Source organism: Salmo trutta, chromosome 11 (genome assembly GCF_901001165.1).
Source record: "Salmo trutta chromosome 11, fSalTru1.1, whole genome shotgun sequence".
NCBI classification, from domain to species: domain Eukaryota; kingdom Metazoa; phylum Chordata; class Actinopteri; order Salmoniformes; family Salmonidae; genus Salmo; species Salmo trutta.
This window is the reverse complement of record NC_042967.1, coordinates 26,674-97,466: the sequence shown is the minus strand read 5'-3', so window position 1 is coordinate 97,466 and position 70,793 is coordinate 26,674. Positions and strand designations below refer to the sequence as shown.

The window sequence follows — 70,793 nt, the reverse complement described above, 5'->3', positions numbered from 1 at the left end:
TGTCGAACATGACTGGTGTTTAGCCTAGACAATAATTTTGTAATTAAAAGTTTCATTAAAGTGTAGCTACATTTCTGGCGCCTCCCTCATGTCAGCATTGCAGTCTCATCACAGTGGAGCTACATTTATACTCGTTCAAGTCACAAGTGTGTCCCGAAGTTGAAGGATTTATTAATGCTCTTGCCGCCCACTTTCAGGATGTCACTCAGTTTCGTCAGCAACACGTGAAAACGGAGCGCCCTCCAAGCAAGTTGGTAGGGCCAAGGGGTTCGTTTGAGATTCAACAAGAGTCCACTGGCAGACTTGAAATGACAGCCTGTTTGAGAGAGGGAGACTAACAAGAACTTATTGTAGATGGGTATATGAGTAGCTACATCTCTGCTGTAGCTTGATCAGTAGGCCTTCCTTTAATCACGTTCTTGTTCTGCTCTCTCTTCCACTAGTCCACTGGGCCTTATTCGCTTCCCTTTTGCTCTGTCTTGGCTCAGCCTGAGCCAATTTTGAATGGGTTTCTCTACATCAGCCTCTGTCATTTCTAACAGAGCTGCATTTCTAAGAACTGACACTAGAAGGGAAAATATGAATCAAAAAAGTATCAGTACATTTCTATTTAACAAGAGTGGCGATGGACTGCATCCCAATTCTCCACACTTTTCCAAAAGTATGCACTTGTACACTCCTTCTCATGGCCTGTCCCCAGCTGGAGCTGTCCCCGGAAATGTCCCCGTTTTTAACAGTGCATTAAAAACAGACACCAAAGTGAAATAATATTTGACGTGGCAAGAAAGACCGGGCAGAAGAGCCTACCGGTTGACTTCTAAATCGCGTTGTGCTTGTTTTGTCCAGCAGAGGGGGCTGCTCGCTATAGCAGCTTCATTCACTCTTCTTCTACTAACTACTTGCTCGCGCTAGTTTTAGAGAAAACTGCTGTGGAAAACTCGGCCAGAAGCTAGCAAGTGTCAAGTGAATCCACAACATCACCAAAAACGTATTTTAAGTTACAATCGTTTGAGATACTAGCTAGTGATGTTATAATGTCACAATTTATTATATAGATAGATGATCTGCTCTATAAGGTGTTAAATAGGTTATGCTAGCTAACGTTAGTCTACAAAGCTAAGTTAGCTAGCTAGGATAGCTAGCTACTGTCATGGCAGCTAGGTTAAAAAACGTTCACATGTAAACATGCAGTGGACGGGCTATTTTGAAAATATGATTATATTAAATGAATGCAAGCGTCCCATCCTATCAACAACAGGTGAAATATCAAGAGCGCCAAATTTGAAAACAATTAAGTCATAATTCAAATTTCTCAAACATACAACTATCTTACACCCTTTGAAAGATAAACATCTCCTTAATCTAACCACCTTGTCCGATTTCAAAAAGGCTTTACGGCGAAAGCATAAAGTTAGATTATGTTAGGACAGTACATTGAAAATAGCTGTGTGTAATGTTTTGTCAATGCAAAGACACGCGTCACCAAAAGCAGAAAACCAGCTAAAATTATGCACTAACCTTTGACAATCTCCATCAGATGACACTCCTAGGACATTATGTTAGACAATACATGCATTTTTTGTTCTATCAAGTTCATATTTATATCCAAAAACAGCGTTTTACTATGGCGTTGATGTTGAGGAAATCTTTTCCCTCCAATACCGCCCGTCAAATCAGCACAACAAATTAAATAATTACTATTCGAAAACATTGGTAAAATATTATATTGTCATTCAAAGAATTATAGATTTACATCTCTTGAACGCAACCGGATTGCCAGATTTAAAAATAACCTTACTGGGAAATCACACTTTGCAATAATCTGAGCACTGCGCCCAGAAAAATACGCTTTGCGATACAGACTAACCGCCATGTTGGAGAGATCTAAAATCGAAAATACTATGTAAATAATCCATTACCTTTGATTCTCTTCATCAGATGTCACTTCCAGGAATCCCAGGTCCATCACAAATGTAGTTTTGTTCGAAAAAGCTAATCATTTATGTCCAAAAAGCTCCGTGTTGTTAGCACATGATCTATGCCCGCCGGACTTGTCTTCATGAAAGAGGGGAGAAAAAATATTTACGTTCGTTCAAACATGTCAAACGTTGTATAGCATAAATCATTAGGGCATTTTTCAACCAGAACATGAATAATATTCAAGGCGGATGATTGCATTCTCTTTTAAAACGTATTGGAACGAGAGTACCCAACATGAACTCGCGCGCCAGAGTCTTGTCGGCCACCACCGTTCCAAGGCTCTTGTTCGTTCAGTTCTCACAGTAGAAGACTCAAACAACTTTGTAAAGACTGGTGACATCTAGTGGAAGCCATAGGAAGTGCTCAACGATTAATAAGCCCCTGTGTGTTTCAATGGCATAGGCTTAAAGGTAATTCAACACATCAGGTATCCACTTCCTGTCAGAATTTGTCTCAGGGTTTTGACTGCCATATGAGTTCTGTTATACTTACAGACACCATTCAAACAGTTTTAGAAAATTCAGAGTGTTTTCTATCCAAACCTGAACAATAATATGCATATTCTAGCTTCTGAGTTGGTGTAGGAGGCAGTTAAAAATGGGCCCATATTTTTTTCAAAATTCTCAATACTGCCCCCTATCCCCAATTAAAGAGTTGAGAGGAAGGAGAGGAGGAAGACTAAATAGGAAGAAGAGTGAAGGTGATAGAGGAGGAAAGTTAAAGATATGATTACAGAGCCTGCCAATTTATTATTCCAAACAATGTTTTTCAGATAAAATACAAAAATTATGCAAGCAATGGGAATCTGTTAACCAAAGTATTTTATCTAATAGTGTACTATTTATTATTAAAGATTGGAGAGGAAGGAGAAGGAAAAATGAAGGGAGTAAAAAGAGTCAAGCGAGGAGAGTAGAAGAGTGAGGTGGAAAGGTAAAGAGAAGGAAAGGAAGAAAGAGAAGGAAGACGAGTGAAGAAAAGAGGAGGAGAAAGATTGGAGAAGAGCAGACAGAGGAGGTACAATGGCTCTTTCCAAGAAACGGAATGAATGATATATGGACAGCAGCAAGAAATAGGTTCACTGTTCCTAATGCTTATTGTGAAGACAAACTTCAACCTCCCCTGCCAGGACTTCATGGAGAAGCTGGCCAAAGACAGAGCAATCCTGAAGAAGATACATTCTTCTGAGAAATATACAGATTAGGTTGGTATAAGTATATTATGTAGTTACCAATCACATCATCGTCTTATTTCTTTATTATGTTAAGTATTTCACACATACTATTGCCTGTTTTTTCAATTTTGCTCATGTTCTCTTATGCTCTTATTCTACCCAGACTACTAGGACCACTGAATGGCTGTTCAGATTGGACAGTTCTGTCTTGTCTGTAGTGTTTCTGTAATATAGTTTTCTCTATCACAGTGTGCCTGTTAGACTAAATACATGAAACCGGAATTGTCCCCTTTTTTTATTTCATAGATAATAACATTGGATATTTTAATGATATATTGACCGCTGAAGTGGAAATGTCCCCGGTTTTAATTTCAGAAATCTGGTCACCTTAGTCTGCACACTAATACAGTTCCAACCCAGCACTAACACCTGACTCAACTAATCAACTCCTCATTTTAGTTGAATCAGGTGTGTTTTGAGGTAGGCTAGAACAGCCTTTCTTAAGCCATTCCCCAGGCGCTGCAGGCATTTCATATTTACTGTATTCCAACACTTTGCACCACCTTAACTGTTGCTGGATGTGCTAGTGTTAGGGTATATCAAATATATGGAACAACTGAGGCTGTGCTAGAATACATAAAGATTATTAAGAATTATAAACTGGGTGGTTCGAGCCCTGAATGCTGATTGGCTGACAGCCGTGGTATATCAGACCGTATACCATGGGTATAACAAAACATTGATTTTTACTACTCTAATTACGTTGGTAACCAGTTTATATCATCAATAAGGCACCTCGAAGGTATGTGATATATGGCCAATATTCCACGGTTAAGGGCTGTATCCATGTTGTACTACGCAATGCGTCGTGCATAAGAACAGCCCTTAGCCGTGGTATATTGGCCATATATCACTCTCCCTCATGCCTTATTGTTTAATTAGACTATAACACAGAGTTGTTATGAATCCCTCTATGTGTAATAGGGTTGGTTATGTTTCCACTTGCCTCTAAAGAAAGGTGTATTTAATGTTCAAGCATTCTTATTGGTTGGCTCAACTCTGATGACAATAAGGCTTGTTGTGATTGGCCCCGCTTGCAGATAGGGGGAGATCGCGAACGTCAGGTCTCCCCAGTATGAAAATTTGATGCAAGGGGTAGGTCACGTTCTGAATACTGTTTTCTATTTTACAATGTGTACAAGTTTGCTGTACATTACTAATTTATACATGTGTGGGTATATGGTACCTGTTAGGGATTGAGGGGCTTTCTGGGATGTGCTTTGGCATATGATTGCTGTAAATAAGTGTGTTAGCTAGCATACACCGATGTAATGGTCACATAAGCCCACTGCTAAAAGTTGTTTTCATGCTACAGATTTTACCATCGACAGCCATCAACATTGTTAAGCCCTGCACAACTAACGTGCTGTTTCCTATTTAACAACAAAAATAAATGATGCTCAACTGGGACCACTGGCTGGGGTGATTTATTTGGACAAAACACAATGCAAGGAGAGTACGATTTACATCTGTTACATATGTAGCCCCCGAAAGTGCTAGAGAACATACCATTTTTTTATGGCTGTCCCGGCCAAGTCTCTAATCGAAGTCATTGAGCTCCTCCAATGTAAGTATTGGCAGTATGGGTTCCCTGTCCTCCTCATCCCTCTGGGGTTCTTGGTCTGGCGGAGCTCTTGCAGTTGCACTTATTGTTTCTACAAGTTTAGTCAGATGCTCCACCTGCAGGTGAAGCTCCCCCAGCTGTTCGAGGATGGTCCTTTTAACTGCTGTTAGATGAAAACAGTTCCATTAGTACTAATCCTAAAACACAGCAGTTTTCTGATTTCAATAGGAAGACGAGGCCAAATATACCGGTGCAATTTGATGGGATAAGTCGTTGGGCATTGGCAAGGCGAGATCTTCGCCTTGTACAGAGTGTCATTGTTATCAGCATTTTATTAATTAAATAGCTTACATTCAAGAGATTCCTCCTCATGACCTGCGGTTAAAGGGGCCTCCATCCATGGTCCCTCTCTATCTCCCACTAGTTTTATGACCGGTCGTAAAAACTCTGCCTTTGGGCTCTGCAGTATTGAGATTGGAATGCGTGACTGGAACACAGAGACACTTGGCCAAACTTTAACATCAACAGATTGGATAATGAAGCAATATTTCTGCAATCCAAACAGTTGGAAGGGTCCGTGGGTACTTTTTTATTATTATTATTATACCTTTATTTCAACAAGGAACACAGACTGAGACCAAGGTCTCTTTTACAGCAAGGAGCATAACAGGAAAAGGCAGCCATACCCAACTCTGGAAATCGCATGGGCTTCAAGTGTAATCCATGCTTGAGACCTGGTTTTAGGAATTCTAATTCTAATATTGATGAGTGATGATAAATAAGAAGGTAGCTTATTCAGAAGTGCTTTATAGACTGTGGTAAACCGTGGGGTGTTGGGTTGAGCGTGCAGAGATTGACACAGAGACAGGGAGGCTTTAGTCCGAAAAACAACTTTACAGAAAATAAATATATCAAAGAAATAACTTCAGTTTGCTCAGTCTTCCTTCTCTCTCTTCTCTGGTGTCCATCTCTCTCCCGCGGTATGCCATCGTGCTCCTTTTATTTAGCCTCCACGGCTGGTTGGCACTTTCCTCTAATTACCTCCACTTAGCTGTCCATGTCGGGGTGCCCAGCTCCCGTATTCCCAGCAGAGGGAGCCAACGTCGCCTCACGTACCTCCCCTCTATTACCATCACCCGGGGGTAGACCTCCTGCGATACCACAAGACAAACACGAGAGCATGTTGTTCTCGTCTCACGGACAGCGAAGTCCAACCCACATTTTGATATAAAACACAGTGGTGAGTTCTGTAGCTAGCACCCGTAATAAACCTAAGTGCGCAATGATAAGTAGCATCCAGCGATTTCAGTGTTGATGCCGTAGCATGCATGTAAATAATATCCCCATAATCTATAACAGACATAAAAGTAGCTTGCACAATTTGTCTTCTATTTGTAGAGGACAAACATGTCCTGTTTCTATAGAGGAAGCCTAGCTTGATTTTTTTGCCGTTTACAAAGTTCATCAATATGCATTTTAAAAGACAGTGTCACGCCCTGACCAGGTGAACTCTGCTATTTTGGTCAGGGTGTGGCATTTCTATGCTTTATTTTCTATGTTTTGGTTATAGCCTTTCTTTGTGTTTTATTTCTATGTTGGGCTCTGGGTGATTTCCCAATCAGACAGCTGTCGCTTGTGAAGTCTGATTGGGAATCACATTTAAGTTCCTTTTCCCCCACGATGTTTGTGGGTTGTTGTCTCGTTATTTGAGCACGTAACGTATTGGCAGTTTTTCCTTGATTTTGTGTACATGTTTAATTCTAGTGTGTTAAATAAACATGTATTCGCTCCCAGCTGCGTTTTGGTCCGCTTCCTCGTCTCCCGACGACAATCGTTACAGACAGTTTATCATCCAACCATATCCCTAAGTATTTATATGCAGAGACCTGATTAATTCGAGAACCATCTAAGCTCGTAAGTGTAAGTGTATTTTCAACCAACTTTTTGAACCTATTGAAAATCATAAAATGGGTTTTCTTTGCATTTAAAACAAGTTTCAGCTGTATAAAAGACCCTTGTAATATCTTAATCTGTCTCCAATAGTGATAATTCTTGGTCAGCTGTTGAAGCGATAGAGTACATGACAGTGTCATCAGCATATAAATGAATTTGACACTTTCTTATCTCATCACCGATATTGTTTATGTAGAGCGTGAACAGTAATGGACCAAGTATAGAACCTTGTGGGACCCCTTTAACCAACTCCAATGGCTCCGACTGGATGCTGTCGACTCTAACAGCCTAACTCCTATCCTTTAGATAGTCATGAAACCAACGTCAGGCATCCAATCCCAGTCCTATTGACGACAGCTTACCCAAAAGTATCCCATGGTCTACAGTGTCAAAAGCTTTAGATAAATCTATGAACAAGGCGGCACAGTGCTTTCTATTATCTAGGGCATTAGTAATATCATTTACAACATGTACAGTGGCCGTAATAGTACTGTGTTTAGGTCTGAAGCCAGATTGATTACTAGAAAGAGTATTGTTATTAACAGTTAAAATAGATTGTAGTTGCCTATTCACCAATGACTCTTGAATTTTAGCCAAACAGGAGAGCTTAGAGATGGGCCGATAATTATCCAATTCACTACCATCACTTCCCTTGAGGAGTGGTAAAACAAAAGCTGTTTTCCAAGATTCAGGAATCTTTCCTATGACAAATGTTTGATTAAAGATATGCGTCACTACACCAGCAATAATAGGTGCTGCACACTTGAGTAAATATGGATCCAGATTGTCAGCGCCTAATGATTTCTTAGAATCTATAGCAGATAGTGCAGATAAGACCTCATCTTCTGTGACTTTTTGAAAATTAAAAACCGGCTTATTGTTTTCCACATCAGCTGAAGGCCGAGGGACTGAAACAATAGACCGGTCAGGATCATGTTGGCCATTTTTTATTTCAAAAAGAAAACCAGTAGAAATAAAATGCTTATTAAAAACATCACAAATTTCAGTTCGGTCACTGATGATCCCAGATTCCGATGTAATTTGCTTCGGCAGGTAAGTGAGTTAACAGTTTTCCAGAATTTAGCGGGATCACCAGCAGACTCTGTCATAGCATCAAGAAAATACCTAGATTTTGCCTTTTTTATTCCTGCGGTCCATTTATTTCTCAATTGCCTAAAAAGCAGCCAATCAGCTGTTTCACCAGTTTTCCTCGCCAAGGCCCATGCTTGATTCTTTTGCAGAAAAATGATTTTCAAATCACAGGAGAACCAAGGATTAGTTAGATTTTTTACCCCAAGTTGCTTTGATGGGGCATGTTTATCAGCCATAAAGGTAAAAATGTATGAAAAGAAAGAGAACGCTAAAACTGGGTCCATTATGCAGTTTACGGATAAAAGCTCTGAATAATAAAGGTCATGGATAAAGGCTTGCTCTGAGAAGTGTTTATAGTTTCTCTTTAGAATTATACGGGGGTCAGGGTTTTTTAGCCTAGTATCTCTGATACATGCAATAGGGCAGTGGTCACTGATGTCATTAGCAAATAGCCCACTAGCTATATATTTGTGAGGTGTATTTGTTAAGATAAGGTCTATTAATGTAGATTTTTACGAGTCTTTTGGATTAGGGTGGGTAGGTATAGTTATTAGTTGAGTAAGATTTAGTTCGTTACAAATGTATTTTAATTTAAATGATGCTGGCATCAGCCAGTCCAGATTGAGATCGCCGATAATCAATAATTCAGAGTTTGCATAATTAGACATTAACTCAAACAATTTGCATAGAGCAGATACCGGAGCTGAGGGTGGGCGATAAACTCCCGCTAGCGTTAATAGTGCATTATGACCAAGGACCACATTTAGAACTAAGCATTCATACTGTTTCGAAACAAGTTGAAATGGACACAGTGACATCTAGGTTGCATTTAACATATATGGCAATACCTCCACCTCTACCCACTCTGTCTGCTCTGTAGACATTATACCCAGCTAACAGAACATCTGAGTCTGGAACAGAGACACAGAGCCAGGATTCAGATATAATCAATATGTCAGCATGTGATTGTGAGACCAGTATTTCAATCAAATCTAGCTTTTGGATCAAGCTTCTAGCATTCAAATGAATAATATCTAGGCCACTATTTCGAGAGCTCATATCAGATGGAGCATTCAAGGTAATATTAGATGAGCGACGCTTCCTCGTGTAGCTACTGACAGGCCTGAGTTGGATGGAGATGAGATTACTTCTAACAATACCCCTCTGCCTGTGCGAGGAAGTGGCAACACAGTACCTTGACAGTAATAATAACATAAAGTCCATCAAAAGTTTCATCCATGTTAGCAGCACCTATAGAGCTATTTAAAGCTATGGGGGGGAGCAGTGAGTCAGTCTGATGGGGAATCGACCAATTCCGAGTATCAACCCCCGTGGCTATATATTGTCAATTCTCACATGCCCAATTCTCACATGACAATTATGTTAGATCAGTTGTTGTTTTGGGATTTCATTAAGGACAGTATAACAACATAACTGTATCTCTGAATGTGTATATTTCCCAGTTGTCAGGTTCACATTTAAATGTTGGGGAACTTATATGATGAAATATGAAACTATTTGTGAGAAGGTGATGTTAGCCTTGTGAATGAGATAACCATACATCCTGAGGCTGCATTTATTGTAGCTGGGGATTTTAACAAAGCTAACCTAAGATCAATACTCCCTCAATTCTATTAGCATATCAAATGCGCGAAACCATACATCCTTAGGCTGCATTTATTGTAGCTGGGGATTTTAACAAAGCTAACCTAAGATCAATACTCCCTCAATTCTATTAGCATATCAAATGCGCGACACAAGCTGGCAGAATTCTGGATCATTGCTACACGAACTTCCGCGATGCATACAAAGCCCTCCTGTGCCCTGCCTTCGGAAAATCTGACCATGCATCCATTTTGTTGCTCCCAGCCTATAGACAGAAACTAAAACAGGAAATGCCCGTGCTCAGGCCAATACAACGCTGGTCTGAACAATCTGATTCCACGCTTCAAGATTGTTTCGATCACGTGGACTGGGATATGTTCTGGATAGCCTCAGACAACAACATTGATGTATTCGCCGACTCAGTAAGCGAGTTTATAAGTAAGTGCATCGGAGATGTCGTACCCACTGTGACTATTAAAACCAATCTCTAACCAGAAACTGTGGATTAATGGCAGCATTCGCGCAAAACTGAAAGCGCGAACCACCGCTTTTAATCATGGCAAGGCGACCAGAAACATGACCCGAATACACGAACAGTGTACCTATTCCCTCTGCAAGACAATCAAATAAGCAAAGCGTCAGTATAGAGATAAAGCAGACACGAGACATATGTGGCAGGGTCTACAGTCAATCACGGGTTACAAAAAGAAAACCAGCCCCGTTGTGGACATCGATGTCTTGCTCCCAGACAAATTAAACAACTTCTTTGCTCGCTTTGAGGACAATACAGTGCCACTGACATGGCACGCTACCAAAGCCTGTGGGCTCTCCTTCTCCATGGCCAATGTGAGTAAAACATTTAAATGTGTTAACCCTCGCAAGGCTGCCGGCCCAGATGGCATCCCTAGCCGTGTCCTCAGAGTATGCGCAGACCAGCTGGCTGGTGTGTTTACGGACATATTCAACCAATCCCTATTCCAGTCTGTTGTCCCCACATGCTTCAAGATGGCCACCATTGTTCCTGTTCCCAAGAAAGCTAAGGTAACTGAACTAAATGACTATCGCCCCATTGCACTCCCTTCTGTCATCATGAAGTGCTTTGAGAGACTAGTCAAGGATCATCTCACCTCCACCCTACCTGATACCCTAGACCCACTCCAATTTGCTTACCGCCCCAATAGGTCCACTGACGATGCAATCCCATCTGGACAAGAGGAATACCTATGTAAGAATGCTGTTCATTGACTACAGCTCAGCATTTAACACCATAGTACCCTCCAAACTCATCATTAAGCTTGAGAACCTGGGTCTCGACCCCGCCCTGTGCAACTGGGTCCTGGACTTTCTGACGGGCCGCCCCCAGGTGGTAAAGGAAGGAAACAACATCTCCACCCCGCTGATCATCAACACTGGGGCCCCACAAGGGTCCGTTCTCAGCCCTCTCCTGTACTCCCTGTTCACCCATGACTGCCTGTTCACCCATGACTGACCCATGCACACTTCCAACTCAATCATCAAGTTCGCAGACAACACTACAGTGGTAGGCCTGATTACCAACAACGACGAGACTGCCTACAGGGAGGAGGTGAGGGCCCTCACACTGTGGGGTCAGGAAAATAACCTCTCACTCAACGTCAACAAAACAAAGGAGATGATCGTGGACTACAGGAAACAGCAGAGGGAACACCCCCCCCCATCCACATCAACGGGACAGTAGTGGAGAAGGTGGAAAGTTTTAAGTTCCTCGGCTTACACATCACGGACAAACTGAAATGGTCTACCCACACAGACAGCGTGGTGAAGAAGGCGCAACAGCACCTCTTCAACCTCAGGAGGCTGAAGAAATTTGGCTTGTCATCTAAAACACTCACAAACTTTTACAGATGCTCAATCGAGAGCATCCTGCCGGGCTGTATCACCGCCTGGTACGGCAATTGCACCGCCCTCAACCGCAAGGCTCTCCAGAGGGTACTGCGGTCTGCACAACACATTACCGGGGGCAAAGTACCTGCCCTCCTCGACAGCTATAGCACCCGATGTCACAGGAAGGCCAAAAAGATCATCAAGGACAACAACCACCCGAGCCACTGCCTGTTCACCCCGCTATTATCCAGAAGGCGAGGTCAGTACAGGTATATCAAAGCTGGGACCGAGAGACTGTGAAACAGCTTTGATCTCAAGGCCATCAGACTGTTAAACAGCCATCACTAACATAGAGAGGCTGCTGTCAACATATAGACTCAATCTCTGGCCACTTAAATAAATTGACTTAATAAAGGTATCGCTAATCACTTTAAATAACGCCACTTTAATAATGTTTACATATCTTACATTACTCATCTCATATGTATATGTATATACTGTATTCTATACCATCTACTGCATCTTGCCTATGCCGCACGCCATCGCTCATCGCTCATCCATATATTTATATGTACATATTCTATTCATCCCTTTACATTTGTGTGTATAAGGTAGTTGTGAATTTATTACATTACTTGTTAGATATTACTGCATAGTCGGAACTAGAAGCACAAGCATTTCGCTACACTCTCATTAACATCTGCTAACCATGTGTATGTGACCAATACAATTTGATTTGATTTTGATTTGATCTATAAATTATGTCTCCGTAATCTAACATGGGTAGGATGGTCATTTGAATCAGGGTTAGTTTGGCAGCTTGGGTGAATGAGGAGCGATTACGATAGAGGAAACCAAGTCAAGATTTAACTTTAGCCTGCAGCTTGATTTGTGCTGAGAGAAGGACAGTGTACCATCTAGCCATACTCCCAAGTACTTGTATGAGGTGACTACCTCAAGCTTTAAACCATCAGAGGTAGAAATCACACATGACCTTTGTTTTGGAGGTGTTCAGAACAAGGTTAAGGGTAGAGAAAGCTTGTAGGACACTAAGAAAGCTTTGTTGTGGAGCATTCAATAAATAATCCAGCTTGGGGCCAGCTGAGTATAAGACCATATAATCTGCATATAAATGGATGAGAGAGCTTCCTACTGCCTGAGCTATGTTATTGATGTAAATTGAGAAGAGTGTGGGGCCTAGGATTGAGCCTTGGGGTACTCCCTTGGTGACAGGCAGTGGCCGAGACAGCATATTTTCTGACTTTATACACTGCAAAGATAGTTAGCAAACCAGGCCAAAGACCCCTCAGAGACACCAATACTCTTTAGCCGGCCCACAAGAATAGAATGGTCTAAATATCAAAAGCTTTGGCCAAGTCAATAGAAATAGCAGCACAACATTGCTTAGAATCAAGGGCAATGGTGACATCATTGAGGACCTTTAAGGTTGCAGTGACACATCCATAACCTGAGCGGAAACCAGATTGCATACCAGAGAGAATACTATAGACATCAAGAAAGCCAGTCAGTTGATTATTGACAAGTTTTTCCAACACTTTTGATACAGGGTCAAATAGAAATAGGCCTATAACAGTTAGGATCTGCTTGATCTTCCCCTTTAAATAAAGGACGAACCGTGGCTGCCTTCCAAGCAATGGGAACCTCCCCAGAAAGGAGAGACAGATTAAAAAGGTTGGAGATAGGCGTGGCGACAATAGGGGCAGCAACCTTAAAGAAGAAAGGGTCTAAAACATCTGACCTAGATGTTTTTTTGGGGTCAAGTTTCAGGAGCTTCTTTAGCACGGACTCAGTGACTGCCTGCAGGGAGAAACTTTGTAGCGGGCAAGGGAAAAAGAGGGAGAAGCATCGGGGATAGTTCCATTAGAAGGGTTGGGAGATGAGGAAATGTTGGACGGGCAAGGAGGCATGGCTGAGTCAAATAGGAATCCTGACTTAATGAAGTGGTGATTAAAGAGCTCAGCCATGTGCTTCTTGTCAGTAACAACCACATCATCAACATTAAGGGACATGGGCAGCTGTGAGGATGAGGGTTTATTCTCCAGGTCTTTAACCGTTTTCCAGAACTTCTTGGGATTAGACCCACAGAGAGAGAACTGCTCCTTAAAGTAACTAACTAGACCCTCCCCATCCCCAAAATCATTTTCACCCCCCCCCCACCCCAGTCCAACCTCAATGACACTACACTTTGATCTTTCCCTCTCTTCAACATACTTACAACAATATAACAACCCATGCTCCACCGTTTTCATGGACCATACAGTCCAGACACAAACCATTCACATGCTTGCCAACCAGATGTAATGACGAGTTCAATGTACAATGTCCTAAGCACAATTGAGCAAACACCACCTCATCCTTCCTAATCTGACCTTTGAATCTTGGTCCACAACCTTTCTTTGGAGGGCATATAAATGCCGGCGCTTGGGCTCCGAGTCCCATCTTTTCTGCCACACATCTATCAAAATGTCTCTGATCTAACATTTGGCCTCACCTCTACCCAGTGGAATATTAATATCAATTATATCTTGTTTCAAAGCTCTTTTCGCTAACTGGTCTACAATTTAATTTGCTGTAATTCTTCTTCTTCTTCTTCTTCTTCTTCTTCTGTGGATTTTATATGGCAGTTGGCAATCAACTTCGAGGTGCATTACCGCCACCAACTGGACTGGAGTGTGGACCAGAGACAGGGAATGTCTAAATTCTACCCATTATTCTCGTCTCCCGAAGGAAACGGAATACATAATTAAATACTACATCCCCTGAAGATTTCCTTAGCATTTCACTTAATCTTGGCTCTTCCACCCCATTACTCCATAAATCTACCTTTCCCTCCATGTTTCTGGCACTGAAGTGTGGTGTAATCTCTGGTAGGCCTACTCTTGAATACAGCAACAAATTGTAACACATGCTTGATGATGCAGAAGTATACTTTTCCAGACAGACAAATATTATCAAATCATGAATTTACTGAATTACAGCATATTGAAAAGCCTATAGTTGACAATAAAGATAGATGAAGACCTTGTTTATGATGTGCTCCTGAGTGGCGCAGCGGTCTAAGGCACTACATCTCAGCGCAAGAGGCATCACTATCTTGCGCAAGAGGCATCACTACCTGGCCATGATTGGGAGTCCCATAGGGTGGTGCACAATTGGACCAGGTTTGGCTGGGGTAGGCTGTCATTGTAAATAAGAATTTGTTCTTAACTGACTTGCCTGGTTAAAAAATGTAATTATTAGAGACCAGGTTCATGGAGGATGTAGTTTTATATTTACATGTTTCATTTAGGAGTATTAAGCTGAATGTTTCCATTACATTTATGCAAGCATTTTAAAATGCTGATGAATCATCTATAAGTCTTTGCTAGGTAAAGCTCCGCCTTAGCTCACTGGTCTCAATAACAACACCCACCTATACATGCTCCAGCAGGTATATCTCACTGGTTATCCCCAAAACCAACACCTCCTTTGGCCGCCTTTCCTTCCAGTTCTCTGCTGCCAATGACTGGAACGAATTGCAAAAATCGCTCAAGCTGGAGACATATTTCCCTCACTAACTTTAAACATCAGCTATCTGAGCAGCTAACCGATCGCTGCTGCTGTACATAACCCACCCAATCTACCTACCTCATCCCCATATTGTTTTTATTTATTTTTCTGCTCTTTTGCAAACCAGTATTTCTACTTGCACATCATCATCTGCACATCTATCACTCCAGTGTTCATTTGCTAAATTGTAATTACTTCGCTACTAAGGCCTATTTATTGCCTTACCTCCTCACGCCATTTGCACACACTGTATATAGACTTTTTTTTCTATTGTGTAATTGTAGGCTTGTTTATTCCATGTGTAACTCTGTGTTGTTGTTTGTGTCGCACTGCTTTGCTTTGTCATGGCCAGGTCGCAGTTGTAAATGAGAACTTGTTCTCAACTATCCTAACTGGTTAAATAAAAGTGAAAGAAAAATAATAATAAAAAATGATTCATGTGAGAAAAACGCAACGACGTAACTTCATCACGTGTTATCGCGATAGCTTATGTTGCCTATGTGAGACTGCGAGGCGGATATCCGGTCTCTTTTCGGTGGCAGGCTGTTGTCGAGTCAGTTTTACAATATGAAGGTAAGAGAAGTCAACTCATCTTCTAAATAACAAATCTCTCCCTGTTAATGACCAGGCCGAATTGAAGTAGTCCATTCAAATATTATAAAACCGTATCTGGTTTAGTCAGATATTGCATCGTCTTTTAGGATGCATATTGATTTTGTTGCTAGCAGCTATTGCTGACAACGTTAGTACGTGAACCTGAAAATATGTCCGTGTGCATGCATGTTTGCCGGGCGTCATTCATATAACGGCAACAAAGTATCTTCAGCTGTTCTTGGGGGGGATACGAATAGTATCCTTGATGTGGGTTCGTTCACACGTCCATATTTCGCGAATCCGTTGCAAGTTTGTTAGTTGCAACGTAGTCACCCTCAAGGCCACTTCCGGCCAGCTAGCTTCCAACGTCGCTTAACTAGCTACTTCACTGCGTGTCATTTGATCGTTCCAAATAGTGTAGCTGCCGAATTAATTTCCCGTGACTAAAATTCACGTGCATCCCGTGTTCTGTATAACTAATCTTGTTTCTAGGAAACTAGCTAACAAGAGTTAAACCAATTGCATTAACTAGCCAACATGCTAGTATCTGCCAATTGCCAGCATCCCGTTTACAGCTGCATCATGTTGAACTCAATTCAGAGGTCTCGCCATACTGCTTCCCTGTGGCTCAGTTGGTAGAGCATGGTGTTTGCAACGCCAGGGTTGTGGGTTCGATTCCCACGGGGGGCCAGTACAAAAAAAATGGGTGAAATGAAATGTATGCATTCACTACTGTAAGTTGCTCTGGATAAGAGCGTCTGCTAAATCACTAAAATGTAAATGTAATACTGACATGTGGTTAGGCTACTGTAGTAAATTATTCGACTAATCTAAATTTGTTATGGATGGGTAGCTTAGGTGCAAGGTGCTCGTCTAGCAAGTAATCTGCCTGATGTACATTATGTCCTCAACTAGGAAAGCTTGCTACATCTGATCAACCAACAACACACTGATCTGTATGTCTGTCTCTCAGCTGAATATCTCGTTTCCTGCCACTGGCTGTCAGAAGCTCATTGAAGTTGATGATGAGCGCAAGCTGCGAACCTTTTATGAGAAGCGTATGGCCACAGAGGTGGCTGCTGATCCCCTGGGAGATGAGTGGAAGGTAAGCTGTGGTCCCTAAGAAAGCTGCTCAGTTTTCAGATCCTTCTGGTTAAGTTTTTTTGATATAGTTAAATTAATTAGTCCCAAGCTAGTGATTGTGGTCTTACTTTGTCAAGCTCATTGACTAACTTTGGGAAATTTTGCCTTGGATCCCAGTCTCTTGAAACAATGTTGATACTGCTCCTGTTCAACTCAACATGATCTTGCACACCTTAGTAGACACTTTCTGGCTGGTCTAGCCTCAAAGGGGGGACAGTGTTGTGCCACAGAAACTGCAGAGCTGCTTTACCAGATGCAACCTGACCCTCTGACAATGGCTGGTTGAACTTCATTGCTCTCCCAAGCCTTTGCCTATTAAATTCCACTAAACAAATGTCTAACTGTTGTGTGATCAACAGGTCCTTGTACAGGACAAGTTTTTCTTATTTTTGCACATCTCTCCCAGGGCTACATGGTGCGCATCAGCGGAGGCAATGACAAGCAGGGCTTCCCCATGAAGCAGGGTGTGCTGACCCACGGCCGTGTGCGCTTGTTGCTTGCCAAGGGCCATTCCTGTTACCGCCCCCGTAGGACAGGAGAGCGCAAACGCAAGTCTGTCCGTGGCTGCATCGTTGATGCCAACCTCAGTGTGCTCAACTTGGTTATCATCAAGAAAGGTATGGAGTTGTAATGATGGTAACCACTTGCTCTGGCACACCTTAGTAGACCCTTTCTGGCTGGTCTAGCCTCAAAGGGGGGACAGTGTTGTGCTACAGAAACTGCAGAGCTGCTTTACCAGATGCAACCTGACCCTCTGACCATGGCTGGTTGAACTGCAATGCTCTCCCAAGCCTTTCACTGTTTAACATTTGGTTGTTTTGAAGGTTATACATGTTTTATTAAACCTTAATTTTGACAGGGAAGTCCTATTGAGACTAGGTCCTGTATTTGAATTGCAAAAAATGTAGTTTTTTTTTACAGATTATTGCTGCATCAAACACATATTATACCTTATACAAAATTACAAAACACATTAAGGAAAACGACGTGTGCACGTTTCACGACTATTTACCATTGAAACTAACTTGAACATCATCAGTGCTGTTCTGCTCCCGCTGCCAGCGCTTGGATGTGGTTAACCATTTGGCTGGTGATTCTGTATAGACTGTTTTGAATCTAGTGGCCTCACACTTTTTCCTCCATCTCCCAGGCGAGAAGGACATCCCCGGCCTGACCGACAGCACCGTGCCCCGCCGCTTGGGACCCAAGAGGGCCAGCAAGATTCGCAAGCTCTTCAACTTGGCCAAGGAGGACGATGTCAGGCAGTACGTTGTGAGGAGACCACTGACTAAAGAAGGTGAGGCCAACACTGCTTCTAAGTGGTTCTGTTAAAACCTGTTAGGGACAGATGTTTCGCTAGCGGAACGCCTCACATCAATATCAATGGTATAGAGTGGCGCGAATTACAAATACCTAAAAAATGCAAAAACTTCAATTTTTCAAACATATGACTATTTTACACCATTTTAACCTCTCTAGGGTACGTGGGACGCTAACTTCCCAACTGACCAACATCCAGTGACAGTGCAGGGTGCCAAATTCAAACAGAAATCTCAATTAAAATTCCTCAAACATACAAGTATTATACACCATTTTAAAGATAAACTTCTCGTTAATCCAACCACAGTGTCCGATTTCAAAAAGGCTTTACGGTGAAAGCATACCATGCGATTATGTTAGGTCAGCGCCTAGTCACAAAAAACAGCCATTTTTCAGCCAAAGAGAGGAGTCACAAAAAGCAGAAATAAAGTGAAATGAATCACTAACCTTTGATCTTCATCAGATGGCACTCATAGGACTTCATGTTACACAATACATGTATGTTTTGTTTGCTAAAGTTCATATTTATATCCAAAAATCTATTTTACATTGGCGCGTTATGTTCAGTAATGTTTTGCCTCCAAAAGAACTGGTGATTTTGCAGAGAGCCACATCAATTTACAGGAATACTCATCATAAATGTTGATGAAAGATACACATTTTATGCATAGGATTAAAGAAACTTCTTAACCTGTTAGGGCTAGGGGGCAGTATTTACACGGCCGGATAAAAAACGTACCCGATTTAATCTGGTTACTACTCCTGCCCAGTAACTAGAATAAGCATATAATTATTGGCTTTGGATAGAAAAAACCCTAAAGTTTCTAAAACTGTTTGAATGGTGTCTGTGAGTATAACAGAACTCATATGGCAGGCAAAAACCTGAGAAGATTTCATGCAGGAAGTGGCCTGTCTGACAAGGTGTTGTTGTTCTTGGCTCTGTTTATTGAACATTTAGGATCTTAGCTGTAACGTGACACTTCCTACGGCTCTCAGAGCCCGGGAAAAAGCTGAACGATATCGAGGCAGCCCCAGGCTGAAACACATTATCGCCTTTGCCAAGTGGCCGATCAGAGGACAAAGGGCTTAGGCGCGTGCCCGAGTCGACCCCATGCTGTATTTTCTTTCGTCGGTTTACCTAATTGCAGATTCCCGGTCGGAATATTATCGCTTTTTTACAAGAAAAATGGCATAAAAATTGATTTTAAACAGCGGTTGACATGCTTCGAAGTACGGTAATGAAATATTTAGAAATCTTTTGTCACGAAATGCGCCGTGCGTGTGACCCTTATTTACCATTCGGATAGTGTCTTGAACGCACAAAACAAAACGCCGCTGTTGGAACATAACTGGATTATTTGGGACCAAACCAACATTTGTTATTGAAGTAGAAGTCCTGGGAGTGCATTCTGACGAAGAACAGGAAAGGTAATCAAACTTTTCTAATAGTAAATCGGAGTTTGGTGAAGGCTAAACTTCCTGGGTGTCTAAATAGCTAGCCCTGTGATGCCGGGCTATCTACTTAAAATATTTCAAAATGTGCTTTCACTGAAAAGCTATTTTAAAATCGGACATATCGAGTGCATAGAGGAGTTCTGTATCTATAATTCTTAAAATAATTGTTATGCTTTTTGTGAACGTTTATCGTGAGTAATTTAGTAAATTGTTAGTAAATTCGCCGGAAGTTTGCGGGGGGGTATGCTAGTTCTGAACGTCACATGCTAATGTAAAAAGCTGTTTTTTGATGTAAATATGAACTTGATTGAACAAAACATGCATGTATTGTATAACATAATGTCCTAGGAGTGTCATCTGATGAAGATCATCAAAGGTTAGTGCTGCATTTAGCTGTCTTCTGGGTTTTTGTGACATTATATGCTAGCTTGAAAAATGGGTGTCTGATTATTTCTGGCTGGCTACTCTGCTGACATATTCTAATGTTTTGCTTTCGTTGTAAAGCCTTTTTGAAATCGGACAGTGTGGTTAGATTAACGAGAGTCTTGTCTTTAAAATGCTGTAAAATAGTCATATGTTTGAGAAATTGAAGTAATAGCATTTCTAAGGTATTTGAATATCGTGCCACAGGATTCAACTGGCTGTTACGTAGGTGGGACGATTTGGTGCCACCTGCCCTAGAGAGATTAATGCAATCGCTGTGTCAGATTTCAAAAAAGCTTTATGGCAAAAGCACACCATACCATAATCTGAGTGCAGCGCTCAGCTACCAAAACAAGCCATACAGATACGAGCCATGTTGTGGAGTCAACAAAAGTCAGAAATAGCATTAGAAATATTCACTTACCTTTGATCTTTATCGGAATGCACTCCCAGGCATCCCAGTTCCACAATAAATGTTTGTTTTGTTTGATAAAGTTCATCTTTATGTCCAAATACCTCCTTTTTGTTTGCGCGTTTAATTTACTAATCCAAATGCACAAGTCCAGACAAAGTCAAAATAGTTCTATTAAAGTTCGTAGAAACATGTCAAACGATGTGTATATAATCAATCTTTAGGATGTTATCATAAATCTTCAATAATATTCCGACCGGACAATTCCTTTGTCTTTAGAAATGAAAGGGAACGGAGCTCGTGTTCACACAGCCGCGCGCGTGACTAAACTAATGGCTTTCAGCCAGACCCCTGGTTCAAACAGCTCTTATTCTCTCCCGGTTCACAGTAGAACGTTGTTTCAGGCTTCTAAAGACTGTTGACATCTAGTGGAAGCCTTAGGAAGTGCAATCTGACCCCACAGACACTTTATTGGATAGGCAATCACTTGAAAAACTACAAACCTCAGATTTCCCACTTCCTGGTTGGATTTTTCTCATGTTTTTGCCTGCCATATGAGTTCTGTTATACTCAGACATCATTCAAACAGTTTTAGAAACTTCAGTTTTCTTTCCAAATCTACTACTATACTATATAATATGCATATCCTAGCTTCTGGGCCTGAGTAGCAGGCAGTTTACTCTGGGCACGCTTTTCATCTGGACGTGAAAATACTGCCCCCTACCCCAAAGAAGTTAATGAATGGATCGGTAACAAGCTTAGCACATCGGTGCTCGTGAACTCTTGACTATGATTTTTGTTTTTAAAACTCCTAATATTTCTCCTTGCCAAATTGTGCGAAAGTTGTCTGGCACACCAGTAGACCCTTTCTGGCTGGTCTGTAGTCTCTAAGGGGGGACAGTGTTGTGCCACAGAAACTGCAGAGCTGCTTTGCCAGATGCAACCTTACCCTCTGACCATGGCTGGTTGAACTGCAATGCTCTCCCAATAAGTTGCCATTCAATAAGTGTATTTATTAAAATCTGATTTGAGGCAACTTATAATTTTGTGTGGGACATTTTAGAAATGAATGGGACGTTTTGTCTGTCATGTGAACATTGGTTGGGCAAATGAGTTGACATGCACAAAATGGTCAAACTATTCAACATTTGGGGATACTGGCTAGAATGAATAACAGCTACAACTCTCAATCTCAAAGTTGGACAGACATTTCATAAACATTGAAACCCATAACTATTTTTCCTTTGTTCATGCTTTGTAGTAAATGCCACTGATAACCTCTCCTCCCCAACCTTTTGAAGGTAAGAAGCCCAGGACCAAGGCTCCCAGGATTCAGAGGCTGGTGACACCCCGTGTGCTCCAGCACAAGCGCCGCCGCATTGCCCTGAAGAAACAGCGCACCCAGAAGAACAAAGAGGAGGCTTCCGAATACGCCAAGCTGTTGGCCAAGAGGATGAAGGTATGGAAAGGGAGACCACTAAGGCATTTAGCTATAATATTAGTCATTATCTGTTCTAATGTGTAATGAATGTTGTGAATCCCATTTATTTTATTCCTACGATTGCAAGCGAGTTGATATGGTTGCAAGTTGAGTCATAAAATGGTTAAAATATTACAATTGAAATGTCCATAGGTATAAAATCACCCATGAAGTCAGCAACATTGCCATTGAATAACTTTTAGTCCGTAGGAAGACTAACAAATCTTGTTTGTTTGTAGGAGGCTAAGGAGAAGCGCCAGGAACAGATCGCCAAAAGGCGCCGTCTCTCCTCCCTTAGGGCCTCCGCATCCAAATCTGAGTCCAGCCAGAAGTGAAATGTGGAATTGAATTAAAAATGTTTTGCTGAAATTCTGTTTCTGGTGTCTATTCAGTGTTTCATACATCAAAAAGAATGTCCATGCCTGAAACGCATCCTGATTGTGGCTCTCAAAACTGCTAAATAATTGAACACTAAAATCTAATCTGTAAAGGGGCTGTAGAAAACAAGACTTGTGATATCTGTTTTAATGACTGCCACAGACCAAAGGGCAATTGTAAATAAATGTAGGTACCCACTGCTATGCTCTGGAGTGGATTCTCATTAAACTGTGGCCATCCTTTGGATGCCATGGTAATGAACGAAGATCGCATGACACTCATGCTGATGTGCCTGAAGCTGGGGCCAGACTGAAAAAAAAATTGGTTTGTGTGTCATTGAACTGACTTGGAACTTTTGCATATACATAACTACATTTCAGATCCTCTTCTGTTAAATTCAATTGTCCCCTTAGTGTGTGTCAATATTAGTTCTGCACTTCCACTGTGCTGAAACAGGATCTGAAAATGGTGATGTTTGTGGACAAGAGACTAAGGCTGCTCTAAGACGAGCAGTCCCATTCTGATATTTTTCAGTTGGTATTTTAGCCAATCCGAGCTTGGGCTGCCTGTGTAAATGCAGCCATAAAGTGACCCAGATATACGGACTGGGGAGAAACTACATGGACGCTCTGGTAGAAAATTCGAGGATGTCCTGAGGCATGGATAACATCCACAGAGAATGGGATGAATTTATTTTGTCAAATTAGGAATTAAAAAGGTTGGCAACTCGATCATTCATGCTGTGGGTGTCAGGTTGAAGGATGCATGCTGGTGTTGTATACCAATAGAGTATGATTTAATTTGAATGAGGTAACGGTCAAGTGGTAGACAATATTGTGGGAAGGATCCCATGGCTGCATTTCGTCTTTTCACGTTAGAAACAGGAAATCCTGGTTGTTTTGGAATTTCAGGAATTAGCCGTCATTCGTTTGATCTCAAACTCGTGGACAGACGCACGTAACAACTGGTGTAGCATCAGTCAAGACTGGGATGTGACGGTTAACGTGGTGGAGCTTTGCTCCTGTGTGCAGATTTTTCAGCACTGATCATTTTGCCTGGCTTGGTTAACAGGCTAGACCTTTTGATGTAACCTCATTTCCACTCATCATGCAAAACAGTTTTGCACCACTGGTGTAAAGTACTTAAATACTACTTAAGTAGTTTGAGGTATCTGTACTTTACTATTTATATTTTTTACAACTTTCACTTCACTACATTCCTAAAGACTTATGAATGTCCTATTCTGATTTTCATGACACCCAAAAGTACTCTACATTTTTTAGTGCTTTCCACCACTGGTTTGCACCGTCGAATCCAGTGCTTATCAGTTGTTCATACACCTCTGGTGATAAGTGCATACTCCGAGAGAGCTGTGACTGTTCAGTTGAACTCCAGGCCTGCAGTTGATACAGATTGTTACATCAGATGTGATTTAACTGGAAGTTACAGGTTAGTTACTGTTTGGTATAGCACAGCGAATTTGGCCAACCTTAACTTGGCAATACTATCTTCGTTCTCGATTCGGCCAAGCGTATCTTCTAAAATGTTTCCAGTTGCAGGTGGTGCATTTGAATTTAGAAAATGCTGTGTTTATTTAACATAGCTAATCCAACAATTGTACGCTGCCATCATGTCTATTTAAACTCTTCTCTCATTGAGGCGGGTGGGGCCACCCCAAAGTGCTGCATGGCATGAGCAATGAGAGAGGATTTGAAATAGACAAGATGGCTGTGTACACCAGGATTTAATATTTTCCTGGTATTTTACATATGTCCCATCCTGAGAATCAATCACTTTTTTTCTGGGTAACCCGGTATGTCATTCAAAAGCATTATAACGCGTATAAATATGTCTGGAGGGCCTCCCGAGTGGCCTAAGGCACTGCATCGCAGTGCTAGCTGTGCCACTAGAGATTCTAGGTTCGAATCCAGGCTCTGTCGCAGCTGGCCATGACCGGGAGACCCATTGGGTGGCACACAATTGGCCTAGCGTCGTCCAGGTTAGGGGAGGGTTTGGCCGGCAGGGATGTCCTTGTCCCATCGCACACTAGTGACTCCTGTGGCGGGCTGGGCGCAGTGCACGCTGACACGGTTGCCAGGTGTACGGTGTTTCCGCCGACACATTGGTGTGGCTGGCTTCCGGGTTAAGTGTCAAGAAGCGGTGGGGCTTGGTTGGGTTGTGTTTCGGAGGACGCACGGCTCTCAACATTTGCCTCTCCCGAGTCAGGGGCGTGAGATGCAGCGATGACCCAATTTATTTTTTTTAAGTCTGGATTTGATTAGAGCTTTGATCAACATGAAAATGTTAACCTGATGCTACCTGAGCCATAAATAAAATACATTTTAGAAGCCTTACATTAATGACATGTAACGAGCCCAAGCCCTGAAAAAGATTACATGATTGTGCATTTGGAAAGTATTCAGACCCCTTGACCTTTTCCACATTTAGTTACGTTACAGCCTAATTCTAAAATAGATTAAATAAATTAAAATCCTCAAAGACAAAGCAAAATTTTTTTTTTTTGCAAATGTATAAAAAATAAAAACCAAAATATTTACATAAGTATTCAGACCCTTTGCTGTGAGACTCAATTGAGCTCAGGTGCATCCTATTTCAATTGACCATCCTTGATGTTTCTACAACTTAATTCGAGTCCACCTATGGTAAATTCAATTGATTAGACATGATTTGGAAATGCACACACCTGTCTATATAAGGTCCCACAGTTGACAATGCATGTCAGAGCAAAAACCAAGCCGTGAGGTAGAAGGAATTTTCAGTAGAGTCCCCGAGACAGGATTGTGTCTAGGCACAGATCTGGGCAAGGGTACCAAAAAAATTCAGCAGCACTGAAGGTCCCCAAGAACACAGTGGCCTCCATCATTCTTAAATGGAAGACGTTTGGAACCACCAAGACTCTTCCTAGAGCTGGCCCCCCGGCCAAACTGAGCAATCAGGGGAGAAGGTCACCACACTTTTTCAGTGTGGTGACCAAGAACACGGTTGGAGCTCTATCAGAGAAAGAAAGAGCTCCAGTGTTCCTCTGTGGAGATGGGAGAACCTTCCAAAAGGTTCAACCATCTCTGCAACTCTCCACCAATCAGGCCTTTATGGTAGTGGCCAGGCGGAAGCGACTCCTCAGTAAATGGCACACGACAACCCGCTTGGAGTTTGCCAAAAGGCAACAACATTCTCTGGTCTGATGAAACCAAGATTGAACTCTTTGGCCTGAATGCCAAGCGTCACATCTAGAGGAAACCTGGCACCATCCTTACTGTGAAGCATGGTGGTGACAGAAACATGATATGGGGATGTTTTTCAAAGTACAGAGAGATCCTAGATGAAAACCTGCTCAAGAGCGCTCAGGACCTCAGACTGGGGCTAAGTGTCACCTTCCAACAGGACAACCCTAAGCACACAGACAAGACAAAGCAGGAGTGGCTTCGGGACAAGTGTCTGAATGTCCTTGAGTGGCCCCAATCAAACTCCTCTGGAGAGACCTGAAAATAGCTGTTCAGCGACGCTCCCCATCCAACCTGACAGAGCTTGAGAGGAATGGGAGAAACTCCCCAAATACAGGTGTGCCAAGCTTGTAGCGTCATACCCAACAAGACTCGAGGCTGTAATCACTGCCAAAGGTGCTTCAACAAAGTACTGAGTAAAGGGTCTGAATTAGGGCTGGGCGATGTGGCCAAAATATCATATCATGGTATTTTTCAAAATTTAGACCGTATTTTATGTTTTTGATTAAAAGTTCTAAATTTGCTTTATGAGTAGTGCGTGACCATTGGGTGGCAACACATATTCTAAATTATTTCAATGGGTCTTTCTCCATTTGGATTGTTTTATACTGTTAAATTCAACTTCAACCTAAAATAATTTCCTGCATTTCCATTAATTTCTGCATTTCCTTCACTCATTTGAGATAATTTCCATACTGCCACAATATGATAAAAAACACTAGGCCTTATTTTTAACCAAATGTTGCAATTGCGATTTAGATAAACACTTGGGTGAACTTTTGGAATCATGGAAATAGAATGTTTATTATAATTCTATAGTTAGAATATAAATAATAGTGGGTACTTTGAATACAGTACATGACGAATGAAAATGCCATGGATAGCCAGCTATTAGCATTAGTGGCTAACACGATTTAGCTTAACTTGCTATGAAAATACAAACTAGCTGTTTGCAGATGTAAGAAACACCAAACTAATATTGTAATTATAGAACGCTTGTGGATTTATATTAAATGGAAACAACATCGTTGTCATCAACATTGTTGCATGTGCTGCATTGACCATGCAGACTGAACGAAAGTGTCTCGTGGTCAAGCAACAACATATGCGTTCCTTGAATAACTAGGCCTGTGTGGAAAGCGGCATGGAGAGAGAGAGAGCGCGGAGAGGGATGACTCAAGTAGCGGAGTAAACTATAAAAATGGACGTTACACACGGCGTATCACATTTAACAAACCAAACATTAAAATACCGTTGTAGAAAGTAAAGTAAAAACCCAAACCGGTCCGTGCATAAATACAGGTATATAGTAAAATACGGTATACCGCCCAGCGCTAGTCTGAATACTTATGTACATGTTACATTTTTAATACATTTGTAAAAATGTCTAAAAACTTGTTTTTGCTTTGTCATGGGGTATTGTGTGTAGATTGAGAACAAATACAATTTAATCAATTTTAGAATAAGGCTGTAAAGTAACAATATGTGGAAAAAGTCAAGGGGTCTGATTACTTTCCAAATGCACTGTATGCAGCGTTTACTGTGAATTTGGTTTCCGACAATGCAGGAACATTGCCTTTGAACATTGTGCATAGCAGACAAAACGCGATCGGATTGAATCTGGCCCCAAGGCTTCACAACAAGCACACCATTTACCAGAGGTGTGGACTCGAGTCACATGACTTGGAGTCGAGTCAGACTCGAGTCACAAATATTATGATTTTAGACTCGATTTGACAAAATCAAAAGACTTGCAACTCGACTTTGACACCAATGACTCGTGACCTAACTTGGACTTGAGCCTTTTGACTCGAACTGACTTGATACCCTCCCCAAGCCTAAATATTAAAAATGACGCTATTAAAAAAAGTGTGCAGCGCATCAACTCTTCATTTAACGGATTACAGTTTGAATCGGACAGCAGCCAATCAAATTGTGCCAGCGGAGAAAACGTTGCGTGTGGCAGTGCACAGGAACGTTGATGGGTGAATTCAGACAGAGCCCTTGGAAAGATGATACCCAAAATTATTATTTTCGGATATAAAGACTACGCTGTAGTCAACAAAAAACGGATTGCAACTTGCAAAACATGCGGGAAGAAAATTACAGACGGAGGCGCAACAACTTCCAACTTTGTCCAACATTTGAAGCTGCGCAAAGAACTTTAAGTCGTGGCTAATATAGCCGACAGCTATATATAACTTTGCTAGTGTAGCATGTAGTCTAACGTAACGTTAAATCAATGAGCATCCACAGTCAGTCAGTGCGGGAACATGATCATTGCACCCAAGATTGAGCTACAACTGGCTAGGCAGTTGGTAGCCTAAATCCTGCCTGATGTTATTGCTGTTCCTAAAACCATTGACATACGTTAGCCTACTGTAACCACACACTGAGAGGGTGTGTGTGTGTTAAGGTTGGGCGATTGTGTACAAGCCTACAGCGCTTTGCCCACACTCTCTAGCTGTTGTTGGGAGATGGCTTGAAAGAAACAAGTGATGACTCCTCTTTCAAAGTTATCAAAAATGAGCTCACTGCTGCATACAAGCACATCATTCAAAGAGGTGTTTGAGGCACCCCTGCTGCTGTCAACAAAAGATGGAACTCAACACTGAGTGAAGTGAAGGCAGTTAACCAATGTGACCATCTAACGCTCTGTCATGCTCTGGAAAAGGCTGGGCACAAGGAGTTGTTGTTCACAGTACGAGAGTGGAATAAGTTGAAGGAGTTGGTGGATATCCTGAAGCCATTTGGAGAAGCAACAGATTTGACACAGATTTGTCCCTGAATCACCGCCTGGAGCAGCGGAAGCCTCAAGTACATTTCCTGAGCGGCCTGGTCAGAAGTCTCCAGAACAAAACATTTCAAAACAAAACATTTCTTGGAATCTTCATCAATGTGAACATAGCCAGGACACAAGATGGAATCACTGCTCCTTTTCAGATCCAGTCTACCTCAAAGCAGCTGCCTTGGATCTGGCTTTTCCTCTGTGAGTGGAGCACCATGTGCTGGTCAAGGAGGAGGTGGCACAAAGAGTGAAAGGTAACTTTTTATCATAATTTAATCCAATTGACTGCAACAATAATACTTTTTCAGTTTAACCCACTGCATTACCAATACTGGCCTTTTTGTTTCTGCTTTTACATGTTTTTCCAGAACTGATTCTGCAAGATGCTGCAGGGACTGAGCAAGCTGTGCCTCTTGTTGATGAGGAAGAGCGAGAGGACCATAGTCTTGGACAAGGGCTGTTTGCAGCATACTGTGAGAGGCAGAAGAAAGCTGTTGGGACCAGCACTACAGCTAAGTCACTACCTTGACATATGCGAAGGACAGAATGCCCTCGTTCTGGGCAATGAACATGAAGGCTCTTCCTTCACTGTCCCGAGTGGCCATCAGGGTCTTGGCAGAGCCTGCCTCCAGTGCTCCGGTGGAGCGTGTCTGCAGCCATGGTGTCATCGTGCACAAATGACTGACAGACTTTTATCGAATTTGTTTTTTTGCAAATGCAATGCATCATAGGGCCCGAAGAGGAAAAAATGAAACTTTATGCATTACACACACACATAGTCTCCATGTTCAGGTTTTATCTCTGACATTCAGGCCAGTGTTCAAATTGTAGGCCTACTTGAAGTTCAGTAGCAGTTGTTTTGATGTACCTTTTAATAAATGATTAACTTTATGGCAGGATTGTTTTAGGTGTCTAGAGTATATCTGGAGAGAGAGGGAGAGCACTGCAATATTTTGTTTTTATATTGATGTCTTTCTCATGGCTACCCATGTATTTCCATGGAAAAGCATTCATGATTTGTATATACTAACTTACTCGTTAAAAATATGAAATGGTATTAAATTTGATGAAGAGCACATTGAGTTGTTTAGGACTCGAAACTTGACTTGTCGGTCTTTACTTCAGACTTGACTCGGATTGCCTATCTTGAGTGCTAAGACTTGAGACTTGACTTGTAAAACAATGACTTGGTCCCACCTCTGCCATTTACTGAGGTAAAAGGTATGAGACTTCAAGAATGGAATACTTTCAACTTGGCAGTAGAAGACTAGGCATTAAGTTTACACCCAAGACACTTAAAATAATTGTGACAGTCACAGCACATACATACCAATAGCAGAACTTCTTGCCTATTGAAAGTTTATTTACAGTTTGACTAATTCCCATGAAGAGTGGTAGAATTAAACAGATTAGACAACTCTAGATCGTACAAATGGGGTAAATAACTTTTTCCATCATCAGTTGAACATAACCAAGTATGCCATACTACAGCAGATAGGATGATTCAGATGAACCACAAGGACAATGTGCATTTTATGAAATGGAGATAAACATGCACCATTACATCATTATTAAAAATGAATAAAAACAAAATAGTGTAATATTTGGTAAGTATCTTTCAACTATGCTAATGTGGAATACAAAAACATTGAATTATTATAAAATGGAACAATATGCACAAAGGCCTATATGGTTCTTCACTGCGAGGATTCAATTAGGAAACATGAATTATAGCTTCCAACTATCTTCTTTCATGACCTTTGGACGCCACAAACAAAAAAAATCACCGTGACATCAAAGCAAAGACAGCGGGTGTTCAAAACCTGCTAATAAAAAAAAATAAAAAAAAAATTTAAAAGTCAGTGACAGCATCCATAGCGCTTCCAAAATCTCAATCTAAGGAATTTAACCAGAAATCCATTTCATCCACTCAGGCACACGATCCAACTAAAAGGCAGCCGAGTCGCATTGGAACGTAGATCCAGGTATCCGGCCCAAAGGACCGCTTTGGCACCACAGTTAGCATTGTAAGTTAAGAGAATAAAAAATTAAAGATGCAGATTGTGCACGTTTCCAGAGGGGCCTGGGATTAGAGGTTGGAGTGAGGTGAGGGGGTCTTATGAGGTCTGGCACTGGACCCCACCAGCAGACGGGTAGTCATCCTCCACCATGTAGTGGTATTGACTGCGTCTTACTCTGGCCGGGTCGCAGTCCTCCAGGTCGGCGTAGATGTAGAGGTCGTCGTCCATACTCTCAGGCTGCTCCGCCTCCCTCTTGGCAGGAAGGTAGTGCTCTAGCTCCTTCAACTTGTGCTTGGGGAGGAAGTTGGCTGCGGGGAATACCACCTTTGGAAAAAACAAAAAGGAAAATGGTTTTAATTTCTACACCATAACTTTTTCTTTAAATGTCATGAAATTAAGAACCAACTGAAACAGTAACAAAGCAACGCAAACACGGCACGAGTTATACAGGTTACAAAGTGCAGACTTTACAGTGTCAATCATATAATCACAATAAAAGTGCTACTACAAAATGGTCACTGGCCAGTAGTTTTCCAGTGGTTTAATAAAACAACAATACTGTCTATGGCAGTTTAAAACTGAGGGAATGAATTAGGACACCATTTTTTAAATATATATATTTAAATTGTTTTAGCTTACGGCACCTGGTATTCCCAGATGGTCTCCAATCCCAGTATTAACAAGACCCTGTGTTCTCCCCGAATTTGGTCCCTTGGCTCATCTCTGCAAGTCCTCAATGGGCTCGGGAGAAGCGAAGGTCGAGTCATGCGTCCTCCGAAACATGTCCCGCCTGGCCGCCTACTTCTTATCACACTGCTCGCTTGACCCGAATGCCATCCACACCAATGTGGTGGAGGAAACACCATTCGACTGACGACAGAGCGGAGTCAGCTCGCAGGCGCCCGTCACAAGGAGTGGCTAGAGCACGATGAGCAAAGGAAAGCCCACCGGCCAAACCCTCCCCTACCCCGGACGGCGCAGGGCCAATTGTGTGGGGTCACAGCCTAATTAGGACGCCATTTCAATAAGATAACCCAATATAAACTCAGCAAAAAAAGAAATGTCCCTTTTTCAGGACCCTGTCTTTCAAAGATAATTCGTAAAAATCCAAATAACTTCACAGATCTTCAAGGGTTTAAACACGGTTTCCCATGCTTGTTCAATGACGCATAAACAATTAATGAAGACACAGCTTACAGACGGTAGGCAATTAAGGTCACAGTTATTAAAACATAGGACACTAAAGAGGCCTTTCTACTGACTGAAAAACACCAAAAGAAAGATGCCCAGGGTCCCTGCTCATCTGCGTGAAAGTGCCTTAGGCATGCTGCAAGGAGGCATGAGGACTGCAGATGTGGCCAGGGCAATAAATTGCAATGTCCTTACTGTGAGACGCCTAAGATAGCGCTACAGGGAGACAGGACGGACAGCTGATCGTCCTCGCAGGGGCAGACCACGTGTAACAACACCTGCACAGGATCGGTACATCTGAACATCACACCTGCGGGACAGGTACAGGATGGCAACAACAACTGCCCGAGTTACACCAGGAACGCACAATCCCTCCATCAATGCTCAGACTGTCCGCAATACTGGGATTGGAACCCTGACCTGTTCACCGGACGTGCTACCTGTCCCAAACCTGCTGTTTTCAACTCTATAGAGACAGCATGAGCGGTAAAGCTGAAAAGCCAACTGACATTTACTCTTGAGGTGCTGATTTGTTGCACCCTCGACAACTACAGTGATTATTATTTGACCATGCCGGTCATTTATGAACATTTGAACATCTTGGCCATGTTCTGTTATAATCTCACCCGGCACAGCCAGAAGAGGACTGGCCACCCCTCATAGCCTGGTTCGTCTCTAGGTTTCTTCCTAGGTTTTGGCCTTCCTAGGGAGTTTTTCCTAGCTACCGTGCTTCTACACCTGCATTGCTTGCCGTTTGGGGTTTTAGGCTGGGTTTCTGTACAGCACTTTGAGATATCAGCGGATGTAAGAAGGGAAATATAAATACATTTGATTTGAATATGCTGAGAGAGGCTGGACAGAGGGCTAGTAGGCCTGTTGCAAGGCAGGTCCTCACCGGCAACAACGTCGCCTATGGGCACAAACCCACCGTCGCTGGACCAGACAGGACTGGCAAAAAGTGCTCTTCACTGACGAGTCACGGTTTTGTCTCACCAGGGGTGATGGTCGGATTTGCGTTTATCGTCGAAGGAATGAGTGTTACACCAAGGCCTGTACTCTGGAGCAGGATCGATTTGGAGGTGGAGGGTCCGTCATGGTCTGGGGCGGCGTGTCACAGCATCATCAGACTGAGCTTGTTGTCATTGCAGGCAATCTCAACGCTGTGCATTACAAGGAAGACCTCCTCCTGCCTCATGTGGAAACCTTTCCTGCAGACTCATCCTGACATGACCCTCCAGCATGACAACGCCACCAGCCATACTGCTCATTCTGTGCGTGACAGAAATGTCAGTGTTCTGCCATGGCCAGCGAAGAGGCCGGATCTAAATCCCATTTAGCACCTCTGGGACCTGTTGGATCGGAGGGTCAGGGCTAGGGCCATTTCCCCCAGAAATGTCTGGGAACTAGCAGGTGCCTTGGTGGAAGAGTTGGGTAACATTTCAAAGCAAGAACTGGCTAATCTGGTGCAGTCCATGAGGAGATACGCTGCAGTACTTAATGCAGCTGGTGGCCACACCAGATACTGACTGTTACTTTTGATTTTGACCCCCCCGTTTGTTCAGGGACACATTATTCAATTTCTGTTAGTCACATGTCTGTGGAAATTGTTCAGTTTATGTCTCAGTTGTTGAAACTTATGTTCATACAGATATTTACACATGTAAAGTTTGCTGAAAATAAACACAGTTGACAGTGAGAGGACGTTTCTTTTTTTGCTCAGTTTATATACACACACTGGTGAGGATGATGAGCATGCAGATGAGCTTCACTGAGACAGTTTCTGCAGAAATTCTTCAGTTGTGCAAACCCAGTTTCATCAGCTGTCCGGGTGGCTGGTCTCAGACAATCCCACATGTGAAAAAGCTGGATGGAGGTCCTGGGCTGGTGTGGTTACACCTGCGGTTGTGAGGGCCAGTTGGAAGTACTGCCACATTCTCTAAAATGAGGTTGGAGGTGGCTTATGGTAGAGAAATTAACCTCTTACATCTAGATGTTCCGCTAGCGGAACACCTGCTCCAATATCCAATGATTGGCGTGGCGCGAAATACAAATGCCTCTAAAATCCGAAAACTTCCATTTTTCAAACATATGACTATTTTACAGCATTTTAAAGACAAGACTCTCATTAATCTAACCACACTGTCCGATTTCAAAAAGGCTTTACAGCGAAAGCAAAACATTACATTATGTCAGCAGAGTAGCCAGCCAGAAATAATCAGACTACCCATTTTTCAAGCTAGCATATAATGTCACAAAAAACAAAACCACAGCTAAATGCAGCACTAACCTTTGATGATCTTCATCAGATGACAACCCTAGGACATTATGTTATACAATGCATGCATGTTTTGTTCAATCAAGTTCATATTTATATCAAAAACCAGCTTTTTTACATTAGCATGTGACGTTCAGAACTAGCATACCCCCTGCAAACCTCCGGTGAATTTACTAAATTACTCACGATAAACGTTCACAAAAAACATAATTATTTTAAGAATTATAGATACAGAACTCCTCTATGCACTCGATATGTCCGATTTTAAAATAGCTTTTCGGTGAAAGCACATTTTACAATATTCTCAGTAGATAGCCCGGCATCACAGGGCTAGCTATTTAGACACCCACCAAGTTAACACTCACCAAAATCAGATTTACTATTAGAAAAGTTTGATTACCTTTGATGTTCTTCGTCAGAATGCACTCCCAGGACTTCTACTTCAATAACAAATGTAGGTTTGGTCCAAAATAATCCATAGTTATGTCCAACAGCGGCGTTTTGTTTGTGCGTTCTAGACACTATCCGAATGGTAAATAAGGGTCGCGCGCATTGCGCATTTCGTGACAAAAGATTTCTAAATATTTCATTACCGTACTTCGAAGCATATCAACCGCTGTTTAAAATCCATTTTTATGCCATTTTTCTCGTAAAAAAGCGATAATATTCCGACCGGGAATCTGCAATTAGGTAAACTGACGAAAGAAAATAAATCACTGAGTCGACTTGGGCACGCGCCTAAGCCCTTTGTCCGCTGATAGACCACTTAGCAAAAGCGCTCGTGTGTTTCAGCCAGGGCTTTGAATTACGTCATTCAGCTTTTTCCCGGGCTCTGAGAGCCCATTGGAGCCGTAGGAAGTGTCACGTAACAGCAGAGATCCTTTGTAATGGATAGAGATGACAAAGAAGGCCAAGAAATGGTCAGACAGGGTACTTCCTGTACAGAATCTTCTCAGGTTTTGGCCTGCCAAATGAGTTCTGTTATACTCAGACACCATTCAAACAGTTTTAGAAACTTTGGAGTGTTTTCTATCCAAAGCTAATAATTATATGCATATTCTAGTTTCTGGGCAGGAGTAATAATCAGATTAAATCGGGTACGTTTTTTATCCAGCCGTGAAAATACTGCCCCCTAGCCATAACAGGTTAACATTCAATTCTCTGGCAATAACTTTGGTGGACATTCCTGCAGTCCCCATGCCAATTCCACGCTCCCTCAAAACTTGAGACATCTGTGGCGACAACTGCATATTTTAGTGGGCTTATATTGTCCCCAGCACAAGGTGCACCTATGTAAAGATCATGCTTCTTGATATGCCACACCTGTCAGGTGGATAGATTATCATGGCAAATGAGAAATGTTAACAGGAATGTAAACAAATTTGTGCACAAAATTTGAGAGCAACAAGCTTTGTGTGTATGGAACATTTCTGGGAACTTTTATTTCAGCTCATGGAACATGGGACCAGCACTTTACATGTTATGTTTATATTTTGTTCAGAATAAATACTAAATAGTTCAACATCTACAGTATCAAGTCCTGAATGGTGTGTGTGTTTTACCGAAAAGAGGATAATGAGGCGTCCCTTTTCAAACGGCCGGCGGTGTATGGGCATCCCCTCATTCAGGACACACTTCTTGTCGCCAGGTTTGATCAATTCCCCTGCAAAGGTAAAAAATAATTGATATTTTTTTTTAAATAAACTATCAACTTGTGCGGTCACAATACCAACATTTTACTAAACCGAGTAGTATCGCGATACCATTGGGAAAATATTCTGAGTGGCCTAAGCCTCCTAAACCCTGTCACTGATATTCACACTTCTAATCAATACAACACATAAAAGAATTAACTTCACACTGTTCACGGCATAAAAGAATACTGCGTAGACTGTCTGATTATCTCATATTTGCAAAGGCCTACCTCTAATCTGGCTGGAGCAATGGGAGGAAGGAATATACTGTACATGCATAATGATGTGCACGTCAAATAAAATCTAATATTATTTGTCACATGCGCCGAATACAACAGGTGTAGACCTTAGCGTCAAATGCTTACTTACAAGCCCTTAAGCAACAATGCAGTTCAAGAAATAGAGTTAAGAAAATATTTACTAAATAAAACAGAAAATAAATAAACAAAATGACATGTCAATAACGAGGCTATATACAGGGAGTACCGGTTCTGAGTCAATGTGCAGAGGTACAGGTTAGTTGTGGTAGTTTGTACATGTAGGTAGGGGTAAAGTGACTATGCATAGATAATAAACAGCGAGTAGCAGTAGCGTAAAAACAAGGGGTGGCCAATGTAAATAGTCCAGGTGGCCATTAGATTAATTGTTCAGCAGTCTTATAGTTTGGGGGTAGAAGCTGTTAAGCCTTTTGGACCTAGACTTGGCGCTCCGGTACAGCTTGCCATGCGGTAGCAGAGAGAACAGTCCGACTTGGGTGACTGGAGTCTGATAATTCTTTTGCCATTTCTCTGACACCGCCTCGTATATAGGTCCTGGATGGCAGGAAGCTTGGCCCCAGTGATGTATTGGGCTGTACGCACTACCCTCTGTAGTGCCTTACGGACGCCGAGCAGTTGCCATGCCAGGTGGTGATGCAACCGGTCATGGCGCAAGCTGTAGAACTTTGAGGATCTGGGGACCCATGCCAAATCTTTTCAGTCTCCTGAGGGGGAAAAGGCCCTCTTCACGACTGTCTTGGTGTGTTTGGACCATGATAGTTTGCTGGTGATGTGAACACCAAGGAACTTGAAACCCTCAACCCGCACAACTACAGCCCTGTCGATTTTAAAAGGGGCCTGTTCGGCCCTCCTTTTCCTGAAGTCCATGATCATCTCCTTTGTCTTGCTCACATTGAGGGATAGGTTGGCCTACCACTGTTGTGTCGTCAGCAAACTTAATGGTGTTGGATGCTTGGCCACGCAGTCGTGGGTGAACAGAGAGTACAGGAGGGGACTAAGCACACACCCCTGAGGGGCCCCCTGTTGAGGATCGGTGTGGCAGATGTGTTTTTGCCTACCCTTACCACTTGAGGGCGGCCCATCAGGAAGTCCAGGATCCAGTTGCAGAGGGAGGTGCTTAGTCCCAGGGTCCTTAGCTTAGTGATGAGCTTTGAGGGCACTATTGTGTTGAACGCTGAGCTGTAGTCACTGAACAGCATTCTCACATAGGTGTTCCTTTCGTCCAGGTGGGAAAGGGCAGTGTGGAGTGCGATTGCGTCATCTGCGGATCTGTTGGGGCGGTATGTAAATTGGATTGGGTCTTGGGTTTCAAGGATGATGGTGTTGATGTGAGCCATGACCAGCCTTTCAAAGCACTTCATGGCTACATACGTGAGTGCTACGGGGCGGTAGTCATTTAGGCAGGTTATCTTTGCATTATTGTGCACAGGGTCTATGGTGGTCTCCTTGAAACATGTGGGTATTACAGACTCGGTCAGGGAGAGGTTGAAAATGTCATTGAAGAGGGTTATACCAAGGCCTCATACCCTTTAAAGGGTTAATAAATTGTGTTATGATAAACTGTAAGCTATGTGTGTTAAAACCTGTTTTGAGTGTTGTGCCCTCCAGACACTATCAGAAGACAGAAACCTCTACAGTAAGTCAGAAACCGTCTACAGTACGTATCTGGGCCCCACCTGGCTATCTGAGGTTCTGAGAATACAACTGGTTTCTGAGAACACAAGGCTACCGCAGGCCTAATGTAAACAGCCACCTGTCGGAAGATGCTTGGACTCGTTCACCCTGTTATGGCTCTATACTTGTGATGAAAGGTCAAGTTTTGGTCAAACCCACTTCTGAGCTTTTAATTGCTGATGTCAGGGGGAGGTTAGATTTATTCAAATGTTGTTGCCAGGGAAACTCACGCAAGGAGGACTGGGAGAGGCTATATGAGTTACAGGATGTCTTAGACATTTTGCAGAACCTGGGGAGAGCTATTATGTACTGTACTCTGTTCCAACTTCTGCCTACAATTGTATTACTAAAGGAGTATTTTAATACTTAAAGAGTCTGTTTCCTTTCCATTACTATGCTTGATAATTATTTTGACCTGATCATTTGTTGAAGAAATTGACCAACACTAGTTGGTCAGCGCATTTTCCGAGTACACGCCCTGGTAAACCATCTGGCCACGCGGCCTGACACAGGACTGATGGTAGTGCTCACCTTGTCTTCTCCGGACAAGCTTTTTTCCGGATGCCCCAAACCATCGAAAAGAGGATTCTCTCTTTCTCTCGGAAGACCTGAGCCCTAGGACCATGCCTCGGGACTACCTGGCATGATGACTCCTTGCTGTCCCCAGTCCACCTGGCCATGCTGCTGCTCCAGTTTCAACTGTTCTGCCCGCGGCTACGGAACCCTGACCTGTTCACCGGACGTGCTTGTTGCACCCTCGACAACTACTTATTATTTGACCATGCTGGTAATTTATGAACATTTTAACATCTTGACCATGTTCTGTTATAATATCCACCCGGCACAGCCAGAAGAGGACTGGCCACCCCTCATAGCCTGGTTCCTCTCGGTTTCTTCCTAGGTTTTTGGCCTTTCTAGGGAGTTTTTCCTAGGGAGTTTTTCCTAGCCACCGTGCTTCTTTCACATGCATTGCTTGCTGTTTGGGGTTTTAGGCTGGGTTTCTGTACAGCACTTTGAGATTTCAGCTGATATACGAAGGGCTATATAAATAAATTTGATGATCAGAGAAAATGACTTTACCCCCGTCCTCAGCAGTCCAAACCCTGTACCTTTTGCAGAATATCAGTCTGTCCCTGATGTTTTTCCTGGAGAGAAGTGGCTTCTTTGCTGCCCTTCTTGACACCAGGCCATCCTCCAAAAGTCTTCACCTCACTGTGCGTGCAGATGCACTCACACCTGCCTGCTGCCATTCCTGAGCAAGCTCTGTACTGGTGGTGCCCCGATCCCGCAGTTGAATCAACTTTAGGAGACAGTCCTGGCGCTTACTGGACTTTCTTGGGCGTCCTGGAGCCTTCTAAACAACAATTTAACCGCTCTCCTTGAAGTTCTTGATGATCCGATTGATTTAGGTGCAATCTTACTGGCAGCAATATCCTTGCCTGTGAAGCCCTTTTTGTGCAAAGCAATGATGACGGCACGTATTTCTGTGCAGGTAACCATGATTGACAGAGGAAGAACAATGATTCCAAGCACCACCCTCCTTTTGAAGCTTCCAGTCTGTTATTCGAACTCAATCAGCATGACAGAGTGATCTCCAGCCTTGTCCTCGTCAACACTCACACCTGTGTTAACGAGAGAATCACTGACATGATGTCAGCTGGTCCTTTTGTGGCAGGGATGAAATGCAGTGGAAATGTTTTTTGGGGGGATTCAGTTAATTTGCATGGCAAAGAGGGACTTTGCAATTCATCTGATCACTCGTGATAACATTCTGGAGTATATGCAAATTCCATCATACAAACTGAGGCAGCAGACTTTGTGAAAATTAATATTTGTGTCATTCTCAAAACTTTTGCCCACGACTGTACATACGGTCACTGTGGGGACGACGTCATCAATGCACTTATTGATGAAGCCGGTGACTGAGGTGGTATACTCATCAATGCCATGGGATGAATCACGGAACTGTACTGCAGTCTGTACTAGCAAAACAGTCCTGTAGAGTAGCATCCACATCATCGGACTACTTCCGTTATTGAGCGAGTCACTGGTAGTTCCTGCTTTAGTTTTTGCTTGTAAGCAGGAATCAGGAGGATCGAATTATGGTCAGATTTGCCAAATGGAGACCAAAGGAGAGCTTTGTATACATCTCTGTGTGTGGAGTAAAGGTGCACGTTTCCTTCTGGTTGCACGTGAAATGCTGGAAGAAATGAGGTAAAACGGATTTAAGTTTGCATTGCAATAAAGTCCCCAGCCACTAGGAGCGCAGGTTCTGGATGAGCATTTTCCTGTTTGCTTATGGCCTTATACAGCATCGGTTTGTGGCTACAGATAATATAGATGAGAACTCTTTGTAGATAGTGTGGTCTACAGCTTATCATGAGGTACTCTACCTAAGGCGAGCAATACCTTGAGACTTCTTTAATATGAGACATCGCGCACCTGCTGTTATTGACAAATAGACACACACCCCGCCCCTCGTCTTACCAGACGCCGATGCACAGAAAATCCAGCCAGCTCTAAATTACCGTGTCGTCGTTCAGCCTCGATATTGCAGTTAATGTCCCGCTGGTAGGACAGTCTCAACCGTAGATCCTCAAGTTTGTTTTCCAGTGATGTTGCACGTTGGCCAATAGAACCGATGGTAATGGCGATTTACTCACTCACCTACGAATCCTAACAAGGCACCCCAACCTTCATCTTCACGCAAATGATGGGGATTTGGGCCTGGTCTCCGGAGAGCAGTATATCCTTCGCGTCAGCATCATTAAATAAAAACAACTTTGTCCAGTACAAGGGTGAGTAATCGCCGTTCTGATGTCCAGCAGCTATTTTCGGTCATGAGAGACGGTAGCAGCAACTTTGTGAAAAATAAGTTTAAAAATGCGGGGGGAAAAAAAATAGCACAGTTGGTTAGAGGCCCGTAAAACGTCAGCCATCCCCTCCGGTGCCATTATAATGTCATTGTGGCAGTAAGGGGAAAACACTGCATGAAACCTTTACTCTTCAGTTAACACTCTCCCTCCCTCCATATCCCTCTCTCATAAACACACACCTCTCTCTCCCCCAAACACCTACGCACAGTGCTCCCAACTTTAAAAACATTAGGCACCAAACAGAATTTAAGATGCAGGTCCCCTAAACTGGGGACTTTACGTGGTTCTGGTACCGGTTCCGACCAACATTTTCATTTAAATCGATCTGTGGACACCATAGATCGAAATGGCTTGCATTGAGCGTTCTTAAAAGACACAGGAAGGAGTATGTCTCTTGCCTATGTAAAGCAGGATGTTAAATCTGACACCACTTGAAGCTGGGATGTCCCTCCTACCATTTCATTCACTCTTCAGACTGTCCATCAACTCCTGGCTGAACTCTACGTCACAGCCACTAACAACAAACACTAACACCATATGCCTGAAATCCTTACATCGTAACACAGGAGAGAGTGGTTTCATCGCTGTAGCACATTCAGAGAGATTTATAGTCAGTAATCAAAAACACTTCAGATTTGAAACAAAAAAACACTCATAGACAAGATCAATATGAGATGAAAGGCGAGTTCAGGAAGCTAGAGCTCTGGGAGACGTTCACAGCGATGGGGGCAGACATTTTGATCAAGAGAGACCTTTAGAAAATATGCACACTAACACTAAATATTCAAATACGTACTATACAGTTGTAAGGAAGGAGAAATCTTATAGTTGGTCGTTTTATGAATTGAATATACTATATTTAGAAAAAAGTAATTTCAAGCCTTATTCATACAGTTTTGTCGAATAGGAACTAGGTCAATATTTATTATTTTCATACTTTTATCACTTTTTCTCTATTGATCACTGATGGACTTCCTGTTTCCGGTCACAACTTGCAGACTTGTTTACGTGCTGCTGTGCGTTTTGTTGCCGATCTTACTTTGCTACCTGACTACTTCACGGTTTTTACTTTTTCATTACCATATATTTTTAGTTTTTCCCCTCACTCAACTTTTTTCGTTCAATTTTTTCACCCCGGAGGTTTTATCTGGTTCGTCAGGACTTCAAACAGCCGAAGCTAAGTAACATTAACACGATGCCTTCTAATTGCAGTCATTGTACTTATAATATACAGGAGAACGATCGCCTTACGGCGATGATAGCTGTGCTGCAAGCCCAGCTTCAGACGCAATCGTTAGGCAAGGGCAATTTCAGTGTAGGAAAGGATGAAACAGCGTCTGTGCCACCAGTAAGTACAGATAGTAACGTTAGTATAAACCCCCTCGCACAGTCCCCGCAGCCGGACAACTTTCTCATGGCTTCTGGAGGGAAACGCTGTAGGAATGCTCAACCGGTGTCGCTTATTCAGCCGACAGAAACTTTCAACCGGTTCTCCCTATTAAGCGAGTCGGAGTCGGAGGCCGAAACTTCTCTGGTCTCTGCTTCTCCCGTTGTGGGGTCTGAGACGCAGAAGCCTCTCACCATTAGCTCTGACAAATTGAAAACCCTAGTCATTGGCGACTCCATTACCCGCAGTATTAGACAAAAAACGAATCATCCAGCGATCATACACTGTTTACCAGGGGGCAGGGCTACCGACGTTAAGGCTAATCTAAAGACGGTGCTGGCTAAAGCTAAAACTGGCGAGTGTAGAGAGTATAGAGATATTGTTATCCACTTCGGCACCAACGATGTTAGGATGAAACAGTCAGAGGTCACCAAGCGCAACATAGCTTCAGCGTGTAAATCAGCTAGAAAGATGTGTCGGCATCGATTAATTGTCTCTGGCCCCCTCCCAGTTAGGGGGAGTGATGAGCTCTACAGCAGAGTCTCACAACTCAATCGCTGGTTGAAAACTGTTTTCTGCCCCTCCCAAAAGATAGAATTTGTAGATAATTGGCCCTCTTTCTGGGACTCACCCACAAACAGGACCAAGCCTGGCCTGTTGAGGAGTGACGGACTCCATCCTAGCTGGCGGGGTGCTCTCATCTTATCTACGAACATAGACAGGGCTCTAACTCCTCTAGCTCCACAATGAAATAGGGTGCAGGCCAGGCAGCAGGCTGTTAGCCAGCCTGCCAGCTTAGTGGAGTCTGCCACTAGCACAGTCAGTATAGTCAGCTCAGCTATCCCCATTGAGACCGTGTCTGTGCCTCGATCTAGGTTGGGCAAAATTAAAGATGGCGGTGTTCGCTTTAGCAATCTCACTAGTATAAAGACCTCCTCCATCCCTGCCATTATTGAAAGAGATTGTGATACCTCACATCTCAAAATAGGACTACTTAATGTTAGATCCCTCACTTCAAAGGCAGTTATAGTCAATGAACTAATCACTGATCATAATCTTGATGTGATTGGCCTGACTGAAACATGGCTTAAGTAGAAGTCCTGGGAGTGCATTCTGACGAAGAACAGCAAAGGTAATCCAATTTTTCTTATAGTAAATCTGAGTTTGGTGGTGGGTGTCAAAATAGCTAGCCTGTGATGGCCGGGCTATCTACTCAGAATATTGCAAAATGTGCTTTCACCGAAAAGCTATTTTAAAACCGGACACTGCGATTGCATAAAGGAGTTCTGTATCTATAATTCTTAAAATAATTATGTTTTTTGTGAACGTTTATCGTGAGTAATTTAGTAAATTCACCAGAAGTGTTCGGTGGGAATGCTAGTCACATGCTAATGTACAAAGCTGTTTTTTGATATAAATATGAACTTGATTGAACAAAACATGCATGTATTGTATAACATAATGTCCTAGGAGTGTCATCTGATGAAGATCATCAAAGGTTAGTGCTGTATTTAGCTGTGGTTTTGGTTTTTGTGACATTATATGCTAGCTTGAAAAATGGGTGTCTGATTATTTCTGGCTGGGTACTCTGCTGACATAATCTAATGTTTTGCTTTCGTTGTAAAGCCTTTTTAAAATCGGACAGTGTGGTTAGATTAACGAGAGTCTTGTCTTTAAAATGGTGTAAAATAGTCATATGTTTGAGAAATTGAAGTAATAGCATTTCTAAGGTATTTGAATATCGCGCCACGGGATTCCACTGGCTGTTGACTAGGGTGGGACGTTTGCCCAGAGAGGTTAAGCCTGATGAATTTACTGTGTTAAATGAGGCCTCACCCCTTGGTTACACTAGTGACCATATCCCCCGCGCATCCCGCAAAGGCGGAGGTGTTGCTAACATTTATGATAGCAAATTTAAATTTACCAACAAAAACAACAACGACGTTTGTGTCTTTTGAGCTTCTAGTCATGAAATCTATGCAGCCTACTCAATCACTTTTTATAGCTACTGTTTACAGGCCTCCTGGGCCATATGCAGCGTTCCTCACTGAGTTCCCTGAATTCCTATCGGACCATGTAGTCGTCGCAGATAATATTCCAATTTTTGGTGACTTTAATATTCACAAGGAAAAGTCCACAGACCCACTCCAAAAGGCTTTCGGAGCCATCATCGACTCAGTGGGTTTTGTCCAACATGTCTCTGGACCTACTCACTGCCACAGTCTGGACCTAGTTTTGTCCCATGGAATAAATGTTGTGGATGTTGTTCGCAATCGCAACAAATAATCTGCTCAGACCCCAACCAAGAAGCATTAAAAGTCGTGCTATAAATTCTCAGACAACCTAAAGATTCCTTGATTCCCTTCCAGACTCCCTCTGCCTACCCAAGGACGTCAGAGGACAAAAATCAGTTAACCACCTAACCGAGGAACTCAATTTAACCTTGCGCAATACCCTAGATGCAGTTGCACCCCTAAAAACTAAAAACATTTGTCATAAGAAACTAGCTCCCTGGTATACAGAAAATACACAAGCTCTGAAGCAAGCTTCCAGAAAATTGGAACGGAAATGGCACCACACCAAACTGGAAGTCTTCCGACTAGCTTGGAAAGACAGTACCGTGCAGTATCGAAGAGCCCTCACTGCTGCTCGATCATCCTATTTTTCCAACTTAATTGAGGAAAATAAGAACAATCCGAAATTTATTTTTGATACTGTCGCAAAGTTAACTAAAAGGCAGCATTCCCCAAGAAAGGATGGCTCTCACTTCAGCAGTGATGAATTCATGAACTACTGAAAGAGCTGCTTTCTGTGCTTGGCCCTCCTATGTTGAACATAATAAACGGCTCTCTAGCCACCGGATGTGTACCAAACTCACTAAAAGTGGCAGTAATAAAGCCTCTCTCGAGAACGCCAAATCTTGACCCAGAAATTATAAACTATCGGCCTATATCGAATCTTCCATTCCTCTCAAAAAATGTTGAAAAAGCTGTTGCGCAGCAACTCACTGCCTTCCTGAAGACAAACAATGTACACAAAACGCTTCAGTCTGGTTTTAGACCCCATCATAGCACTGAGACTGCACTTGTGAAGGTGGTAAATGACCTTTTAATGATGTCAGACCGAGGTTCTGCGTCTGTCCTCATGCTCCTAGATCTTAGTGCTGCTTTTGATACCATCGATCACCACATTCTTTTGGAGAGATTGGAAACCCAAATTGGTCTACATGGACACGTTCTGGCCTGGTTTAGGTCTTATCTGTCGGAAAGATATCAGTTTGTCTCTGTGAATGGTTTGTCCTCTGACAAATCAACTGTAAATTTCGGTGTTCCTCAAGGTTCCGTTTTAGGACCACTATTGTTTTCACTATATATTTTACCTCTTGGGGATGTCATTCGAAAACATAATGTTAAATTTCACTGCTATGCGGATGACACACAGCTGTACATTGCAATGAAACATGGTGAAGCCCCAAAATTGCCCTCGCTAGAAGCCTGTGTCTCAGACAAAAGGAAGTGGATGGCTGCAAACTTTCTACTCTTAAACTCGGACAAAACAGAGATACTTGTTCAAGGTCCCAAGAAACAAAGAGATCTTCTGTTGAATCTGACAATTAATCTGGATGGTTGTACAGTCGTCTCAAATAAAACTGTGAAGGACCTCGGCGTTACTCTGGACCCTGATCTCTCTTTTGAAGAACATATCAAGACTGTTTCAAGGACAGCTTTTTTCCATCTACGTAACATTGCAAAAATCTGAAACTTTCTGTCCAAAAATGATGCATAAAAATTAATCCATGCCTTTGTTACTTCTAGGTTGGACTACTGCAATGCTCTACTTTCCGGCTACACGGATAAAGCACTAAATAAACTTCAGTTAGTGCTAAATACGGCTGCTAGAATCCTGACTAGAACCAAAAAATTGGATCATATTACTCCAGTGCTAGCCTCCCTACACTGGCTTCCTGTTAATAAGGCAAGGGCTGATTTCAAGGTTTTACTGCTAACCTACAAAGCATTACATGGGCTTGCTCCTACCTATCTTTCCGATTTGGTCCTGCCGTACATACCTACACGTACGCTACGGTCACAAGACGCGGGCCTCCTAATTGTTCCTAGAATTTCTAAGCAAACAGCTGGAGGCAGGGCTTTCTCCTATAGAGCTCCATTTTTATGGAATAGTCTGCCTACCCATGTGAGAGACGCAGACTCAGTCTCAACCTTTAAGTCTTTACTGAAGACATATCTCTTCAGTAGGTCCTATGATTAAGTGTAGTCTGGCCCAGGGGTGTGAAGGTGAACGGAAAGGCTGGAGCAACGAACCGCCCTTGCTGTCTCTGCCTGGCCGGTTTCCCCTCTTTCCACTGGGATTCTCTGCCTCTACCCCTATTACGGGGGCTGAGTCACTGGCTTACTGGTGTTCTTCCATGCCGTCCCTGGGAGGGGTGCGTCACTTGAGTGGGTTGAGTCACTGACGTGGTCTTCCTGTCTGGGTTGGCGCCCCCCTTTGGGCTGTGCCGTGGCGGAGATCTTTGTGGGCTATACTCGGCCTTGTCCCGGGATGGTATGTTGGTGGTTGGAGATATCCCTCCAGTGGTGTGGAGGCTGTGCTTTGGCAAAGTGGGTGGGGTTATATCCTACCTGTTTAGCCCTGTCCGGGGGTTTCATCGGATGGGGCCATTGTGTCTCCTGACCCCTCCTGTCTCAGCCTCCAGTATTTATGCTGCAGTAGTTTATGTGTCGGGGGGCTAGGGTCAGTCTGTCACATCTGGAGTATTTCTCTCGTCTTTTCCGGTGTCCTGTGTGAATTTAAATATGCTCTCTCTAATTCTCTCTCTTTCTTTCTTTCTCTCTCGGCGGACCTGACCCCTAGGACCATGCCTCAGGACTACCTGGCTTGATGACTCCTTGCTGTCCCCAGTTCACCTGGCCGTGCTGCTGCTCCAGTTCCAACTGTTCTGCCTGCAGCTATGGAACCCTGACCTGTTCACCAGACGTGCTACCTGTCCCAGACCTGCTGTTATCAACTCTCTAGAGACAGCAGGAGCGGCAAAGATACTCTCAAAGATCGGCTATGAAAAAGCCAACTGACACTTACTCTTGTGTTACTGACTTGTTGCACCCTCGACAACTACTATGATTATTATTATTTGACAATGCTGGTCATTTATGAACATTTGAACATCTAGGCCATGTGCTGTTATAATCTCCACCCGGCACAGCCAGAAGAGGACTGGCCACCCCTCATAGCTTGGTTCCTCTCTAGGTTTCGGCCTTTCTAGGGAGTTTTTCCTAGCCACCGTGCTTCTACACCTGCATTGCTTGCTGTTTGGAGTTTTAGGCTGGGTTTCTGTACCGCACTTTCAGATATCAGCTGATGTAAGAAGGGCTATATAAATACATTTGATTTGTACTGTACTTGAGCTTGTGTTCTCAAGTGACTACACCTAAGCAATTTATAGCTATTTTTACCAGAAAAGTTATATTTTAACCTTTTTTTGGAGTATGCAGCATAACTACTTATTGTCCATGGCCCTTTCATGATAAATAATTACTTTTGGGGATTACATTTACTTACATTTGAGGTTAATGAGCACCAGAAATATATATTTTTTATATTTAGTTTAGGCTTACATTAGGCCTATATGAATCCTACCTTTGAAGGACCTACCTAGCAGTCTTTTCCTTTCTTCCTGCGCCTAGGGAATTTGCCTAGACTTACTGTAAAGTGAGCAGGTTGTTAGCTATCTAGGTAACTTGACATAACTTTGTTTGTTATTAAACCAATAATTAACGACCCAGGATTGGTTTGAAACATCCCGCAACACGGTTGTGAAGTTATACCCAAATGCATGACCGCAAACTTGCTATTGCATAGTATACTTGGACTGGCCTGTGCTCTTGATTATACCAGGCAATAAAATGCTCCAATGTATCAACTTTGCTCGCTCTGCTCCAATGTAACAGAAGAGTCATCAGGGTCTGCGTCGCCATTCACCGTTAAATTATATTGTTGAAACTGATGGAGGAATAGAGATGCGCAGGAAGAGTAGACAGAGAGAAGCAGGTGATGTTGGTATAAGTATCATGACGTTTTGGTACCGTTATATTACAATGGTACCAGTATTGAAAAAATTAAAAGCCTATAAAAAATGTTTTAACAAGTGCCCAGTTTCTGTTAAGTGAAATAATCTAGTAAGGGAACACCGCCCTGAAATGGACAAAATAACATGGCAACATATTGGCATAGCACGAATCATACACACAATTGTAAATACCACCGAAAGCGGTCCATCTCCATCCAAATCATATTGCAATTTTCCGATGGGGATTGCCAATTGGAACGATTTGATAAGTGTATTGTTAGCTAGCTACATAGTTGTATCTGCTGTCTTTGTATCAAGGATAAAGGTGTAGCTCTGAGGAACTAACAAGGTTAGCTAGCCTGCTGTATTTGTTCGTTCGCGCCGTTTTCAAAACGGCGTCAACACCACTGCTAGCTAGGCAACTTTACCAATTAGCAGTACTGTAGAAACTATATACATTACAACGGAACGATTTGACTAGTGTAATGTTAGCTAGCTAAATAGTTGTCTTTGTATCAAGATAAAGGCGTAGTACAGAGTAACTATCGAGGTTAGCTAGCCAGCTACATTTTCTAACAGTCTACAACGCGCCCACTGCTAGCTAGCTAACCCTACCAGCTAGCTGTATCATTTTTAGTCAATAAGATTTTTGCAACGTAAGCTTAACTTTCTGAACATTCGAGATGTGTAGGCCACTTGTGTAGCTAGCAGGACTGACTTTGTGTTAGCTAGCCAACGTTTAATTACCTCTGCGTTATGAACTAGACACGGACACGAATGATCCATTGGTAGCTTATTGTTACCAAGTATTGGTGCTAACCGTGTGTTTATAGGATGCTAGCATGCTAGTTAGCTACGGCGTCATAGGACACGGTGCACTAAGTGGGTTTTCACGGAAGAATACTGTACCAAGTTATCTGGCGGAATAAACTAAGTTTGAGCCTATTCCTGGAAACATTGAACCACTGTAGTTTACATCAATTTTAATTTCTAGTGGTAGCTAGAAAAGTTATATTTTAGCGTTTTAGTGTTTCAGTGAATTGTTAGTGAGGGAGGCCTTGCTCTCTCGCTTCCCCAGTTGTTTGTTTAGTTCATTTTCATGCCAATCTCCTTTGCATTAGCGTAGCCTATCAACTATGTGTCGGTCTATCCCTGTTCTCTCCTCTCTGCACAGGCCATACAAACGCTTCACATCGCGTGGCCGCTGCCACTCTAACCTGGTGGTCCCAGCGCGCACGACCCACGTGGAGTTCCAGGTCTCCGGCAGCCTCTGGAACTGCCGGTCTGCGGCCAACAAGGCAGAGTTCATCTCAGCCTATGCTACCCTCCAGTCCCTCGACTTCTTGGCGCTGACGGAAACATGGATTACCACAGAAAACACTGCTACTCCTACTGCTCTCTCCTCGTCCGACCACGTGTTCTCGCACACCCCGAGAGCATCTGGTCAGCGGGGTGGTGGCACTGGAATCCTCATCTCTCCCAAGTGGACATTCTCTCTTTCTCCCCTGACCCATCTGTCTATCTCCTCATTTGAATTCCATGCTGTCACAATCACTAGCCCATTCAAGCTTAACATCCTTACCATTTATCGCCCTCCAGGTTCCCTTGGAGAGTTCATCAATGAGCTTGACGCCTTGATAAGTTCCTTTCCTGAGGATGGCTCACCCCTCACAGTTCTGGGTGACTTTAACCTCCCTACATCTACCTTTGACTCATTTCTCTCTGCCTCCTTTCCACTCCTCTCCTCTTTTGACCTCACCCCCCCTACTCACAAGGCAGGCAATACGCTTGACCTCATCTTCACTAGATGCTGTTCTTCTACTACTAATCTCACTGTAACTCCCCTCCAAGTCTCCAATCACTACCTTGTATCCTTTTCCCTCTCGCTCTCCTCCAACACTACTCACTCTGCCCCTACTCAGATTGTATTGCGCTGTCGCAACCTTCGCACTCTCTCTCCTGCTACTCTCTCCTCTTCCATCCTATCATCTCTTCCCTCTGCTCAAACCTTCTCCAACCAATCTCCTGATTCTGCCTCCTCAACCCTGCTCTCCTCCCTTTCTGCATCCTTTGACTCTCTATGTCCCCTATCCTCCCGACCGGCTCGGTCCTCCCCTCCTGCTCCGTGGCTTGACGACTCATTGCGAGCTCACAGAACAGGGCTCCGGGCAGCCGAGCGGAAATGGAGGAAAACTAGCCTCCCTGCGGACCTGGCATCTTTTCACTCCCTCCTCTGTTTCTGCTGCTAAAGCCACTTTCTACCACTCTAACTTCCAAGCCTCTGCCTCTAACCCTAGGAAGCTCTTTGCCACCCTCTCCTCCCTCCTGAATCCCCCCCCCCTCTCTGCCGATGACTTCGTCAACCATTTTGAAAAGAAGGTCGACGACATCCGATCCTCGTTTGTTAAGTCAATCGACACCACTGGTCCTGCTCACATTGCCCTACCCTATGCTTTGACCTCTTTCTCCCCTCTCTCTCCAGATGAAATCTTGCGTCTTGTGACGGCCGGCCGCCCAACAACCTGCCCGCTTGACCCTATCCCCTCCTCTCTTCTCCAGACCATTTCCGGAGACCTTCCCCCTTACCTCACCTCGCTCATCAACTCATCCTTGACCGCTGGCTACGTCCCTTCAGTCTTCAAGAAAGCGAGAGTTGCACCCCTTCTCAAAAAACCTACACTCGATCCCTCCGATGTCAACAACTTCAGACCAGCATCCCTTCTTTCTTTTCTCTCCAAAACTCTTGAACGTGCCGTCCTTGGCCAGCTCTCCTGCCATCTCTGTCAGAATGACCTTCTCGATCCTAATCAGTCAGGTTTCAAGGCTGGTCATTCAACTGAGACTGCTCTCCTCTGTGTCACGGAGGCTCTCCACACTGCTAAAGCTAACTCTCTCTCCTCTGCTCTCATCCTTCTAGACCTATCTGCTGCCTTTGATACTGTGAACCATCAGATCCTCCTCTCCGAGTTGGGTATCTCCGGCGCGGCTCACTCTTGGATTACGTCCTACCTGACAGGTCGCTCCTACCAGGTGGCGTGGCGTGAATCCGTCTCCGCACCACGTGCTCTCACCACTGGTGTCCCCCAGGGCTCAGTTCTAGGCCCTCTCCTATTCTCGCTATACACCAAGTCACTTGGCTCTGTCATATCCTCACATGGTCTCTCCTATCATTGCTACGCAGACGACACACAATTCATCTTCTCCTTTCCCCCTTCTGATAACCAGGTGGCGAATCGCATCTCTGCATGTCTGGCAGACATATCAGTGTGGATGACGGATCACCACCTCAAGCTGAACCTCAGCAAGACGGAGCTGCTCTTCCTCCCGGGGAAGGACTGCCCTTTCCATGATCTCGCCATCACGGTGGACAACCCCATTGTGTCCTCCTCCCAGAGTGCTAAGAGCCTCGGCGTGACCCTGGACAACACCCTGTCGTTCTCCGCTAACATCAAGGCGGTGACCCGATCCTGTAGGTTCATGCTATACAACATTCGCAGAGTACGACCCTGCCTTACACAGGAAGCGGCGCAGGTCCTAATCCAGGCACTTGTCATCTCCCGTCTGGATTACTGCAACTCCCTGTTGGCGGGGCTCCCTGCCTGTGCCATTAAACCCCTACAACTCATCCAGAACGCCGCAGCCCGTCTGGTGTTCAACCTTCCCAAGTTCTCTCACGTCACACCGCTCCTCCGCACACTCCACTGGCTTCCAGTTGAAGCTCGCATCTGCTACAAGACCATGGTGCTTGCCTACGGAGCTGTGAGGGGAACAGCACCTCCGTACCTTCAGTCTCTGATCAGGCCCTACACCCAAACAAGTGCACTGCATTCATCCACCTCTGGCCTGCTGGCCCCCCTACCTCTGCGGAAGCACAGTTCCCACTCAGCCCAGTCAAAACTGTTCGTTGTTCCACCCCAATGGTGGAACAAGCTCCCTCACGACGCCAAGACAGCGGAGTCAATCACCACCTTCCGGAGACACCTGAAACCCCACCTCTTTAAGGAATACCTGGGATAGGATATAGTAATCCTTCAAAAAAAAAAGAGGTTTCTGGACCGTTTTTCAATTTTTTTTCGATTTTTATGTCAATTACACATGTATAAGAGCTGTATGGACATACTTGACATATTTTATTGACAATTTTTTGGGTTGTTTTTGCGTGTGCATAAGGCATATGTTTTGTGCATTTGGAATATGATTTCATAGGAAGTCAAAAGTGACATTTTTTTCTTTTTTTGCCAAATGCCATTAGAAATGTGCAAATGAAATGTCCAATTATTTTTTTGTCAATTATACATGTATGCAAGTATTGAATGTGCCATATCAGGATGTTTGTCCGTTTGCCATGTACGATCATAGGAAGTCGGTTTCCAAACCCAAAAGTCAGTGAACCATGGTCCAAATGGCATTTATACTGCCCAAATGATATATAGCCCTATGTTAAGCCATGAATCAACGTAGATGGTCTACTTCTCATGTATGATGAGGGAGAAGTGGGACTCTGTTGCTTTTAACATTTAACGAATTTGACATGCTCAGAATGCTTAATTGACTGGCCCGATGATCTCGGGATGGCCCTGCAGTGACTGTGGTTCCTCTCCATCGCTCATTGTGTTGATTTCATCATGTCAACTTTGGTGATATTTTTTGCTGTTGAATCATATTGCAAATGCGCGTTACATTTGCAATATGATTCAATGGGCATTTAGCATCACGAATTTAGGCATGCTCAAAAATACTGCAGAAATGCATAATTGACTGTCAGGATGAACTGGGGATGGCCGTGCAGTGACTGTGGTTCCTCTCCATCGCTCGTCACCCAGCAAGTCAGCGTTCATCAGTCAATTAGATGTCATTCTGACACCAAACTGATACCATCTGACACCAAATCAGCTTTTTCCAACTCGTATAGAAGACAACTATCACATATGTCAGAGCAGGCCCATAATTCACAGCGCCTTCAGTTTTAACCATGAAATAAACAAAACACATAGTTACGTTCTAGCTGCGGGTCCAGCTCTGACATTATGTGTAGGCCTATGTGAGGCGACCCCGAATCCCAAGTTTCGGCTTGATAGGTCAATCGGTGCCCGAGTAATGGCCTTAATTGGTGCTGAAAATCCACTTTTTCAGGGCGTTACTACGGGGTCCCTGAATGAGCTATCGGACAGAGACATTGGGGTCCGTCTCTATGGGCCGAGGCGGTTTTAATGCACCTAGTCTTGCGACTCTGGGACATTTCTACATGTCGCCATGTCCGTGATATTCAAAATGAATTGAACATATTGCAAATGCACGAGGCTGTTTCTCGGTCTGAGAACCTTCTAGAACCACATAATTCACCGTGCACTATCGACTTGAGCTCTAGAACAGGTTTCTAAAGTTTCGGAGCTCTAGGTCTGACAGTTCTTGAATCGTTCTAACGAAAGTAACTATTGAAGGCGGTATAAGCCTCTAAGCCCCACACTGTGTCCCTATGGCCTAGCTGTGTGTGTGTGTTAGTTTTTTTTGCAAATCTGATGGGAAAAAATGACTGATTTACAGTTCATGAGGGTAACCTAGTCACACATATGAAGTTTTGGAAAGATGTGACTTTTCTAACCCTTCAAAACAGCTACTGTGACCCCTATTTAAGGAACTTTCAGTTGGCACAGGAAGCTTAGAATAGACACACATTGTCTTTGGGGTAGGCATAAACAGAATCCTGAATATGAAGTCTCTACCTTAAGAATTGACTGAATGACACAGGGTTGAGTTGCGTGATTTTCACATTCTGCAGGTTGGTTATATTACAATAGCTTTAGGGTGATTTTAACAACTTCCGGTTGCTCCAGGAACCTTAGAATCGACACAGGTAGACCTCACAGTAGCCTGATGGATTGTTATAGAAGACAGGTTCATAAGGCATTCATAACCCACATAGGCTTCAGGTTGAATTTAGGAGAATAGTCAATGTATTCCTATGGGGAGAGAAGTCATTGCACACTGTTTGATCTAAACACCTTCTTTTCACTGTGAAGGGTTAATGCCACAGGGTCAAGGTTAGGCTTGCACAGATCGGGAGGACCTCAGGAACGCTCCTGAGGTCGAATTGTGCTTCTAACCCTAAACGGTTCTCTCAATGTCACCCAAAAGCACTTGACATATTGGGGCAGGCTTCATTTTGGGCCTAGTTTTCTCACGGTCGCTGCGCTCAGACCGAGCGAGCTACGGTCAAGCGGGGCGTCTCATTGAACTCAGCACAGCCTAGAGATAATGGTAATGCCATTGCAGGCTCTTTGTGTCTTTAAGCACAGCACTGTGTCACTCCATCCTTGCTGTGTGTGTGTGTGTGTGTGTGTGTGTGTGTGTGTGTGTGTGTGTGTGTGAGAGAGAGCTTTTCTTTGACATCTGATGGGATAAATGACTGATTTACAGTTCATGAGGGTTGCCTAGTCACACATGAAGTTGTGGAAAGATCTGACCTTTTTAACCCTTCAAAACAGCCCCTATGACACCATTTTAAGGCACTTCTGGTTGACACAGGAAGTTGAACGTTAGGCTCTTATAGAATATTGAGTTAAGTCTTTATGTTAAGAACTGACTTATTTACAGAGGGTTGAACAAGTGTGTTGTTTCAGAAAATCACAGAAATCTCACAGAGCTCCGAAACCCGCCTTAACGGACTCATCTGAACACGCTGCAACTGGATCTGATTCTTTTTTTCCTGACACCGTAGGCTCATGTACTTTGATGTGAAGCGGTCAAATCAGCACTCTATTTACATGTTTGACTTTCAATCCCAGAAAAACGACCTTAACTCGAAAAGCGTCGAGGCCTCGACTCCATCCTGTTCGGGGCCAACTGCCCATTATGCCAAACCCACGCTCACCGAGTTTTGTCTTCAAAGTCTTTTCCGTTTAGGAGAAAAAGCCGCGTCGTGATTGGTGATGACTGTTACATTTGCAATATGATTCCATTCGCCCTCCTGTGGAATAATCCGGAACTGGAGAGAAATGACCAAAATTGGAACATTTTATTAAACGGAAACCGAAGGTCCGAGAGACTCCGTTCGATGACTTCCCGGAAGATTCGGCCCGACGCCGTTCCGCGGATTTATCGGACGTAGTCGGACGTCTAGTAAGGGACCGTACATTTGCAATATGCACTTTCTCACTAACCATATGGCTGGCGCATTTGAGTTCCCTTCATGTATGGAAGTGTACCTGGGTGGCAGGTGATGAGGAGGCTTCGGTTGTCCAGAGTTTGAACAGGCTTCTGGAAACCACACAGGGCCTCCACCAGCTGCAGCTCCATAGTCATGGTCAGATTTTCCCCTTGCCTGTAGAATAGAGCACAGTCAATACCAATCAAAGCCAACTGGGCTGCGATCGATTGCATTTCAATTCAGGAAGTGAAATTCAAGAACTGATTGGCTCTCAATGGGGATTTTTTTGTTGTTGAAATGGCCAAATTTTCATTTTGCTACATGCCTGGATGCATAGACCTTTTTTCCAGTACACGACACACTGACGTCACAGAGATGCGTGCGACTCTTGGAGCATTAAGAAAGCCATCGCCATCTGTACCCATTCAACAGCCTAGATTTACGTTTTTATTACTGCTAAACAAATCACTTTTTGGGGTTCAAATACACTTACAATGATGTTTGGATCCTTGCTTGAACAGTTGCTAAGATTATATTTGGTTGTGATTTTTGCTAAATAACTTTGATCCACTGTTGTTAGCTAGAATGCCAACCCTCATTGATATAGGCTGAAGCAAAAGCTAGCCAGAGAGCCATTTTACTGGTTAAAGTGTAAGTATAATGCAGTTGATTTGTGATGATGACAAACATTATATTAAGCAGGACATTCATACATGCCTTAAGAGCGTCTCATCCCGCAAGCGGGATCAACATCCAGCGAAAAACTCCTAGCGACATTAGCATAACGAAATTTAATTAAAAAAAAATTCCAAATATAGGACTGTCTCATATCGTTTTATAGATACACCTCTCCTGATTCGACCCACGTCGTCCAATTTCAAAAAGGTTTTACAGGAAAAGCAAAACATTAGATTATGTTAGAGGAGTACATGGTAAAAGTAGCAACAAAGCAATTTTCCGACCAACCACATGCATCACAAATAACCAAAAAACAGCTAAATGCAACTAACATTTTACAAACTTCATCAGATGACACACCTAGGACATCATGTTACACAATGCATGCATTCTTTTGTTCAATAAAGTTCATATTTATATATAAAACAGCATTTTACATCGGTACCTGACGTTGACTAACTATTTTCCGTCAAATGCATCAGATGAAACAGCGCTACAATTGACTAAATTACTATTCGAAAACATTTTTAAAATGTAATATTGTCATTCTAAGATTTATAGATGAATATCTCTTGAAAGCACCTGTCATACCAGATTTAAAAATAACTTTACTGGGTAATCACACTTTGCGATAAAAGGGGATGCGATACTCAGAAAATTAGCTGGTAAACCTAGCTCGGCGCCATCTTGGAACAATCGCATATCACATCTAATCTTGTATACTATTGTCAATAATCCCTTACCTTTAGTTGTCTTCATCAGAAAGCACTTCCAGGAATCCCAGGTCCTGAACAAATGTATTTTCGGTCGAAAAAGTCCATCCTTTATGTTCCATTAGCTTGCTGTTGTTAGCGCGTCTGAAGGCTGTATCCAACTGCTCCGTCGGGCGCGGGACAGCATTTTCGAAAAATAACTTTTTTCCCTCATTTAGGTTCGTTCAAACATGTCAAACGTTGTATAACATTAATCTTCAGGGCCTGTTTCAACAAGAGAGCCAATAAGATTTGAGGGGGACGATTGTATTGTGTTTCAAAACGTTTCCAAAGGTGGGGGTAGACAGGGCCGCCGACGTCACAATGGTGATGGCCCTCCTACTGTGACCAATTTCCACAGCGTCTCATTCATTCAGTTTCGACAGTAGAAGGCTCAAAACACTTTGTAAAGACTGGGGACATCTAGTGGAAGCAATAGAAAGTGCTCAATGAACGATAGCTCACGGTGTGAATAATAGGCAAAGATGTGAAGTCGAGTCCACAATTCAGAATTCCACTTCCTGTTTCAATCGGTCTCTGGGTTTTGACTGCCATATGAGTTCTGTTATAGTCACAGACACCATTCAAACTCACAGACACCATTTCTATCCACAGGTATTAATTATATGCATATCCTAGCTTCTGAGTTTGATTAGTAGGCCGTTGAAAATGGGCACGAATCTTTTCCAAAATGCGCTGTGGCGCCCCCTATCCTAGGGTAACGTCAAGAGGTTAATATCCTATTATAATCCAAAAGTAGTGTGAAATGCACTCATAAGCAACATGTAAATAGAGGCTTTTTTGCTGGCATTCTATAAGAACTCCCCCTTGTTCTGCCACCAACTTCCACACATCGCCCTCATGCGGCAATGTTTGCAAACACAGAAAGGGGTCTATAGGCTAGTACAGAATACAGACCAATACAATACTGAAGAATATAAAAAGTCTTGAGTAGAACAATGGAACTGCCAAATGTGTGCACAAACACATTTGTTGGTCCAATTAGACAATGTGATATAGACATAGGGTTGAGGCTGGTAGTGAATAAGTACTGGCATGAGAGGTTTCATCTTTTACCTGGTGAAGACGGGATGGACTCTCTGATCAAGGACAATGATGATGTCACCAGGCTCTAGTTCTGGCTCCTGATCTCCCTCCCCATGGAATACTAGCTTCTGTCCATCCTTCATACCTGCAACAACAATTTAGGATTTATTTAACTCAACTGGCCCGTATTTAACTGCATTAAGAGAAGACAGATCAGAATTATCTGGTAAACGCCGTTGACACGCAACCATGCCTTGGAACATTTAGGGTAGGGTACTTCCACATATCCCTAGATTATTTGGATCCTGGAGCGTTTGGTAACCAGATCCACGCTATAAAGCAGATGTGGAAGTGCTAACCAAACCTGGCCCTGTAATGCAGTAGTGCTTGTCGCATTAAACTTAGTTACAGAAATGATATCCAGAATCTGTTAATTTCCATTGTCGTCAAAGCAAACCTTATTTTGTTGAATTCTCAAAAATGCTCCAGGGTACCAAATTCATATGTGAAAAGGTCCTGGGGATGTCACTATGCCTGTCCATTGGATAAATTCACAAAAGATTTTAGTAGCACAACTCAAGGATACACCACGTGAACTTGCTGAGTGATCTTTCTTAAAGGGCAATTCCACCCCTTTTGATTATTTCCAGCACAATACCAGTGTCTACATGTGAAAACAGCACATTTCTACATTTTGTAGAAAAAAAAGTTTAAGTTCTACCTGATGACATCAAAAGTTAACATTGATTTTCAAACAGGTTCATGGGGAGCAAGAAAATACCCTCCTTCTGGATAGAAACTTGTTGTAGGTTTTGAAAATTAACATTTGTATTACTTTTAATCATACACTGCAATGTTATAGAAACATTTATTTTTACTTTTTAACTACAGATCATAGAAACACCATTTTCACATACAGGTAACTACCAAAATAAAAGAAAACGCAAACGTAGTGTCTTAATAGGACGTTGGGCCACCCAAGCCGCCAGAACAGCTTCAATGTACCTTGGCCTTGCTTCTACAAGTGACAGGAACTCTATTGCAGGGACATAGTTCCAGACCATTCTTTCATAAGATATTCCATAATTTCTTGTTTTGTTGATGGTGGTGGCAATGCCGTCTCAAGCACCGCTCCAGAATCTCCAATAAGTGTTCAATTGGATTGAGATCTGGTGACTGACACACTTTAAACCCCCTATGCTCCTTTGAGAACCGTCTAGCCATGGTAGGAAAAATAATGTGCAACTGGGCATTTTTATACATGACCCTAAGCATGATGGGATGCTTTAATTGTGTAATTAACTCAGGAACCACACCCTGTGGAAGCACCTGCTTTCAATACACTTTGAATCCCTCATTTACTCAAGTGTTTCCTTTATTTTGGCAGTTACCTGTATGTAGACACTGATATGGTGCTGGAGAAAAATGAAAAGGGAGGTTGAAAAGTGGCAGGATTGCCCTTTAAGCTGTGTGTGAACGTACAGTGCATTCGGAAAGTATTCAGAACCCTTGACTTTTTCCACATTTTGTTACATTACAGCCTTATTCTAAAATTGATTAAATAGTGTTTTCCCCCAACACACAATTCCCCAAAGCAAAAACAATTTACATTTTGGGGAATGTATATAAAATTGAAATCACATTTACATAAGTATTCAGACCCTTTACACAGTACTTTGTTGAAGCACCTTTAGCAGCAATTACAGACAAGTCTTTTTGGGTATGATGCTACAAGCTTGGCACACCTGCATTTGGAGAGTTTCTCCCATTCTTCTCTGCAGATCCTCAAGTTCTGTCATGTTGGATGGGGAGCATCGCATTACTGAAGAGCGGCTTCCGTCTGGCCTCTCTACCATAAAGGCCTGATTGGTAGTGCTGCAGAAAGGGTTGTCCTTCCGGAAGGTTCTCCCATCTCCACAGAGAAACTCTGGAGCTCTGTCAGAGTGACCATGGGGTTCTTGGACACCTCCCCCAATTGCTCAGTTTTGCCTGGCGGCCAGCTCTAGGAAGAGTCTTGGTGGTTCCAAACTTCTTCCATTTAAGAATGGAGGCCACTGTGTTCTTGGGGACCTTCAATGCTGCGGACATTTTTTGGCACCCTTCCCCAGATCTGTGCCTCGACACAATCCTGTCTCGGAGCTCTACAGACAATTCCTTCGACCACATGGCTTGGTTTTGTCTCTGACATGCACTGTCAACTGTGGGACCTTATATAGACAGGTGTGTGCCTTTCCAAATCATGTCTAATCAATTGAATTTACCACAGGTGGACTACAATGAAGTTGTAGAAACATCAAGGATGATCAATGGAAACAGGATGCACCTGAGCTTAATTGAGTCACATAGCAAAGGGTCTGAATACTTATGTAAATAAAGGTTTTGTTTATTTTTAATACATTTGCAAACCTTTCTAAAAACTTGTTTTGGCTTTTGTCATTATGGGGTATTATTTGTAGATTGAGGAAACATTTTCATTTAATCCATTACAGCCTTATTCTAAAATGTAACAAAATGTGAAAAAAGTCAAGGGGTCTGAACATTTGTCATCACCTGTTTTTGTCATCACAAATGTCATCACCTGTTAAATCCACTTCAAATCAGTGTAGATGAAGGGGATGAGACAGGTTTAAGAAGGATTTTTTTAAGCCTTGAGACAATCGAGACATGGATTGTGTGTGTTTGCCATTCAGAGGGTGAACAGGCAAAACAAAAGATTTAAGTAGTTTTGGACGGGGTACACCAGGCACACCAGTTTAAGTGTGTCAATAACTGCAATACTGCTGGGTTTTTCGTGTGTATCAAGAATGATCCACCACCCCAAGGACATCCACCCAAACTGTCAACTGTGGGAAGCATTGGAGTCAACATGGACCAGCATCCCCTTTCGACACCTTGAGGCTGTTCTGAGAGCAAAAGGGGTGCAACTCAATATTAGGAAGGTGTTCCTAATGTTTTGTACACAAGTTGATATGTAGCCAGCATTTTGTCAATTGACTGCCATTCTACACTATAGGGTCAAACTGAGCTGTACTGGGCTGGACTGGTTAATACTGGGCTGGCCTGGGTAAGGATCCACCACAGATCCTGGAAACGTTTTGGAAAGGACAATGTGAAAAGGAAATATGTGAGCCAGCACACAGTATGTTTTCGTTGGCCCTGTATGGTGTAAATCAGGCACTGATATGTCACTCCCTATGTCATCTTATCACAATGCTCTTCATTCCTGGTCCTAGAAGACTGCAGTGTGTTGCATGCCTTTGTCTCTGCCCAGCGCTAGAAATACTGATCCAACTAATAATCCAGATTTTCACTACATGAATCAGGTGTATTAGCCGTGCAGCTCTCCAGGACCAGAAGTGAAGAAAATGTAAGTTGTATCACATAACAGACATCCAAAACTCTGGTTAAATTGACAAACGTCTAAAACCTCCTACATCCACAAAATAGAGTAAAAAAATCTTCACAATTTTACCTGGAAAATTGGCAGTCGCTCTGCTAGCATTCTCATCCACAGGTAGCTTGGTCTGTCAACAGGGCCCAGGGCCATGGCGCATCCCGTGTCAAAATGCTTAACCTCTATGGGACCGGCGGGACAAATTCGTCCCACCTACGTAACAGCCAGTTGAATCCAGTGGCGCGATTTTTAAAACGTTTGAAATACTATTACTTCAATTTCTCAAACATATGACTATTTTACAGCTATTTAAAGACAAGAGTCTCGTTAATCTAACCACACTGTCCGATTTCAAAAAGGCTTTACAACGAAAGCAAAACATTAGATTATGTCAGGAGAGTGCCCAGCCAGAAATAATCAGACACCCATTTTTCAAGCTAGCATATAATGTCACAAAAACCCAAACCACAGCTAAATGCAGCACTAACCTTTTATGATCTTCATCAGATGACACACCTAGGACATTATGTTATACAATACATGCATGTCTGTTCAATCAAGTTCATATTTATATCAAAAACCAGCTTTTTACATTAGCATGTGACGTTCAGAAAAAGCATACCCCCGCAAACTTCCGGGGAATTTACTAACAATTTGCTAAATTACTCACGATAAACGTTCACAAAAAGCATAACAATTATTTTAAGAATTATAGATACATTACTCCTCTATGCACTCGATATGTCCGATTTTAAAATAGCTTTTCGGATGAAGCACATTTTGCAATATTCTAAGTACATAGCCCAGCCATCACGGGCTAGCTATTTAGACACCCGGCAAGTTTAGCCTTCATCAAAATCATATTTCCTATAAGAAAAATGGTCTTACCTTTCCTGTTCTTCGTCAGAATGCACTCCCAGGACTTCTACTTCAATAACAAATGTAGGTTTGGTCCCAAATAATCCATCGTTATATCCAAACAGCGGCGTTTTGTTCGTGCGTTCTAGACACTATTCGAATGGTAAAGAAGGGTCGCGCGCATGGCGCATTTCGTGACAAAAAAATTCTAAATATTCCATTACCGTACTTCGAAGCATGTCAACCGCTGTTTAAAATCAATTTTTATGCAATTTATCTCGTAACAAAGCGATAATATTCCGACCGGGAATCTGCAATGAGCTAAACAGCCGAAGGAAAATACTCCACGGGGTCGAATCGCGCACGCGCCTAATTCTATTGTCCTCTGATGCGACACTTGGAAAAGGCGATAATGTGTTTCAGCCTGAGGCTGCCTCGTCATCGTTCAGGTTTTTCCCGGGTTCTGAGAGCCTATTGGAGCCCTAGGAATTGTCACGTTACAGCTAAGATCCTTACTCTTCAATAAACAGAGACAAGAACGACTCCTTGTCAGACAGGCCACTTCCTGCATGAAACCTTCTCAGGTTTTTGCCTGCCATAGGAGTTCTGTTATACTCACAGACACCATTCAAACAGTTTTAGAAACTTTAGGGTGTTTTCTATCCAAACCTGAACAATAATATGCATATTCTAGCTTCTGAGTTGGTGTAGGAGGCAGTTAAAAATGGGCACATATTTTTTCCAAAATTCTCAATGCTGCCCCCTAGCCCGTAGAGGTTAACCAACCCCGCCCCCCCCCGTCGCTACACAAAAAAATACATTGAAATAAGTATATGTAAATTGTAAGCTGTGGAAAGGCTTCTCTTGATGGACAACAATTAATCAACCGCCTCACCTTTATCAATGTGGACCTCCAGGATCTTCTTCTGCCGCAGGATCTTGCGTCCACTGCAGGCCTTGCAGCGGTCCTTGTGGCTGATGCGCTGGCCCTGGCAGCCCCCACACACGGTGGACACCTGCTGCACCATGCCCGGGCCCAGCTGGTGGAGGCGCACCTGCATGCCCGTGCCCCGACAGGACATGCACATCTCCACCAAGCCCTTCCTTCCCCCGCGACCTACCCCAAAACACAGCCATGTCAGTCCATATCACCCCCGTCGTTTGCAGCAATAACTCTATTATTACATCACCTTTTAAACAGAATGCCACATGCTGCGTTTGACAGGGCAGTAAATGCTAGTCAACAGATTGTGATTCTGTGGCTTAACGATCCACTGTAAAAATGTACTTTGAGGTAAACAAGAACATTTATGTATGCATTTTATAATCAGAGCAACAACAAAAAATGGAACCAAACAATACAGTTTGGGCATCGTATGACGATCTCGGAAATGTTTTATCCTAGCAGAGGCATTTACCTCCTTCTAACAGTCAATTGTTTATAATGTGATCTTGTGAAAACCTTATTTCACTACATCAAAGTATAATGACATCCAATCCATGCATGATCACACAGGGCTATTGAACCTGATGACTTTAGGGTCACTACACTGGTCATTTTCATCCATCCCTTTTAATAAGGGACTGATCAAGACCAAGGTTAACCAACAATGTAACATGTGCAGTAATGTAGCACCTTCACATCGATCGCAAATAACATTCTTCTGGACAGCAAGTTTCCTCGTGGCGCCATTGAAGAGGTCTTCCAAAGAGACTGTGAGCTGATGTACAACATTCTTTCCTAGGTTTGGAGAGCACATTGGGGCAAAGCATTAGCTTTAGAGATGTTAAGAAGAACCACAGAAAACCAAAGGCCAGAATTTGAAGTCTGACATCTGTGGAAGTTAATATTTGTCTCTGTACTATTTTGTTTTACCTCTCCTCTCCCGGTGCATTCGGCCACCTCCTCCAAAGAACATGTCAAATATGTCCATGGGGGATCCAAAACCCCCACCACTGCCCCCTCCTTTTATGGCTTTCTCCCCACCCTGGTCGTACACCTCTCTCTTCTGGGAGTCCGATAGCACCTCATATGCCTGAGAGATCTGCTTAAACTAGGAAGAAAAAAATGAATTATCCATTCTCAAAGCACAAACTACTAATAGAAATCTCAACTAGTACTCAAAAATATTAAACAACTTGCTAGAAATGTCTCACAGAACTGTAGAAACAATTTATGTATTTTCCATATTCATCTCTTAAAATAACCTTGCATAACCGGTATCAGTGTGCTGGATTAGCATATCGCTGCCTCCCTGAACTTGCCTCTGACTGGGCTTGAACCAGGGTCCTCTACCTTGCCAACACACGTGACCACCCGCTCGATAATGTGCAAACCGTTTGAGCTATACAAAATTTACCAATTGGATAGCTCCATCTGCGACATTTCAAGCTAGCTGTGGAGTGAGTTTACTGTAAGTTCTTAATACCCTCTACACTGGCATGCATAACTTTCCTCCACTCAACCACTGGTAATAAATCAGAACCTATTTATAGAAGCAGTCTCAGATTGTTTATAACATACACAGCTCAGCAAAGTTAAAGGTGGTACAGAAAAATGTACTCTGTGACTGTCGTGGATGCAAAGTGGTTTTCTGAATACATCCACTCACTTTCTCCCCCTCCGTAGGGTTCTTGTCAGGGTGGTACTTCAAGGCCAGCTTACGATAAGCCTTTTTCAGCTCATCTGGAGTGGCATTGGGCTTAACACCCAACATATCATAAAAGCCGGTTTCCTTCACCATTGTTGTTTGTTACAGACTGCAGAAGAAAAAGAAATGCTGTTCACACAAGTGTCCATTTCTCTTCCTGTATGACATATAGTGCCGGCTCGATTACAAAGAAATAACGTTTTCAAATGTATTTTTTTTGGGGGGGGGGTCTTACGCAGTCTGACGAAATCACTATTTAGTAGTTCAAAGTAAATATGGCATACTTTTACGACTGCTGAATACCAACTATCAATCTCTATCCCTTTCGATCGTGCGTTCTTGTCTCTTCTCTCCGTCCGGACAAGTAGGCGCGCAATGGATTATGTTCATTGCAGTTAATTACCACATTTTCTGTTCTAAACTATGTAGAATATTGGCCTGTTGGAAACATTGCACAGTTGGGCTTGATCTGATCAAGAAAAATGGTGCATTGCACTCTCACAGGAAAAATTTAATTCAAATCAAATAATTGAACCTAAACTTGGTCAATTAGTTGCTTAAAAAAAAAAGTTGGTTAATCGCTCAGAACTAATGACATTATTTGCATTTGAAACCACTTCTTGGTATGACAACTTCCTCCCCCACCACAGCAATTTGACAATAGAAATCTCCAGATAGCATTAGAAACCACAAAATTGGTGAATAGCAACATGTATTTCAACATGAGGGGTTAGCTCTTAACATCTGATCAAACCAATACCACAGAGTTTCTGAACCCAGAAGCGCAACATGGTGAGACCTCTGAGAACGCTTGCGAAACAGGTCAGAGGGGTGTCCTACAAAGTAAGCTAGATCTACTCAGGGTTTTCTAAAGCTAACCAGCTTCAGTTAGCTTCACATTCCAGCTTCATCCATCCTACAAAAGTATTTATTGCTCGTCCACCTGCCACTAACTCTAGCAGGCTTATAAGTGCACATGGCTAGTCAAAACACTGAACTCTTCATTGAGGCAATGCTGAAACAATCCATGGGCAAGACCATGCCACATTCATGTGCCGAAATCAAAATGAGAAAAATTATCTTGCAAATTTGGCAGGCTATGGTGTAAAATAGAAGTGCCGTCTTTATTTTATTTCTTACCATTAATGCTGACTTGTGCTTTTCAATGCACAACAAGTATATTCCCCCCCTCTCCTATCGATCAAATAATTGTATTGTCAAATTGTCAAACAAAAGTATTACTGTGTGTGAAGTTTAAAATGCATTCTGTCATTGCTAAATGTGCAATGTGATTTTAACATTACTCTTTTTTAACACAAACATTTGATTTCTCCCTACAGTTTTCAGCAGTCAGCTTCGCCCAGGACTGGTTCATATGAACTACAATCCTGACGCTGTGTTTTAACATCAATAATCATCGCTTGGGAAACGGCTTTCAAAACATATGGCTTTCATCAGCAAGAAAGAATCTTTAAATAAAGAGATACACTTACTGTAGCAGTTATGCACAGATCCATACAGCTATGGTAGCTCAATATTGGACTAAAGGTGCCTAACACTACTCCTTAGATAAAGGATCATAAATGTTCTGTTTAAAGGGCGAATTGGCTCTTTCAGCCAAAACAGCCAAATGTGCCATTTAAACGTGAATCGATACTCAATTGCGGTATGGTTCTAGAAATATAAATACCTTTACTTTCAAATCAACAAAATCATTTCACAAATGCTAAAAACAATTACTGTACACTTTTAACACAATTGCAGAGCACAGTATTTTTCAGTGACACATTTGGGGCTCCCGAGAGGCACATCGGTCTAAGACACTGCATCTCAGTGCAAGAGGCGTCACTACGGTCCTTGGTTCGAATCCAGGCCGTATCACATCCAGCCGTGATTGGGAGTCCCATAGGGCGGCGCACGTCCGGGTTTGGCCGTCATTGTAAATAAGAATTTATTCTTAACTGACTTGCCTAGTTAAATTAAAGGTTAAATAAATAAAAACGTTTTTAAAAAATGTGGCGTTTGTCTTCAGTTTACTCACAGGTAACACGTTAGGTGTTCAGAGCCGAAGATAGCTAAGTAATTAGCACAGGTAGTCCATTGACTTGTGTCCGTAAACAAAAGCGCTATTATTTCTCTGATATCAAAGATAAAATCCTCATGCTACCAAAACCGTACCGCAAGCGATGTGTTCAGACCGAGCGTCGGGGTTTAACAAAATATCCCTGTACAGAAGACGCATTCTTCTAATTACTCTTGTATGTGTAATGGAACTGAGTCATAATCAAGGGCTAGTATTAATGGACCTGTGTCATGATCAAGGGCTAGGAGGTGATCTCTCGTATTGGAGAAGCAGTTTCTGTCAATCTTCATTACTGTAACGTTAACGTTACTGTCTTTGCCAATACTCTAGAAGCGCTAGCTAGCGTCGAGCGTTAGCTACATTAACGTTAGCTAACGCTGGCTAGCTACATTATTTTACTAAACGCTTATAGGACAAGAGACCAATCTAGCTAGTTACCAGTATCCAACATAACGTTAAGTTAGCTAGCAAGGTAACTTACCTAGGTTTGGTAGCTAGCTAGGCTAACGTTAGCTGGCTAGCAATCCCCGACCTAGCTGAGAGTGGTAGTAGTAGCTTAGCTAGTAGTTTGTTACCAATTAGGAACATTACTTTTTTGCAGAATGAAAACACCATTATATTGCGATTAGCTACCTGTTACAATAGACGTCCGTAGAGAGAACTTTTTTACTTGTTTTTAATATATATTTTTTAAACTTAGACCCCCCCTCTCGTCCTGGCGATGAACTTCCAGAACCTTCTACTTGCACCGCCTACTTTTGTGCTGCTTTCAAGACAACTCGGGAAAAAACGAGGTCAAACCATGATGTCGGTGATTTTCAGGGCGGAAAGTCGGAGCTATAGAAAGATGCCCGAGTTTCCGACTTGAGATTCCGAGGTGGATGGCCGTTCAAAACGATTTTTTCCAGTCGGAGCTGGGTTTTTTTTTCTCCAGAGTTCCCAGTTGCCTGGAACCCACTGAAGTCGGAGATTTCCCAGTTCAGAGTTCCCAGTTGTTTTGATTGCCAAGGGAAGCCAGGCCTAACAAAAAAATTGACCAAGGAAAAAAAATCAATATATTTATACTTTGTCTCTGTGTGTTTCATAATTTTCCTTAAATTCACAAGAGGCTGAATGTATATCACCAGAAAAAGCATCAGAGTGGGTGAAACAACACCCCTCTGTCTCTATGTGTAGGCCATCTATCTGATGCTGGCTGGACCAAAAGAGTAATAGGCTGACCACACCGCTCGCGTCGCGTGCACGAGCGTTGCAAAATATATTTAGAAATCTATGTTATTCAATTATTGCACCCACACTGCTTGCACACGCCAACAAGCGTCTGCGTTGCCAAGGGCTAAAATAGAAGATCAGTTTTGCCTCTCCCATCTCCTCATTGGTTTGTAGAAGCAGCTACCCACGTGCCATCTCCTCATTGGTTATACCCATGTGGGTGACTGAAGACGAACGAGGTCAGTGGCGGTAATGTACCTAATTTATGAAAGTTGCCAATCGCAATATAAAGTCAAGAGAAGAAAAAGCCTGGAAGGAAGAGTGATGACTAGAAACGATTCGGTTGACCGTTTTATGTGTGGATTAATTGTCGGAGTAGAGGACCGTGGGCATTTCAGGTAAAATAACAACTCAATGTTTATATCCAAGGACAAATTAGCTAGCAACAGCAAGCTAGCTAAATGGACAAATTAGCTAGCAAGCGCAAGCTAGCAAGCTCAATTGCCATAAATGTTTAATGCTTTTCGACCTGTCACCAAATTAATGTAATTGGTTCAGAGTTTGTTTTGATATTTTAAACTGCGTGTTGTGATCACGTTTGGTGTGGGGGGACAAAATAAATGTATGCACGATGGCATACGTGCGCAGCCGGTTTGCGTTCCCTGTAAGACAGGGGTGTCAAACTCATTTTAGCTCAGGGGCCACATGGAGGAAAATCTATTCCCAAGTGGGCCGGACCGGTAAAATCATGGTATATATATATATATATATATATATAACTTAAAAACAACAACTTCAGATTGTTTTCTTTGTTTTAATACGGTCAACATAAAACATAAAGCTGGAGCCTGAGGACAGTGTGTCCACAATAGTACAAGCACATCACTATTAATCATAAAACACCTCAAGTTTATTTGAAAATTCTAAAGAAAAAGAACACACAAACACACAATGCCTCAGTGATTCACAAAAGTATATCACAGAACTATATCAGGGTGTCTCATGCAGCACTTTAAGTGGGGTTGCATAGTTTATTTGACTCCTGATACCAGCGCATCAATATCAGGCGTCACATCCTGAGTGGCAGCCAACTTCAGGATGTGATTCAAGTGCTTGTGCGTGAGCCTTGAGCGCAGCTTTGTTTTATTTATGCTCATTACAGAGAACTTGCTCACAAAGATATGTGGTTCCAAACATGCACAACAGTTTTGCAACGAGGGCTGTCAAGTTGGGGTAACCTGGCAAGAGATTCTGATAAAATGTGTCCAAGCCAGCTGCGGCAAATTTGCCCTTCATATCCGAGTCACACTGCAAGTCTATTATTTCAAGTTGGATGCTGACGGGCAGATCAGAGGGATTCACGGTGAATGGCGAGCAAAAAACGTTGAAGTCTTTCTCCAGTTCACCAAAAATCTGAAAGCGTTGCTCAATCTCCCGTAACAGTCCCGTTATTTTATCTTTGAACCGCTTCATGTCTGCCACATGTTGGGTCGCGCACACATTTTTCAGACAGGGGAAGTGAGCTGCATCAACACCGGCGAGTTGCGTCTCCCACAATGACAGCTTCAACTTGAAAGAACGTATGCTGTCATAATACTGCATGACAACTTTTTTGCGCCCTTGCAGCTGTTTGTTCAAGTTATTCAGGTGCTCTGTAACATCCACCATAAATGCAAGGTCCTGCATCCATTCTGCGGAATGAAATTCTAACACTGGTTTGCCCTTTTCTTCCATGAACTGTTCAATTTCTTCTCGTAAATCAAAGAAACGCCTAAGCACAGCACCTCGGCTTAACCATCTTACCTCAGTGTGGTATGGCAGGCCATAGATGTGGTCTTTCTCTCTGAGAAGGCTGTCAAACTGACGGTGATTCAGGCTTCTGGATCGGATGAAATTAACAGTTTGGATGACCACCTTCATGACGTTATCCATCTTTAATTACTTGCAACACAAAGCCTCCTGGTGCAAAATACAGTGAAAAGTCCAAAAATCACGTCCTCCATTTGCAGATTGCACTTTCTCTCTGAACTTTGTCACAACGCCTGCATTTTCCCGATCATTGAGGGCGCACCATCTGTAGCCAGGCTGACAGCGCGGGACCAGTCCACTCCGACCCTGTCCAGCGCGCCGACGATTGCGGTGAAAATATCAGCTGCTGTCGTTGTATCTGTCATCGGCACCAACTCCACGAACTCCTCGGTGACGGTCAATGTGTCATCACCTCCGCGGATGAAAATGGCCAGTTGTGCAACATCTGTAATGTCCGTGCTTTCATCAATTGCAACTGAAAACCCAATAAATGACTTTACTTTTTGCTTCAACTGGCTGTCCAAATCCACTGAAAGATCGGAAATCCTGTCTGCAACTGTGTTTCTTGTCAGGCTGATATTTGCAAAAGCCTGCCGCTTTTCAGGGCACACAATCTCCGCTGCCTTCATCATGCATGTTTTTACAAATTCACCCTCACTAAATGGTTTTGAAGCCACTGCGATTTCATTAGCAATGAGGTAGCTAGCTTTCACTGCAGCATCACTGATGTCTCGGCTGTGAGTAAACACTGACTGCTGTTTCTTCAGACCCGCCAACAATTCATTCACCTTCTCTCTTCTCCGCTGTCCTTGAAAGTTGTCATATTTGTCGGCATGAAGACTCACATAGTGGCGACGAAGGTTATACTCTTTCAGCACTGCAACATGCTGTGAACACACCAAACATACAGCTTTCCCATTCAATTCCGTGAATAAATAGGAGGATGACATTTTTTCTTGGAACACTCTGCACTCTGCGTCCACTTTTCTCTTTTTTGACAGAGACATATTGGGGCAATGAGGGTGCCAAAGCACATAATGTTAAAAGTAGAAGCCGTAATAAATATTGCGGGCAAAACAAAGTAGCGCATCCGGACTGGCTGCACTTGCTTGACCTACTTGCTCTGCTCCGGTATAAACAGTTTGCTTGCTTAACACAATTGCTATTGCGCCATCCAGTGGACGCAATTGGAACAGCAGTTTATTTTATTGAAAAATTGCAGCTCATTTTTATACTTTACAAAATCATCTCGTGGGCCGGATTAAACCCTTTTGCGGGCCTTATCCGGCCCGCGGGCCGGACGTTTGACACCCCTGCTGTAAGACATTCTTGCCGCTGCAGGGTGCAGTTCGGCCTGGGCTCAATGTGGGCGGAGTCAAAAGTCAGGGCGGGCTCAATGTGGGTGGAGTCAAAGTCGTTTATCCCGATCCCTTCCCATCTCTTTCGAGGTCACCCAAGTTGAGGTAAACGTCGACGGTATCAACGAGAGCGAATCTTAATCGAACCTAACCTACATGGATAAAAATATAAACCATGGAAGTAAGTGAGGCTGTCATTATGCAAAATGTACTTTTTAATATTCATGTTA

The 70,793-nt window shown here is 42.9% G+C and overlaps 2 protein-coding genes and 1 long non-coding RNA gene across 8 annotated transcripts; 1 reads left to right on the top strand and 2 right to left on the bottom strand.

Moving 5' to 3' along the window:
• Positions 1-4,616: 4,616 nt before the first annotated feature.
• LOC115202046 (uncharacterized) lies at positions 4,617-5,075 on the bottom strand. The gene is made up of 2 exons (XR_003879885.1): positions 5,024-5,075; positions 4,617-4,938 (listed from the first exon to the last, which is right to left on the bottom strand). It is a non-coding gene; the product is annotated as an uncharacterized LOC115202046 (long non-coding RNA).
• Positions 5,076-15,326: 10,251 nt separating this feature from the next.
• On the top strand, positions 15,327-22,057 carry LOC115202045 (40S ribosomal protein S6). Its single transcript, XM_029765899.1, has 6 exons — positions 15,327-15,431; positions 16,426-16,557; positions 17,002-17,212; positions 17,746-17,892; positions 21,507-21,664; positions 21,925-22,057. The coding sequence occupies exons 1-6, from the start codon at positions 15,426-15,428 to the stop codon at positions 22,018-22,020; spliced, it is 750 nt and encodes a 249-aa protein (XP_029621759.1). The 5' UTR covers positions 15,327-15,425; the 3' UTR covers positions 22,021-22,057.
• A 7,361-nt stretch (positions 22,058-29,418) lies between these two features.
• LOC115202044 (dnaJ homolog subfamily A member 1-like) lies at positions 29,419-66,964 on the bottom strand. Of its 6 annotated transcripts, none has more exons than XM_029765894.1 (9): positions 66,818-66,964; positions 64,063-64,210; positions 63,327-63,504; positions 63,087-63,191; positions 62,346-62,567; positions 57,229-57,343; positions 54,780-54,895; positions 35,143-35,243; positions 29,419-30,438 (listed from the first exon to the last, which is right to left on the bottom strand). In XM_029765894.1, the coding sequence occupies exons 2-9, from the start codon at positions 64,192-64,194 to the stop codon at positions 30,211-30,213; spliced, it is 1,197 nt and encodes a 398-aa protein (XP_029621754.1). In that variant the 5' UTR covers positions 64,195-64,210; positions 66,818-66,964; the 3' UTR covers positions 29,419-30,210. The 6 variants fall into 6 exon arrangements, 5 of the variants coding, with proteins under 5 accessions (XP_029621754.1, XP_029621755.1, XP_029621756.1 ...); XM_029765895.1 differs by lacking the exon at positions 66,818-66,964 and adding an exon at positions 66,666-66,808; XM_029765896.1 differs by lacking the exon at positions 35,143-35,243.
• Between the last annotated feature and the right edge of the window lie 3,829 nt (positions 66,965-70,793).

Coding starts and splice junctions, on each gene's coding strand:
- LOC115202045 (XM_029765899.1), top strand. Junction 17,213..17,745: donor CTTGGTTATCATCAAGAAAG/GTATGGAGTTGT, acceptor TCCATCTCCCAG/GCGAGAAGGACATCCCCGGC. Junction 17,893..21,506: donor GAGACCACTGACTAAAGAAG/GTGAGGCCAACA, acceptor AACCTTTTGAAG/GTAAGAAGCCCAGGACCAAG.
- LOC115202044 (XM_029765894.1), bottom strand. CDS start 64,194: ATGGTGAAGGAAACCGGCTTTTATGATATGTTGGGTGTTAAGCCCAAT. Junction 54,896..57,228: donor GTCCATCCCGTCTTCACCAG/GTAAAAGATGAA, acceptor TCTATTCTACAG/GCAAGGGGAAAATCTGACCA. Junction 35,244..54,779: donor CCTCATCACCTGCCACCCAG/GTACACTTCCAT, acceptor TTACCTTTGCAG/GGGAATTGATCAAACCTGGC.